The sequence below is a fragment of the Salvia splendens genome, unplaced genomic scaffold, assembly GCF_004379255.2.
Source record: "Salvia splendens isolate huo1 unplaced genomic scaffold, SspV2 ctg398, whole genome shotgun sequence".
Lineage (NCBI taxonomy): Eukaryota > Viridiplantae > Streptophyta > Magnoliopsida > Lamiales > Lamiaceae > Salvia > Salvia splendens.
In genome coordinates this window covers 15,820-87,410 of record NW_024599046.1, presented here as the reverse complement: position 1 = coordinate 87,410, position 71,591 = coordinate 15,820, and the positions used below count along the sequence as shown (strand labels likewise).

At 38.3% G+C, this 71,591-nt stretch overlaps 6 protein-coding genes, 2 long non-coding RNA genes and 3 pseudogenes across 11 annotated transcripts in view; 5 read left to right on the top strand and 6 right to left on the bottom strand.

Moving 5' to 3' along the window:
- The window catches only part of LOC121790056 (alpha-glucan phosphorylase, H isozyme-like), a 9,087-nt gene extending 2,662 nt beyond the window's left edge, over positions 1–6,425 (bottom strand). The window contains exons 1-11 of the mRNA XM_042188350.1: positions 6,167–6,425; positions 3,267–3,526; positions 2,820–2,999; positions 2,381–2,557; positions 2,194–2,279; positions 1,879–2,068; positions 1,710–1,802; positions 1,051–1,235; positions 823–940; positions 613–741; positions 1–17 (exon numbers count right to left, since the gene is read on the bottom strand). The exon at positions 1–17 is cut by the window's left edge and continues 202 nt beyond it. Coding sequence (XP_042044284.1) covers positions 1–17; positions 613–741; positions 823–940; positions 1,051–1,235; positions 1,710–1,802; positions 1,879–2,068; positions 2,194–2,279; positions 2,381–2,557; positions 2,820–2,999; positions 3,267–3,485 — 1,394 coding nt within the window. The 5' untranslated portion in view covers positions 3,486–3,526; positions 6,167–6,425. The remainder of the gene's footprint in view (positions 18–612; positions 742–822; positions 941–1,050; positions 1,236–1,709; positions 1,803–1,878; positions 2,069–2,193; positions 2,280–2,380; positions 2,558–2,819; positions 3,000–3,266; positions 3,527–6,166) is intronic.
- Positions 6,426–9,691: 3,266 nt separating this feature from the next.
- On the bottom strand, positions 9,692–12,165 carry LOC121790057 (calmodulin-binding receptor-like cytoplasmic kinase 1). The gene is made up of 6 exons (XM_042188351.1): positions 11,500–12,165; positions 11,138–11,379; positions 10,891–11,059; positions 10,664–10,753; positions 10,277–10,575; positions 9,692–10,192 (listed from the first exon to the last, which is right to left on the bottom strand). Exons 1-6 carry the CDS (start codon positions 11,756–11,758, stop codon positions 9,899–9,901), a joined length of 1,353 nt encoding a protein of 450 aa, XP_042044285.1. The 5' UTR covers positions 11,759–12,165; the 3' UTR covers positions 9,692–9,898.
- Positions 12,166–29,326: 17,161 nt separating this feature from the next.
- Positions 29,327–29,860, top strand: LOC121790054. The gene has a single exon (XM_042188348.1). The coding sequence runs from the start codon at positions 29,327–29,329 to the stop codon at positions 29,858–29,860; it is 534 nt and encodes a 177-aa protein (XP_042044282.1).
- Positions 29,861–34,085: 4,225 nt separating this feature from the next.
- Positions 34,086–36,064, top strand: LOC121790046 (annotated as a pseudogene).
- A 4,829-nt stretch (positions 36,065–40,893) lies between these two features.
- LOC121790050 (AT-rich interactive domain-containing protein 2-like) lies at positions 40,894–46,577 on the bottom strand. Of its 2 annotated transcripts, XM_042188345.1 has the most exons (4): positions 46,442–46,577; positions 44,546–44,605; positions 42,184–42,271; positions 40,894–41,998 (listed from the first exon to the last, which is right to left on the bottom strand). In XM_042188345.1, the coding sequence occupies exon 4, from the start codon at positions 41,941–41,943 to the stop codon at positions 41,140–41,142; it is 804 nt and encodes a 267-aa protein (XP_042044279.1). In that variant the 5' UTR covers positions 41,944–41,998; positions 42,184–42,271; positions 44,546–44,605; positions 46,442–46,577; the 3' UTR covers positions 40,894–41,139. The 2 variants fall into 2 exon arrangements, with proteins under 2 accessions (XP_042044279.1, XP_042044278.1); XM_042188344.1 differs by having other exon boundaries at positions 40,894–42,271.
- A 3,613-nt stretch (positions 46,578–50,190) lies between these two features.
- Positions 50,191–51,369, top strand: LOC121790052. Its single transcript, XR_006048184.1, has 3 exons — positions 50,191–50,365; positions 50,982–51,039; positions 51,188–51,369. It is a non-coding gene; the product is annotated as an uncharacterized LOC121790052 (long non-coding RNA).
- A 243-nt stretch (positions 51,370–51,612) lies between these two features.
- LOC121790053 lies at positions 51,613–52,216 on the bottom strand. Its single transcript, XR_006048185.1, has 2 exons — positions 52,150–52,216; positions 51,613–52,001 (listed from the first exon to the last, which is right to left on the bottom strand). It is a non-coding gene; the product is annotated as an uncharacterized LOC121790053 (long non-coding RNA).
- Positions 52,217–53,986: 1,770 nt separating this feature from the next.
- LOC121790051 lies at positions 53,987–55,237 on the bottom strand. The gene is made up of 2 exons (XM_042188347.1): positions 55,059–55,237; positions 53,987–54,620 (listed from the first exon to the last, which is right to left on the bottom strand). The coding sequence occupies exons 1-2, from the start codon at positions 55,090–55,092 to the stop codon at positions 54,184–54,186; spliced, it is 471 nt and encodes a 156-aa protein (XP_042044281.1). The 5' UTR covers positions 55,093–55,237; the 3' UTR covers positions 53,987–54,183.
- A 734-nt stretch (positions 55,238–55,971) lies between these two features.
- LOC121790049 lies at positions 55,972–59,239 on the bottom strand (annotated as a pseudogene).
- A 5,152-nt stretch (positions 59,240–64,391) lies between these two features.
- LOC121790060 lies at positions 64,392–66,760 on the top strand. 3 transcript variants are annotated; one of them, XM_042188356.1, is made up of 2 exons: positions 64,392–64,720; positions 65,498–66,760. In XM_042188356.1, exon 2 carries the CDS (start codon positions 65,540–65,542, stop codon positions 66,500–66,502), a length of 963 nt encoding a protein of 320 aa, XP_042044290.1. In that variant the 5' UTR covers positions 64,392–64,720; positions 65,498–65,539; the 3' UTR covers positions 66,503–66,760. The 3 variants fall into 3 exon arrangements, with proteins under 3 accessions (XP_042044290.1, XP_042044288.1, XP_042044287.1); XM_042188354.1 differs by having other exon boundaries at positions 65,456–66,760; XM_042188353.1 differs by having other exon boundaries at positions 64,393–64,720; positions 65,467–66,760.
- A 4,281-nt stretch (positions 66,761–71,041) lies between these two features.
- LOC121790047 overlaps positions 71,042–71,591 on the top strand; it is a 2,821-nt pseudogene continuing 2,271 nt past the window's right edge.

Sequence of the window (71,591 nt, the reverse complement as noted above, 5' to 3'; positions counted from 1 at the left end):
TGAGCAACTCCGTTCACCTGCAAGAACAGGCAGGACAAAGACTCATTTTCTAACTATTATATGCTCAAGATAAAAATGTAAAGAAATCTGAGCATCTTTTAAGCAGGATGATACATATGATTATATGAACAATAAAATCATCAACTTAGAAGTTATAACTGAAAAGCGTTGCACATTGATGATTTAACATAATCACGAATCTTATGCAGTCTTGTAGTATTTCAGTGCGCCACCAATAATTAAGTTGTCTGAGAATGAATTTTGGTGTGTGGCATGTCATATTATAATCTACCTGAGAATGCTGTTGAAATAATACAGGTCCTTTTCAATAAATGTATATACATATACATGCAAAAAAGAGGTAGAATGAACAAAAACCAGCACAGAGTTACCTTAGTTACAATTTAAAAGAAAGCAGTTTGTTACATCCAACTAACCCATTTTAGTTGAGATTGTCTATATTGCTTAGCAGAACGGTTATCTTCTTAAATACTAGGAAATACAAGGCCACAATAGTATGAAAGAAAATGAACTCAAGTAACTAGGAATATGCAGCTTTTCCAAACTATATCCTGCTTTATACATGAAAGAGCAGCAGAGTCAAACTCTTACCGTGTGAGCCGACACTACGCACAAGTTTGCCATTCGCACAACTGGTTTTTGTGGGTTGTTATCCAAAATAAGCAGATCAGAAATTTTTCCCTCAAGCTCAGGTTTGGTTGACTGTATCATTTTGATAAACTGAAACCGGAAGGGCAAACAATACCTAAAAGTTAAGTTGATGCATGATTACAAAAGGATTAGGTATAGATTATAAATCACCCTCTTATCAATTTCTTCAATGATTTCCATGTGGCGGGGAAGAAGCTTCCACATGACCGTTTGTGACCATTTCTCCAGAGCCTCAGGCAGGACTGTATGGTTTGTATAAGCTATTGTCCTGGCAGAATACACAGTGTTATATCTACAAGTCACGTGACCACTTCGGAAGGAAATAACACAGATCTTGAAATTAGCATACAACAATATGATTCACCAGGCAAGAAGCACCTGTTGGTTATATCCCAAGCTTCATCCCATCCAAGGCCTTCATCATCCATCAAAAGACGCATCAGCTCCGGTATTGAAAGAGTCGGATGTGTGTCATTCAGTTGTACTGCAACCTTAGAAGGGAACTCAGACCACATGATCTTATCTTTTCCGTCTAATCTCTCCTTAAATCTAGTAATGATGTCCTGAATGATTGATACCATTATTAATTGAAAGAACTTTTCTTGGTGAAAATAATCCATAAAATATTTTCAAGGGCATTTATCTCTACTGTTCTAGAATGTAAGGCACTCTTTACAATAAGGTAGTGTCTGCTCAACAACATCTAGAAAACTTTGTGATCAAAAAGATCTGAACACAATGTGGTAACAGATAATGGACACAAAGATCTTTGAATCTTTGCATATAGAACAGGTTAGATCGCTCACTCAATGGCATTGTGAAGAAAAATTGAAGTTTTAACTATGAATTTCATAGTATGGAAAAAATTAGCTAGTCCAGACATTATAAACATTTCGCTCTAGTTGCATGCTATTTGGATTTGAAATGCCAAACATGCTAGCATACTTGGTAGTCAAACTTTTTTGAAGTAAACTGAATGAAGATAAAATGAGTAAATGCAATGAAATAATGTAAGGCAACTAAAGATGCCACCAAACCTGGAGTGATGCACTACACAGGAAATACTGCTGCTCCAATCGTAAAAGTTTGCCATCTTCAGTAGCATCTCCAGGATACAGAACAGCACAAATCTGAGTGTACACGTATATTGCATTAGCATTCAGAGGGGCTTAATTTTATATGTTAAAAAGATGAACTGCTTTTTGCCTGCTGAGCCCTTGAATGAAGCAATGCAGCAGATTCATATTTTCCATCATTGAACTCAAATAAATTGAAGTCCTCAGCCCTAGCTTTGGCTTCCCAGAGGCGAAGGCTGTTAGTGTTCTTTGTTTTGTAGCCAGGAATTGGTACATCATATGCAACTGCTTGTATGACCTCTCCACCGATCCATTTTCGTCTAAAATGTTTTCAGAAACAAACATGATACGTATTTGTGAAGAAAATCAAGAAACAAAGGATCATTGTATCCACAAACTAATTCTATAATGGTAAAATAAAGAAGCATTTGACAGTTGCACTTACGATCCATTAGGATTGACCTCAACTTGACCAAAAAATCTTATAGGGAAGACTACATCATGTCTAGGAATTTCCCAAGGACTGAACTTCTGCATTAGTTAACCAGGAAATGAAACTCTACTATTATCCGAGAGAATATGAGCTAATGTAGAATGAAAAATGTTTGCAGTAGATTAAGGTGCCAGCAGACCTCCAACCAATCTTCAGCGATTTCCTCTTGGCCTGTTTTGGTCATGAGTTGCTTGAATAGACCATATCTGTACCTCAGGCCATATCCCCATGCAGGTAAGCTCAAAGTAGCCATTGAGTCAAGAAAACAAGAAGCAAGTCTCCCAATACCACCATTACCAAGTGCAGCATCTTTTTCCTATTACATTCAATTGAAACCAGCTTCAACATATATTGGAATGCAAGGGTCAAAAGACTATCCAAGAGCTTACAAAGCTACAATCAACAAAACAAAACCCAACACTCTGCCTCTATGCTGCCAATTGCATAATAATCCAAATTTAGTTGAACCAAGTAAAAAGAGCACACCACTATACCAGGTTACTATTCTGAAAATCTTGCTAAATGGCCGTATTGGCACAAGATCTTTTTCATGCAAATGAGTACTTTTATCAAATTACCTGCTCAGTTATTTCCTCGAGTGCATAACCGAGTTGCTTCAAAGCATCAGCATACGCATCTTGCACATCTAGGTTCCCGACTGCATTGGTCAGAGCACGACCTTGGAGATATTCCATGGATAGATAGTATGTCTGCTTAGGATTGACTTTGTGATAATGACAATATGTGTCATTCCATTGCTGTGATATTGTTCAGAAACAACAGAATCAGTTTATACTGAAATGTAACACAGCATATGAAACCATATTCTAGAATACAAATATGCATTAAATATGAATTCAAGCGATTCCTAGGATATCAACTGAAGTTATGGTATGAAGAACCCCTCTCAGGTACATGAAACTACATGATAAAGCTCATACTATTCTATACAACAGAATTTATGTCCTGAATGCCATGAAATAACGATGAAATCCTGGAACGACCACTCAAAATTGAATTACTACCTTGATCAGTTGATCACGAACACTTTCTGCCGTTGCATAAAATGCTTGCTCCGGCTCAAACTTATAGGGGGAAAAGTGAGGGCTATAGTGAGCATGATAGTTGATATTAGACGCAATTGCAGCTGGATCTTTGGCCAGAGGATTCGCAACCGGTGGAATCTTCTCCAAAATTGTAATCCTATCAGTCGTACTACCGTTCGCCTTAACCGCATCAGCCATGCCTGCTAGGCTGCTAGTTCTCACTAGCTTCTAAAGATGACCTGCAAAACAGTTGCTAGCAATGAATAGATTGAACAAGCGGATGTTGCATTATACAAGTGCATCACTAAAGGTATTTCACTTGATTTTCATGAAATCAATTCGCTATCACAAATAAACAACAAAAATTTCAGATAACATTACAAGTCAGTGATACTGTTAAGAGCCTAAATCCTTAACGTCGATTTCCACACAAAATCAAGAAACGAGATGTCGTCGTTGTCGAGCGCCCAACGTTGGGTCGTGACTTGGACGGCAAAAAGGGGCGGTTAAGCGCGAGATCAGCCTCGTCGGCAACCTTAGGAGATGTTTCTTGTTTGCTACTCAATTGAGCCAAAATAACGATAGTTTCATATATTGATTGAATTCCTAAAGTGAAGAGTTATTTATAATACTACTGACTTAATGAACAAGAAAACAAAGATATAGAAAAAGATATGCAAATCCCTAATATATCTAAACTAAATAATAATAGTATAAGACTCGTATCAACTCCCCCACGGTTAAAATCCACCTTGTCCTCAAGGTGGGAACCACGAACCAAAGACGAGAGTTGAAATCAGAAGCTTCGGCGTGGCAACTCCTCCTGGATCAAACACACATCGAACAGCTGAACGTCTCCCTTCTTCACCTCCATAAAAAATCAACAAAGGTAGACTAATGTGGTCGTCCAAATTCAACGCTAAAATGGAAAGTTCTGCCACACAGTCATGAATGCTCAAACACGACGTGTTATTTCGCAGAGGAATCAACCTTGGATCGGCGTCGAGCGATGTTGATCGTTGATTCAGACTTGTAACATCACCAACATTCAAATCCTTATAGACACAAGCACTTTCGTGGAAAACAGTGTAATCACCAATAGAACCATCCTCCTCTTTATCTTCTAGCAAATGTCTCCTCCTTTTCACCAATCTTCTCATCATATACCCCAACGAGCACTTGCGGTGACTTATTGTCGTTCATGACAATCCCTTTGTTCTTGATGAACTCTCCAGGGGACTCGTTGTTTTGAACATCAAGAGGAGCGCCATCATTGTGAACATCGGTAATGTCATGGGGAACATCATCACCGAATACTATCGTGGGAGTATTATCAGTTTTCTCTTCGGCTAAATTCTCATCTTGAATGTTCTCCTCAAACTCCTCTCCATCATCCGCATAACAGAGAATGCGTTGTTTACACACATGTCCCATCACCCATTTCTCGGGACAATGCCAGCAGAGACCCAACCTGGACCGTTCTGACTTTTCCGCCTGAGAGACTCGTATTAGCGGCAGGCGTGGCTGCTCCAGAGTTTGACTGGTCACACGTGCGGGCTGACTGTACAGGTCCCGCGTTGGCTTTTCGGTGGAGTAGCGGGGCTGGTGGGAGGCGGGCTGGACTCGCGCTCTCACCTTCTCCCGAGGGCGAGGTCGGTCCCAGCACGTCTCTGAGCGTCGGGGACGGTCAACGGTCAGGTAGCCGCGGTCCTGCTGTTGCGCCGGTGGGTCCCAGCACGTTGGGCGGTGCCGCAGCGTTGCGGTTGTCGGGTAGCGATCAAACCCTAATTGGGTCTGATGATCTCCGCGATCAGATAGGTGGCCACCCCTCTCGATGTAGCCACCGCGGTGTCGGGGCCAAGGGTCTTGCGCGCGATCGCGGTACCCGATGGGCTGGTATCTCGGCCGTGGGCGACGATCAGGTGGATCCAAGTGGCGTGAGACGTAGGGTGATTCTGGATCAGGCCACGACGGCGGACGGAGTACTTCCACCCGGCTGCTCGGAGGGTCCCAACTGGTTACACGACGAGGTTGGGCCGGCTGGTAGGGACGGAATGGCTGTGTGGCCCGAGGGAAGTCGTATTGACGACGGCGATAGCCGGCGTTGTCGTATGACATGTTGACGGACTGAGGCGTGGCTGTGGTGGTTGATGATCGTTTGACTTCGACGCGGCACGCGGGAATCCTTCCCGTCGGGCGTTGCAGAAGTAGTGTTGTCCTGCGGCTAGAGCTAGGCGGACAGGCGGGACTCGACAACCAAAGCAGTTGCTGTGCGCGGAATGTTTTCCGTCGGGCAGCGGTGTAGCTTCGGTTCGAGATGGTGGGAGGGTCAACTCTCAATGAAAGCACCAGTTGTTAAGGACCTAAATCCTTAACGTCGATTTCCACACAAAATCAAGAAACGAGATGTCGTCGTTGTCGAGCGCCCAACGTTGGGTCGTGACTTGGACGGCAAAAAGGGGCGGTTGAGCGCGAGATCAGCCTCGTCGGCAATCTTAGGAGATGTTTCTTGTTTGCTACTCAATTGAGCCAAAATAACGATAGTTTCATATATTGATTGAATTCCTAAAGTGATAACAATAACTCGTATTTATAATACTACTGACTTAATGAACAAGAAAACAAAGATATAGAAAAAGATATGTAAATCCCTAATATATCTAAACTAAATAATAATAGTATAAGACTCGTATCAAATACTAGCAATATTTTCCAACTCGCTTGCGCTAGACAACACAAATTCAACTGACACACTGTAGAAACAGCATATTGCGATACAATTGAAGTAAATGCCTAAAAAATAGGTGATCTAGCTGAAGACGACGATGTAAAAACATCAAATAGCATAAAAGGAAGAAAGAAAAAAGCAAGCTCATTACCAGATGCTCGCTCCAAATCTGGAAGGAAAGTGATACAACTAACGCGATGATGCAATTGAAGCTGAAGCTGGAGGAAACAAATTCGAGCTATTTAACGAGTGGAATAAGAGAATGATATGAGCGAGATATTTTAGGGAGAGAAAGTGACAAAAAAGGAAAAAAAGTGTGTGATGGTAGCTGTTGTTATGTGGTCATGAGCGACTGATGGAGAGTGAGATTGTGGCAATAAATATCAGAGATAGGAATGGCCGAATACAGAAGGAGAAGACAATGAAATAGTAGTAGTTGTATTTGTGAAACATCTATAAGTAGTACCTAAAGCTTAGCGCGCTTGTACGCTCTAAACCATTTATTTTGTTGAATTTGTGGCGACTTTTTAAAAATATGTGTGTCCAAATTTTCGGGCATGTATCGAAAAATAAAATATGTGTGTCTAAACAATTGGAACTATAACACTATTAATGTTATATTCCTTGAAACTCTAAAGTGACTCTTTCCAATATTCTTGAGAACTCCACACTTTCTTTTCCCAATATACTTGGGACACCTAAAGTGATCTTTCCAACACTCTCCCTCAAGTTAAGTATCGAGTTTTTTCAAAATTTAACTTGCAAGATCTTCACTTTGATAAATAGTTTATACTCGTATTCAGGAGTTCTTCAATTTTCATTGACAGTTTATACTCGTATCATCGAGTTTCTTCAATTCATCATTGATAGTTTATGCTTGTATCATAGAGCTTCTTCAATTCTTCATTGATAGTTTATACTCATATCAAAGAGTTGGTTTTTTTTTCATTGAAAGTTTAGACTCGTTTCAAGGAGCTTCTTCATTTTTCTTCATTGAAAGTTTAGACTCTTATCAAGGAGCTCTTCATCATTGAAAATTTAGGCTCTTATCAAGGAGCTCTTCATCATTGAAAGTTTAAACTCATTTCAAGGAGCTTCTTCAATTTTCTGTTGACAGTTTTAACTCTTGTCATAGAGCTCTTCAATTTTTGGTTGGCAGTTTTAACTCGTGTCAAGGAGTCATCTTAGACAGTTTTTATTTTATTTTTTTTGCTTGTATCCAGGAGTCATCTTAGATAGTTTTAGCTCGTATCCAAGAGCCATTTTAGACAGTTTTAGCTCATATCCAGGAGCCCCTTCATTCTTTTTTCTGACTGACAGTTTTTTACTCCTGTCGAGGAGTTCAATTAGACATTTTAGACTCATGTCGAGGAGTTAACAAGTCTTTGGACTTAATTTAATTTGCAACCCAAAGCATCATTTGGGAGGATCATTCTCAACCCATTCCAGCTCAAACAATGAGCCCATTCTTTTCATTTTTTTCCCTTCTTCTTGAGCCCAATAACACTTAGGCCCAAATTACTCATCCTTCTTCTCCGGTTTTCATTCCCACCATGGCCTTCACAGCGGCTGTGCGGTGATGCTATCTCTCTTCCACTCGCCGCGCAGACATTGGCTGCTCCGCCTCTTCCCCTGCGCGATTATCTCCTTATTCGAAGATGAATCGTTTGGCAATGGCTGCTCCATCAGAATATTCTTCGTAATCGAGGAGAGGTGGCGAGCATGCTGCCATTTCCTTGCTCGGCCTTCTCCAACCGGGCATGTCTGGCCACTTCTTCCCAGCAATCTCTCATCTTTTCCATGTGAACACAAATTCTATGATCATTGCTCCAAGCTTCTCTTCTCCAACCAGTTGACTATCAACCATATATCATTGGTTCTCTTCTCGATTACTGTTTCCAGAGCTCTTCCCCTGTTACAGATTCTTCTTTGAACCGACACAAGCTGTCTCCGGAAAGTTTCTGACGGCGGCTCTTTCATGGCGATCAGTTTAGTTTCATTCTCTATTGCCATCTTCTTGGAATCCTTCAAGGCACCCATCTTTGGCCTATCGATCTCTTCAGCGGGCTGCTCCCTTAGAGCCTTTTCCCTCCATCCATGACGGCATTGTTCGGCTGTTTAGTTCCTCTCCTCCTCAGCCGGATAATTCATGGATGGCAAGTTTCTCAAACTCTGAGGACTTTCGCAGCAGCTTGACTTCTCTTTTGGGGATGGAAACTCGATCTCTTCCATGACTGCTCCTCTGAAGCCTTCTTCTCCGTCTGTGGCGGCTCCTCCGCCGACTCATAGGTATATGTGTAAACTTCGGCCAGCCCTTCGTCTTCAACTTGGCCACCATGACTCCAAGATAGACTCCAAGTTTGCTTTCTCGGAGCTTCTTCTGTCGCCCTTTCTTCTTCTTTGTTCCTCCGTCATTGACGGACGGATGTTCTTTTGTGCTGTCTTTTCTCAGCCTTCTTCCAAGAGTGCTTATACAGATCCCTCGCCTTCTCGTTGGCTTCCTCTGTATCTAGGCTATTTCTAATCCAAGCTATCTTCTCTGGACTTAGCCGCTGCTCGTTGTCATCTCGATGAATTATCCGGCTGGGATTGTGCTCTCCTCCTTTGTCGGATAATTCTTCATTGTTGTCTGTTTTAGGTAGCTTCTATTGGCCATTCCATCATCGATCCTTTTGCATCATACTATCGATGCTCCATCAGTGTGTGGGCTGCGCCTTTGTAGCTTTCATCATCGATCATTTTTGGCCTTCACGACTACCATATATTTGGAGAGGAGTTGTCCGGTCGCATTCTTCCTCTCCCCCTCGGCCAGACAAACCGTGAATTCAGATTTTATCTCCGGATCTAGGGCTCGCTGCCACTTCCAAATCAGCGAGTAATCGCTGAACTCTATGGAAATTTTGCTCCGTTCCTCTGTCGTCGGCTTCTTGCGCCGATCAATGCTTCTCTAGCAGCCTTTTTGGCCTTGCTACTGGCTCCACCTCCTTCACCACAATGCCTCCTTTCTCTCCTCCTCTGCTGTGGTTGGCTGCCATTCTCGGACTTTTCCTTGGTGGTCTATGCATCTTATTTGAAGATTTGAATTTTTCTCTTGGTTGCAGATGGATGACACCGTTCCATCGGGCGTCCATTGTTGAGGGAGAGAGGGGAATTTGCTCAACTCCAAGTTACTTGAGTTTCAGAACCTTGCACAACAACCTTACCCAGTTTCTTCAGCTCCTACTCCGAGTTCTCAAAATATATTTGGTGGAGGTAGTACATTTTTTTATATATAGAGACAGTGAACGATCCTTTGATCGAACCTGCTATGATACCATGTTGAAAAGTAAAATACAGAAAATAAAACTCAAGAACTCTTGAAGGCTATATTTTGATTGATTTTGAATTGTTTTGTTGATACATAGTACATCCATATTTATAGGACTAGAGAAGTAATATACCTAGTAACTAAACAATTGGAACTATAACACTATTAATGTTATATTCCTTGAAACTCTAAAGTGACTCTTTCCAATATTCTTGAGAACTCCACCCTTTCTTTTCCCAATATACTTGGACACCTAAAATGATCTTTCCAACACCTTTAATCAAATCAGGCTAATACTAATATTTTGTACGAGTGAATGTCCAATACTTAGTCTTGGAACAGGACCCTGAGTGAGTCTTAGTCTCTCTATTAAAAAAATTAATTTCGGATAATATCGGACCTAACTCGAATAATTGAACCGAAAGCAGTCATTACAAGATTACAAACCTTCTCCAAAATCAAGAACCCGAGCTTTCATGGTAAATGATATATACATCTGATACGAGTCTCACATTTTCAATGATACAATCTGATAAAGTGAAAGCAAGTAGATATATATTTATGCGAATAAACTGTTTATGCAGAAACAAACATCAAGGTCTCGCTGTTTTCACTCCCAAACACATTCTGCTTGGCAGAGTGAAAGGGAGAGGAAATAGCTCTAGCAGCCGCATTTTCTCTGAGTTCTCGTCGAATATCCCATAATTTTTCAGCACACTGTCTCATTGAAGGTCTTGATAGTCTTGATGGTGCCAGGCAGTGGCGGGCGAGTTTGAGGACCCTTTCGACTGCGTGGATGGATGGAGTGCTCCTTCGTAGCCTTGGATCCATAGCCACAACGACCTCTCCATTTCTTAGTCTCCTAAGTGCCTGCATAGGAAACAATTCTAAGATCTTTCCAATTGTTAATTGTTGTTTTATACTACCCCAGAAATCATGCTATTATATACTCACCCATTTTATGGTAAGTCTCTCGTCCAGGCCTCTCTTCGACTCTATAGGTTGCCTGCCCGTCATCATTTCAACGAGCAATACACCGAATGAGTAGACATCACTCTTTTCAGTAAGCTGGTATGTCCTTAGGTACTCAGGATCCAAGTAGCCAGCAGTTCCTTTGATTTGCGTAGAAATGTGAGTGGCCACAGGGTTTTCTGCAGCTAACCGCGCAAACCCAAAATCAGCCACTTTGGCTCTCAGTTTTTCTGTGATGAGTATGTTCGATGCTTTGATGTCTCTATGGATGATGGGAGGATCTGTAACACGAGAATATACGCGCATGAAAAAGGGACAGAAATTGAGTATAAGCCGTACTCTTCATACATGATATGATACTCCATTTACCTGTATATGTGTGAAGATAGGTAATGCCATGAGCTATATCAATTGCAATATCCAATCGCTCTCCGATTTGAAGCTCGTTTGAACGAGTTCCTGCATCCAGATTTGGTCATCTTATACACAATTGGATACTCGTTGCAACAGACTTTGTTGTCTTTAAAATGAAACAAGATAGATGATATATACTGTAACATCGTTGAGCTGCCTAATGAAAGAGTTCGATGACCTACCATCCAAGTGTTCTCGGAGGGTCCCGTTGCTGACGTATTCAACGATAATAAGGCGCTCGTCTCCATGCTCAAGACACCCGTAAAATCTTACCAAGCTAAGGTGCTCGATCTTTGATAAAGCTAGGATCTCGTTCTTGAACTCTGCTGACAGGCGTTGATCATAAGTTTCCTGTTTACAAGGAAGTCTATTGAGAAAGAGAGGGAGCAACAAAAACACTTCAACTCCCAACTTGATAGCACATCTTACGCTTTTTGCACGCTTTACAGCAACAACACGTCCATCCTTAAGTCTCCCTTTATACACAGTCCCAAATCCCCCTTCACCAATTTTGTTATCTAGGGAGAAATTTCCTGTTGCGTTATAGATTTCTTTAAACGCTAAGCTATCTCTCAACTTTGCAGGATCAACCTCTGGGTATGCATCATAACTGGAACGCCTTGATCTTGATGACCTCCTACTATCACGAGCTCCAGAATTACCCGCGAAATCTGCATACAAAAAAACAACATAAAAACGATTGAATAATATTACTCCTCAATCTCTGATAAGAAAAGGCCAAACTTACAATTCAAATTAAGATCAAGACTGATGCAAACTCATTAACTTACTAGGACTCTGTCCAGCTCGATAATGCCATGCGTCTGGCTGCACTTGATCTCGACTGGACGCGGGATCAGCTTTTTTGCGTCCAAAGAAAATAACAGAAAAAACTCCACCTACCTTCTTTGCAGCACTTGTGATGTAACTCAAGGCTGGATTATTGGACTTGTGACGGTCCTCTTCTTGTGTTGAGCGATCACCGGAGTTGGTGTTCAGTCTTCTGATATGACCAGGGCGGATGATCAGAGGACTTTGTGTTTTCTTCATCTGCAGGGTTGGTGATCTCTGTCCAAACCAAACGCATAGTTGACTTCATTATCTGCTAACCCTTTATGAAATCATAGACACCAAGTAATTTCCTGATGTAGTTGGATGAGACTGATTCAGCACCTGCTTGGTCTGACTGAGTAATACCCAGCAAATGAAAGAGACAATGATAACTGAAACTTGGTCCAAATGTTAAATATGATGATCTGTCAAACATCTAATTTAAGATAGCTAAAGCCTCAAAGCTATCATTTTGCTTTAGAAAACCATGTGCAACAATAAGATATGAACTCACAATCACTGCTAGTGAAAAGAATCAGCCTTCATGGTGCATCTGATTTTACACTATTACAGTGAGAAGAAGAGATTTATTTATTTTTATTTCTGTTTAAAGCATCTCTTAAACAGTGATGCGTTCAACTCTCTTTGAGGCCAGAAGGTAGTGAACATTATTATATATCTCCTAGGCAGCAAAATTATTAAGCAGGTGATACGCCAGATGGCATTTTCCTGGTTTATTTTTCTTTTCTACATTGGTAATCTGATCTTTTCTTTGCTAGATTTTATGCTGTCGTTGTTAATCTTTGCGACAGCCTTTGACTCTATCACATGCATATAGCAGGCCAAGAGTTTTCTGATTTTAAAATTGACGCTGCTACTACTCACTCAATATTCTATGTTTGTTTTTGGTGTTTTCTGATTATTTAGTGGTTAGAGTTGGTGGAAATAATCTATAAATGGATTACTGATGTGCTCAGCTTCTAGAAAATTTTATCTAACGACTCTAGCTCACAGGAAGATACGATATTGTTTTGCAGAGAGACAGAAGCAAACTTATCATGCTGATGCAGGACACCAGAGTATTGTGGGGCAATGTCCTATTGACACAACAAATATGATTAGACAAATATTTGGAGACATAACAAATGAAATGCAGAGAATATGTGAACCTGAAGGTTAACAAGGAATCCACAGTGACTAAATGCTTTGAGCCCAACAGCTATGTTGGAAATAATGGGAAGAAATTCTCAAGCCGTGTACAAGCGGTACTCTAACTAATACAAACGAAAGGAAACTTGCAACAAATAGAGGAATGAAAATTACAACGAAAATAAAGCAAACCAAATTTATAAGTCGAGTCGAGGAAAGCCCTCTTTCCGCAAGACAAATTACGTCCCGGCTAGTGCTCACGGAATGACGTATTGCCCCCAAAGATAAAACGACTTCCTCCTAGCGTGTAGAAGCACCTCAAACCCGCTAGGCACCGGCGAACTTGATGGAGTTCCGAGAACCGAGCTAGACAATGCTCCTAAAAAGCAAACTAGAATGCTTGAGAGCTAGAGAGAAGATAGAATGTTTTGTTTGTGTGTCCTTCCTCTCTACAACTCTATGTCTTATATAGGCTAGAGATAGAGACATGAAAGATCCATGCATTAATACACTACATAAAAGAATTTAGGGGTGAAAGGCCAAAGGACTTAGCCACATGAAAGGCCAAAAGTTTTGCCTTTATCACACGTTTTTTCCAACAATCCCCCACATTGGTTAGAGCGCTGTCAGCTCAAACCAACACAAGACATGTATGCATGCATGCAGACTCTTTGCTCAATTCTCGAGAAATAATATTGCATTTGGAATAGTAGCTTGGGGCTTTGAACTTTCCATAGTCAACACTATCGGGCATACCGGCGGCCTGGTGGACGTGATGCCTTGAACCATTCCTCCTTGGTGTATACCGAGACAATAATATTGACACAATATTATTTACAAACTCATCAGTTCTCACGTTTGTTTCCTTTACTGGCCATGGAACACCACTTTGGATTCATAAGTGATTCACATGTTGAAGCGGCCCACACTTCTTCACTTACATAGGTGATTCTTTTCTAGGTATCCTGCAATACCCACCTCCTCGAGGTTTCTAAGAATCATTAAAAGTCAAAACTTAGCCTCTTACCACATGCAGGTTACAACACTCAATGCTTTCTAAAGAATGGGCGAAGATAAAAAATCTTCCGAGTGTTACAACTAGATTCATATAGCTTCGTTTTCCCATTGAACCAAGCACATGGGATCTCCAATCGTATGGTTGGGTTACCACTATAATCATCTTTTAAGATGTGGTTTTCAGTCCCATTCCTTTTAGCAATTTATGCAATTGATCACGGTTTAAACCTTTCGTTAATGGATCCGCTAAGTTATCAACTGACCTTACATAGTCAACTGTGATAACACCACTTGTGATCAATTGTCTGACGGTATTATGTCGCCGACGAATATGTCGAGACTTACCATTGTATAAGCCACTATGTGCTCTCCCTATAGCTGCTTGGCTATCACAGTATATCACTACTGTCGGCACTGGCTTCTTCCAACATGGAATACATTCTAGGAAATTTCTGAGCCACTCGGCTTCTTCCCCTGCTTTATCCAATGCGATAAACTCAGATTCCATGGTGGAACGAGCAATACACGTCTGTTTCGTTGATTTCCAAGAGACAGCACCACCCCCCACAGTGAACACATACCCACTTGTCGAAAATGAGTCTTTTGAATCAGAGATCCAATTTGCATCACAGTACCCTTCAAGTACTTGGGGATATCTTGTGTACTGCAGCTCAAAGTTAAGAGTATACTTCAAGTATCTCAAAACCCTACGCAGAGCTTTCCAATGTTCCTTGCTTGGGTTGCTCGTAAATCGGCTCAGCTTATTCACCGTACACGCAAGATCTGGTCGGGTGCAGTTTGTGATAAACATCAAACTCCCTATGATCCTTGCATATTCTTCTTGAGCTACAGGCTCACCCGTGTGCTTACTCAAATGCACGTTGGGTTCCAATGGAGTCTTAGCTGGCTCACAATCGAACGAGTGAAATTTCTTTAGCACTTTCTCAATATAATGAGATTGTGTCAGAGCAATTCCCTCATGATTCCTTTTAATTTTGATTCCGAGAATCACATCAGCTAAACCCATATCTTTCATGTCGAAATTTCTCTTCAACATGTTTTTGGTTTCGTTGATAATGGCACTATTGCTGCCCGTAATCAACATATCATCTACATAAAGACACACAATAACAAAACCGTTATCTGTGTTCTTAATGTAAACACACTTATCGCACTCATTGATAGTGAATCCATTTGCCAACATCACGTTGTCAAATTTTAAATGCCATTGTAATGATGCTTGCTTCAACCCATATAATGACTTTACCAGTTTGCATACTTTACGCTCTTGCCCAGGCACAACAAACCCTTCGGGTTGTTCCATATATATTTCTTCTTCCAGATCACCATTCAGAAACGCAGTTTTCACATCCATTTGGTGAATCTCAAGATTGTGCAAAGCAGTAATCGCAAGAAGCACCCGAATGGAAGTGATTCTCGTAACAGGTGAATAGGTATCAAAAAAGTCATGCCCTTCTTTCTGCTTAAAGCCTTGGACAACTAGGCGAGCTTTGTACTTATCTATAGTACCATCGGGCTTAAATTTCCTTTTCAGAATCCACTTGCACCCTAAAGCCTTACAGCCTTCAGGCAAGTCTACTAACACCCAAGTGTTATTTCTAATGATGGATTCAATTTCACTATTGATAGCTTCTTGCCACCACGCTGCGTCTGGGCCAGACAGAGCTTCCGCCAATGACTTTGGTTCGTCATCCAACATAAAAGTTATGAAGTCGGGACCAAATGTTTTAGCAACTTTAACTCTTTTACCACGTCTTGGTTCAACATCCTCAGGACTTGACCTCGTCCTTTTTGGAGCATTAGAACTTGTGGATTCATCCATCATTCTTTCACTAGAACGATCCTCTTGCCTCTTGCAAGGGTAAACATTCTCAAAGAATATAGCATTCCTTGACTCAATCGTTGTTCCTTCAGCCACGCCAGGCACAGCTGATCTATGGACTAGGAAACGATAGGCACTACTATTAAGTGCATGGCCAATAAAGATGCAATCGACTGTTTTAGGGCCTATTGCAACTTGTTTCGGAGGTGGCACTTCTACCTTCGCTAAACACCCCCACACTTTGAGGTATGAATATGAAGGTTTCTTCCCTTTCCACAACTCATAAGGAGTCACATCCCTATTTTTTAGTGGAATTTTATTCAGGATATGATTCGCTGTTAACACAGCCTCCCCCCACATGTTCTGGGATAAACCAGAATTAATCAACAGAGCATTCATCATCTCTTTAAGTGTTCGATTTTTTCGTTCAGCAACTCCATTTGACTGGGGAGAATATGGAGCCGTTGTTTGGTGAATTATACCACTTGCATGACATAATTCTGCAAACGGAGCTACATACTCACCACCTCTATCACTTCGAACACACTTAATTCGACAATTAAGTTGATTTTCAGCTTCATTTTTTAAGTCTTTGAACGCTTCAATTGCCTCATCTTTACTTCTTAATAAGTAAAGGTAACAATACCTTGTGCAATCATCTATAAATGTGATGAAATACTTTTTACCACCTCTTGTTTGCACAAATTTCAAATCACATACGTCTGTATGGATCAATTCAAGAGGTTTTGTGCTTCGCTCTACCGAATGGAATGGCAGTTTAGCCATTTTGGCTTCAACACACACTTCACATCTTTCTTGTGAGTTAAACTTATCTACTTTTAGTAAATTAAGATTTACTAATCTTTTATAGCATTTAGATTTACATGTCCCAATCTATTATGCCATAAGTCAGAGCCTTCAAGCAAATAAGAGGATGTGTCATCTTCCTTATTGCTTATTCCTTTTCCACGGTGAATGACCGTAACATTCAGCTCAAAAAGCCCATTCACTAGGTGACCTTCACCTATGAATTTTCCATTCTTGGTCAATATAACCTTTTCGAATTCAAATTCTAGTGAAAATCCATGATTTACTAGAAGTGAGCCTGACACCAAATTATTTCGGATGTCTGGGACATGCAGCACATCCTTGAGGGTAAGAACCTTTCCAGATCCTAATTTTAGGAACACATTACCCACACCAACCACCTTAGAAGAGGCTTGGTTTCCCATGAGTACTTTTCTACCTTCAACAGATTTGTAAGTAGAAAAAATGCTTATCTCGGAGCACACATGACATGTGGCACCCGTATCAATAAACCATTCATTTGGATTATTACCATGGTCCACGTCGGAGACCATTGCGATCACCTCGTGATCTTTGTTGTTTATAACAACACGTTCAAATAATTTGCACAATATTGTCTCCATCAATAAGTAAACAATTATATTGAACCATATGTGCATTGGTATATTCAACACCACAAGCATCCCAAACATTACTACCAAGTCTAAATTGGTCTTGCTTGTCAAATGACAAACGATAAACACAATTCTCGAGAGAATGGATCTCAAGGAATTAACCACTTCGTAGCCCATGAACATTGCAACGGCTCGTTTCTTCATTCCAGCTTTGAAACTCATGTTTTCTCCAACTTCGATTGATATAACCCTGTCTTAGAAGAGTACACTAATTTGTCTTGCGATTGTTGGAAATAATGGGAAGAAATTCCCAAACCGTGTACATGCGGTACTCTAACTAATACAAACGAAAGGAAACTTGCAACAAATAGAGGAATGAAAATTACAACGAAAATAAAGCAAACCAAATTTATAAGTCGAGTCGAGGAAAGCCCTCTTTCCGCAAGACAAATTACGCCCCGGCTAGCGCTCACGGATTGGCGTATTGCCCCCAAAGATAAAACGACTTCCTCCTAGCGTGTAGAAGCACCTCAAACCCGCTAGGCACCGGCGAACTTGATGGAGTTCCGAGAACCGAGCTAGACAATGCTCCTAAAAAGCAAACTAGAATGCTTGAGAGCTAGAGAGAAGATAGAATGTTTTGTTTGTGTGTCCTTCTTCTCTACAACTCTATGCCTTATATAGGCTAGAGATGGAGACATGAAAGATCCATGCATTAAGACACTACATAAAAGAATTTGGGGGTGAAAGGCCAAAGGACTTAGCCACATGAAAGGCCAAAAGTTTTGCCTTTATCACACGTTTTTTCCAACAATCCCCCACATTGGTTAGAGCGCTGCCAGCTCAAACCAACACAAGACATGTATGCATGCATGCAGACTCTTTGGAATAGTATGCATGGAATGCGTTTTCTTGTTTCAGCTTGGGTTTTTGATATAGATGGCATTGATGATGTGCTCTGTATGTATCTTAGTTCAAACTTAGATATTTGAGGACTTCGATCAGGAGAGCTTGAAGTTGCCGATAGCCAAACTAAAAAGCCAGAGAAAACGGAATCATCCAAATATCACAAATGGACCATATATGCCTGCCTGTGACATGAGGATTGGGGAAAGTGTAGGCCCAATAGCACTTCCTTTGGGTTTGAGGAAACCACCTGAAAATAGCTTATAGCAGAGTTCCGTTTTAGATTTCCAAACTTCAACACTGACACTAAACGCGAATAGGTGAATACAGAAATCAAAATTATGAGCTTCATTGTTAGGTACCTTGCTATCATATTATTCATGCAAGGAAGGGCTACACCTTCTGCAATACAAAGCAGCATCCGTGTTGCAAGTAGAGCCAATAAAGATGATTCTGCAGCCCAAGGCAAGGGGTAAGAAAGGTAGCCATAGACCACCTTACCACCATAACGATCCACCAGAGTCCCTCCAGCTATAGGTGATATGAGATATCCCCATAGGAAAGATGAGTGCCACAGTCAGTAACTATGAAATGAATCAGATTGAGAGAATAATTGAAAAAATGGAGTACAAAATAATTTTATTTAAAAAATGTAAACCCCTGGAGTATACCTACTTCAATAAATACTGAAAGTTTGATTCACACGCAACCATTCGCTCATCAATTGTTGGCACTTAACGCTTTTTCTAAACTCCTTTCCAGTAAAAGACCTCCCACTTAGTGAAATCTCGTCCATAAACAAACAAAAGCCACCTGATGAAACTACCAATAGCGATTAACATTTAACACCCCGATTTAAGTCTCCACAGAATGTTCACTCAGCCAGAAAATCAACATATATAAATCAAATCAGAAGCAACTCGGAGAGTTAAATTACATTGACATGCACGAAGTAAACCACGGAATTCACCTGAACAACACCGTAGAAAGACGGACCCCAACCGCGCCACAGCAAAAGCGGAACTATAGCCACCGACATAACGACGCGATCGGCGTTGCAGAGCGCCAGAGCCAGCGCACGCATAGCGACTACCTTCACTGATAAGAGTTCCACGCCTACAGCCATTGAGGGAACACCATCACAAGGCAACACCAGAGCTCGTCGCACACGGAGGCCTCCAATCCGTTTCCAATACTAAGTAGGGAGTTAGTATTTATAGTTAGTTATGTTCTTTTATCTAATGTAATAGAGTAGGAAGTCGAGCGTATTTATAAGCTCTATCTCGGGTTTTCTTTGTGGTTCTTTCCCTGGAGATAGGAGGTCGAACCACCCTAGGGTCTTTTTTTGACAAACCGAACGGGGAGGAGTAGTTATAAAAAGGGAACTTGTCCACGCATTTATTATGAATGAGAAGTTATTTCCCACGTTTGTTGTTTTTTCTTTCATTTTTCTCCAAATCTAACTGCTTGCGGAGGTGTCGACCGCAGAGCCCCCCTCGCCGTCAATCCTTCTCTCTGATACGACCAACGTCGTATCATTCACTCTCTCTGAAGTGATGAACTCCACAAAACTCGGCTCCGACGATCCATCCAGGCATCCACTAACGAGAAATTAACTGCCATTGGAGGAGGATCTCCATCGATTCGGCTCCAGACCACCGGTTTTGAGCCGGAAAAGGGGTGCTCCGCCGGCTGAAGCATTGAATGACGGTGGCGTGATTGTCGAAGAAAATCCGATGCAGTAGGGTATAGTGTGCTGGTTTGGTTTTCGGCGACGATATATTGAGATCGAAAAGAAGCGCCGGTTAAGCGTAGGGAGAGAATGGGAAGTCATTGCTGGCGACTGGTAGAAAGAGCAACGGGTGGAATGGATGGATTAGCAGCAGAAAATTACAAGTGGAGTTCACTGTAATGCGCCATTTCCTTTTACTTGTAATTGTGTTATGGCGTTCTCACTGACTATCAATGCTCCTACTTCAACACTCACAACACAATAAAATAATATTATAAACATTTAAATGATGATGAGATTTTATAACATTATTTTATTATATTGGAAGAGGAGTGTTGAAGTAGGAGATCCTTTCTGAGTGAGTACACTCTTACTCCGTTCAAAAAATACTAGTAAATGTAATAGCGAGAAAAAAGTTTTTCATGTATAGAAATGACTCGAAGGAACTTTTCAACTTAAAAAAATGACACAACTATGAGAGAAGAGAGTCTTAAACTAGGAATTTTGATATTTAATTGATAACTAGTACTCCCTCTGTCCCAAAGAAGATTACACACTTTGGAGATGATACGAGATTTTAGGAGATATTGTTTTGTGTGTTAAGTGGTGAGAGAAAATATAATTTCATAATTGATGTGAGAGGAAACTTTTTCCAAAAGAGGAAATGTGACATCTTTTGCAGGACAAACTTTTTCCAAAAGAGGAAATGTGACATCTACTATGAGACGGAGGGGGTACTATAAAAGAGAAGAGAAATATAAGTACTACTACTTTGGTTCCATAGTACTAGTAGAGTCATTTCATTTTCTGCACTCCGTTTTAGAAAAATGATAATAAATAATTAAAATTGAGAAAGAGTAAAGTAAAAAGATGATAATAAATAATTAAAATGGAGAAAGAGTAAAGTAACAAAAAAAATGAGGATAGAAAATGAAATGACTCTTCTAATGTGGAACGGAGGGGTACTATAACTGCAGTCAAAAAGAAAAAATAATTAAAATAATAGCAGTCCATATATTTATAAATTATGAGTAGTAAATAAATAGATATATATTCACTCCATCTCACAAAAGCATGTACTTTTGGTTGGATACGAGTTTTAATGTATATTGTTAGTATGTCTTATGAATAAAAATCATAAATAGTGTCTCACCAAAAAAATAGTTTTTCAAAATTAAAAAATGCATACGGTTATGGAAAGAATTAAAAAGGAAAGAATGTATGTCTTATGAATAAAAATCATAAATAGTGTTGACAACTTTGGTCAATAAAACAAAATGACAAAGTAACTATTTCTATGGATGACCTATTCCACGTCTCTATCTCATTTCTACGTCAATGCTATTTTATTTTAAATTTTTGCACTTCGATATTCAATATGTTCTCAAATAAATTAACTAAAAATAACAAAATAATATAATACACAAATCTTCGATGTATTATATGTTGTAAAATCTTCGATGTACTATACGTTGTAAAATGAGGGTGTGTATTGAGTCCTCGACCTCGTCCAAAGAGGAATAAGAACACATTGCTATTCTAGAGAGAGAAAGATGAGAGAAATGAGATGGGAGTGGGCACTAGAATAAATGGGATGAGGTATTTATAGTGGAAAATAAAATAAAATAAAAATGGTAAAATGCCGATGATCGGCGATCTCGGCCCCACAATGGACTCCGGTCGACCGCTGATCTCGCACCCATTCCGTCTGCCATTCCTGACCTCTCAACTATTGGACGAAGTCGACCGCCACCTCCTTCGCCACAATGGGTGCCAGCTCGGCACCGATCTCCGCAGCGCGCCATTGCGGGTGCTCTTAGAGCATCCACAATGGGGCGCCCGATTTCATTTCACGATTCCACTCTCGAAACTCACATTTACTATGAAATGGATTCAAGTCCCAATAGTCCGATGTTTGGGGGTGATGCGCGTTGGCCAAGTACAGAACCCGACGAATATCGATCGTTCGACGCCAACACGGAGTACGATCCCGAATTCAGTACGGATTCGTACGATTTGTCTGACATGGAACCGTCTCCAACCCGACCCGTCGCCCCCTCCCGTCGCCCTGCCGCCGCCGCCACCCCATCGCCGTTGCCGCCCCCGCCAGAAAGAAGTGGATCCGGCACCGGGCGTACAAGGTGCCACCTCCGGAAACGAATGAAGAGTACTCCACTGGGAGGACGAACTACCAACCGGATGAAACCCTCGTCTTGGCTAGGTGTTGGGTGGATATTTCGGAGGACCCGGTATTCGCGAACAACCAGAAGCAGCTTGCGTACTGGGAGCGCATCGTCGAGCGCTACAATGAGGCGACGCCGTCGAGTGCGTACAAGTGTCATAGGGAGCAGCTCCGCAAGCACTGGGACCAGGTGAAGAAGCAAGTCAAACTGTTCGCAACGGAGTACGAGAAGTGCTCGAGGGAGCAGGGAAGCGGCGAGAGCTTGAGCGATGTGCGCGATAGAGCGATGTTGTCTTACCAGTCCATGTACGGCGACTTCAAGCATTTCAACATCTGGACACTCTTGAGGGACAAGCAGAAATTCCAAGGCGGGATTCTGCACACCGTTGCGACAAAGAGGACGAAGACCACCAAAGCTGGTGGTTACACGAGCAGCGAAAGTGGAACTCGTCCGGTGGACCTCAACCGGACGTACGCGGAGGATGAGAGTTCCGACACACTGATGTCCTCCCGGCGTCCTATAGGCGTCAAGGCTGCGAAGAACAAGGGGAAGGCGACAACGACATCATCCTCGACCGCCGCCGCCCCATCGCCGATCCCGGTCTCGATCCTGATCCCAACCCCGAGCCCGACTGCTCCGCGTATGTGGAGTTGGCAACAACCTCGATGGCGCGAACGTTGTTGCAGACGCATAAGGCCCTCGAGAAGTGTACGGACCCCGCCAAAGCCGAATACTCCGGGGGTTGATCGATGAGCTGCGCCGGAAGTTGGGAATTTCATAGATTAGCCAACTTGAATCGTGTAACTTTTGTTTAATCAATGTAGTCTTCGCCGGTTTTTATTTAATCGTTGCGTTTTTTAATTAGTTTGCATTATATATTTTGAAAACATTTAAATTAATTAACTAAACAATAGTAAAACCTATAGGGCACCCCTTAGGGAGCGCCTTAGGGTGTCCCACTGCAGGTGGAAGGGTAGAAGGATAAAAAAGATGACGTGGCGTTGCATAGGGCGCGCCTTAGGGCACCCACAATGGGCCCCCCGATGGCGGCCATCATCCTCGGGCGCGGACGATGCCTCCATTGTGGGTGCCCGCCATCGTCCGCACCCTACGTCCACGCCCGATGCATCGTTCGAGGAAGAAGCGCGGACGATGGCCCATCGTCCGCACCATCAGGCGCCCCATTGTGGGCTAGGCGGACGATGGCACGCGTTTTTGATTTTTTTTTTTCCGAATTTTGTCTATTTAAACCTTGTTTCTCATTCACTTGTTCATACGAACATCTCGCCTCTCTCATTTCGCTTATCTCTCACATTTCTACCTCTCTCGCATACCAAAATAAACCACGACGAGGAAACCACTAGTTCTAGTTCCTCGGAGTCAAGTAGTTCGACCTCTGAAGCTTTAGTGCAGCCGTTGAAGAGGCCATGGAGGAATGCTTAGTCGAAATTCAGCGCGAGGAGGCGGCGGCGGAGCAGATCCACAGGCATATTCGACGTCGGACGTCTGTCCGACGTGACCACGCGGCAGCTCACCAACGTCTGGTTGCAGACTATTTTGCCGATCAACCACGGTGGGGACCGACTGTTTTCCACCGCCGGTTTAGAATGCCACGTTACCTTTTTCTCAGCATTGTCCGGACGTTGTCGTCACGTGATGAATACATGACGTATCGTGAAGACGGCATTGGCAGACCCGGCCTTACACTGTTGCAAAAGTGCACGGCTGCAATCCGTCAGTTGGCCTACGGCACCACGGCGGACATCTTCGACGAGTACCTCCACGTCGGGGATACAACAGGCTGGGAGTGCCTGAGGAGATTTTGTAGGGGAGTTGTGGAGGCCTACGACGACACATATTTGCGCAAGCCAACTGCCACTGATTGCCAGGGCCTGATGAAGATGCACGAGACAGCGCACGGCTTTCCTGGGATGCTAGGGAGCATCGACTGTATGCACTGGCAGTGGAAGAATTGTCCGACAGCGTGGAGAGGACAATTCACTAGTGGATACAAGGGCATCCACCCGATGATGATCCTCGAAGCCGTCTGTGACATCCCTAACCCGAAACATGCATTTTTTTCGTCATTGTACATCATGTTAAGTGTGTACCATAGAGTAATTTTTCAATATATATATATATATATATATATATATATAGGAAAATGATCAATACAAAACTTGATCTCAATACAAAATCCAGACCAAATCCTGACCATGAGATTTGACAATCCAATGGTCAATAATTAAACAAAAACACGGAGGGTCATTGTAAAGCAGTTTTAGGTCATATTATAAACTTTGGATTTGAGGTCATGTTAAGACCATTTCATGTCATCCTTACTATAATGACGTAAAAATAAGCTTACAATGACCTAAAAATGACTTTTGTATGCTTGGTTCTGCATTTTTGTATTAAGAATGCTTTTGCATGGATCAAAACCCTATATATATATATATATAGTATAACAAAAATATTATACATATGAAATAATTAATTTTAAATGTGTTTGCAATACGTGTGTATATGTGCAATATATTATTAAGGTACATACTTATATATAAATTGCATGTTTATAGTAAATAAATTAAAATATATAGAAGTGTGTGAAACGTGTAATACATATATATGATTTAAGGTGTTTCTTTGTAAATCCTTTAAGGATTGCGTGGCTTATGATTTTACTACGTGTAAGGATACGAAATTTGTGTATTATTACAATTTGGACACGTAAAGCAACATTGGTTATTAAATAATATAAAAAAATTATGATGAGTCGGTCGCATAATTGACACTAAATCATTTATATAGCTTCTATATTTTAAACTTGTGGAGGAGGGAGAAAAATAAAAAGGGGGAAAGAAAAAGTAAGGGAACTACTGTCCGATTCATTTTGGCGAGGAGAAGGTCATATAGTGTGAGGTGATGTCGAAAGCTTGAGTAGAATATGCTATAATCAGGTGTGTATAAATCACACTTTTAGTTTTACATGTGTTATGTGGTTGATTGTTATATGTTGAATTGGAGTGAATTATTGGATTATATGGTGTGAAATTGATATGATTATGAATTGTTTGATTTTGATGGTCGAATATGATATGAATATTTGATTGCTGAAATGGACGTGTTTGTTTAGATATATTGGATAATTTGATGGAATATGATATGGATATGTTATTGGTGCAAAGGATATGTTTATGATACTGTTTATGTGAATCATTGGATTAAAGAGGATCTGTGACAGCCTTGTACTGGATCTGAAATTTTAGAGGGACCTATGAGTCCAAATACAGAGGGACCTTCGGGTCAAATACAGAGGGACCTATGAGTCCAATTACAGAGGGACCTTCGGGTCAAATACAGAGGGACCTATGAGTCCAATTACAAAGAGACCTTCGGGTCATAGAGGAATCCCGGGCAGATACCAGGCTTGACTGTTACAGAATAATAAACTGAATAGAGTGGCATATGCATATGAATATGAACTGGTTTGTTTTTAAATTATGTTATATATTGTTTCTGATTATTTGTATTGATAAAAGAATATGCTTGATGTTTGTATCATGTGAGATTAAAGGTGGAAATTTATATATACTGAGTTGTGGCTCATATAAACCACTAAATTTTTCAGGAATAAGATAGCAGTAAAGTTTTGACTGACATGGGTCATAGGAACTCCACGTGTTATCAGGTTCGGCGGCTGACGCATATTGGCAACCTTCTCTTCCTCATCATTTTGCATGTAGATAAATGTATAGTATATAGAGTGGTGAGAGGATTCCACTACGTTACAGGATATTTTGAAATATGTATCGGATAAGTGTTGGTTTGAACTTATATAATATGGGTGTTCTATGATTTATACACGTGTATTGATTGCTTTTGTGATAAGGGATTTATTTATTATAAGAGTATACGTTAGAGGGGTTGAGGTGTGACAATTTAGGTGGTATCAGAGCGGGGATAGAATCCCGCTGGGACATGGCATTCATGAATATCATATGATACATTTCGGTTAGATGTTTCATTTGCATTTCAATTATCACAAACATGGGTCACTGAGGAGATAAGGGTCAGCCGCCCTGCATCATCAATTAATAGTAGAAACATTTCGTATACATGTTGCATCATATGGGGATTACCTAGGCTTTTGGAACAAAAAGTACATGGACCAATGATGGGGCACAAAGGTAGAAATTTTAGAGAACTCCGAAAAATGGAATTGTTGACTTTATGAGACTACTGATCCGGCCGAGGCTGAGATATGGTTGAAAAGGATAGAGAACATGTGTTCAATCAGATGAGTTGTATGTCAGAAGAACGTTTTGATTAAACAGTGTCTCTTCTTTGAAGCAATATTTACTATTGGGCAGAAACAGTCCCACAAGCTATTATACAACCTTTGGTACTAAGTTCAGACGATTTTCCTAGAGAATTTAATGATAAATATATGCAAGAAGTGTATTGTGATGATGAAGTAAAGAGAGATTCTGTCTTTAAACCAGAACTATGTTTGTTGTTGATTATGAGCTGTCATTGTTTCAGTATACACGGTTTATCTAGACTGCGTGGTGTGAGTTAATTCAGTTGAGCTGCCAGCGGATATTGATTCCCTTGTTCATACACAAATTTGGTATTATCACGGGTATAAATTGGTTGTCACTTCATCGAACTAAGGCAGCTTGTCATGTTAAAGAAATGTTAATATAATCATCGAGACGAGTTCGAGTGATATTTAATGGTATCGATCAATTGCAACTTGTTTTATATTAGCTACACCGGCTTTTTGATTTATCCGAAGTGGAAATCTCTCTGGAGTATCACCTGATCAAGAGACAAACTTCACTATTGAGTTACTACCAGGTACTACATTTATTTATATTCACAATTATCAAATGTCTTTATTAGAATTTCAGGAGTTTAAGAAACAGTTACAAGAGTTGTCAGACAAGAGATATGTATGACTCAATATTTTACTTTGGAGAACATCAATATTATTTTTGAAGAAGAAGGACGACACACTGCGACATTATATACACTATTGGAAGTCGAATCAAGTGACTGTGAAGAATAAATATCTATTACCTAGAATAGAAGATTTATTTGATCAATTTCAAGGTATGCCACTGTTTTCGAGTACGGATTTTCGATCAAGATACCATCAGTTGAAGATAGCTAAAGAGAATACTGCAGAGACACCATTTAAAACTCAGTACGACTATTATGAGTTTTGGTTATGCCTTTCAAATTAACTATTGCACCTACAATTATTTATGGCATTGATGAACGAAGTCTCTCAACCATTCCTATATCACTTAGTGATTATTTTTATTGACTTACTATTATATTTCACAAAATACAGATGAGCATGTTAATAACTTGCAGTCAGTATTACAAGTTTTGCAAGATAAACATCGTATTGCAAGGTTGGGTAAGTGTAAGTCTAGCTAGATCATATGGTATTATTGGGACACATGGTATCAGGTTGAAGAATGGAAATGGATATACATAGTGTTGCCCACGGTTCGAAAACCGGCGGTTCCGATTTTGGCGGAGGCGGAACCGGAACCGGACCGTGAGGCTATTTCACGGTTCCGGTTCCGGTTCGAAAACCGGCGGTTCCGGTTCCGGTTCGGAACCGCCGGTTTTCCGGCGGTTTTGGCAGTTCCGGTTTTCGAACCGGCGGTTTCGCGGTTCAATTATTATTTTTTTTTAAAAATTTGAAATTTGGCTTTATACAACAAATCGGAACAAGACAATGCATAATTCAAGCACAAATAAGACGAATAAGGAGAAAATGAAATAAATTTTATTGATTTTGAGTTGTAACGGACAACGATACATTACAATTTACAATACATAAGTATACAATACAACAACATACAACAATGTAATATAATTTACAAGTGTCGTCGCCTCGTCGGACTCGGAAAGTAAGTAAAAAAAACATGAAATTTGAAAAAAAAAATTTGAAATTTCACAAAATCGGCGGTTTTGGCGGAAAACCGCCGGAACCGCCGGTTTCCGAGACAAAACCGCCAGTTTCCGGGATAAAAACCGCCGGTTCGGTCAATGAACCGTCTGCAAAAGCTGCGCCATTGTCGCCTCGTGTTCCGCGCCGCCTCGAAAGCCACTGAACCGGCGGTAAACCGCCGGTTTTCACGGTTAACCGCAGGTTAACCGCCGAAAAACCGGCGGTTCCGGCCGGTTTTGCTGCTGAAAAGCTGCCGCCGCCGGCCCCATCCCCCATGCCTCGATATACGCACCCGAACCGGCGGTTCCGTGGTTAACCGCCGGTTTCGAACCGTCCCGAACCGCCGGTTCGGTGACGGTTCCGGTTCGAAATATCTTGAACCTGAACCGGACCGCGACCCGAATTGCGACGGTTCCGGTTCGGGAATATTGCCACGGTTCCGGTTCGACGGTTAACCGCCGGAACCGGAATCGGAACCGGTGGGCATCTCTAGATATACAGAATATTGAAGTATTTGTCAACTGAAAATGATTCTCGATTATGGTTGAATTGATTAAGAAGTTATTGCGGAAGAGTTCTCCTCTTATATGGAGTGAAGCATGTCAAAACAATTTTGATAAGTTGAAGCATTAATTGACTATGTCGTCTATATTGGTTATTTCCACAGGTATATGATATTATGTTATTTACAGTAATGCACTGCAACGTGGATTTGGTTTTCTTCTATTAAAAAAATGGAAAGTTTATTGCTTATGCGTCAAGGACAATCACGAGTACATGAAGCTTCTTATTCTATTTCTGATCTGGATTTAACAGTGTTGTTTTCCTTTGAAGATTTGGCATTCTTATCTGCATGGAGAGACTTTTTGAATTTCGGCCGATCATGACAGATTGAAATATTTGATGAGTTAGAAGGAGTTGAATATGAGACTAAGACATTGGATGGAGTTTCTTAAAGAATATGATTACACCATCGTAATACCATCTTAAAAAGGCGAATGTTGTTACAGATGCTTTGAGTTACAAGTCAAGCTGAGTGATTACATATATACAAATATCATTATTAGAGTATTATTGTTGGTCGAAGAGGAAGAAGAAAGTCGTAGAGTTTGTTTCAAGGTGTTTGATATGTCAACAGGTTAAAGCATAACAGTGTGTACCTACAGGTTTGTTGAAGCCTTTAACTATTCTAGTCTCAAAATGAGAACACATTACCATAAATTTTGGTACAGGGTCACCGATAGTACATTTCTTACCTATAAGATGGCGTTGTTCGTTATATCACTTAGCTGAAAAGTACGCGAAAGATGCAGCACGATTATATGGTATTCTATCTTTTATGTCTAGAGGTCCGCAATTTACTATCTACGGAGACATGATTATATTTTAGTAATATTTTTCACCCTTAGAAAGATGGTAAGTCAGAGAGAACTATAAAGACGTTGGAAGAAATGTTTTGTGCTCGTGTTATTGAATTTCAGGGTTCATGGGATGAGTATATTCTGCTGATAAAGTTTGCGTATACTAACCAGTTTCATTTATGACACTGTATGAGACATTGTATGGTAGAAAATGTAGAAGTTCAGTATATAGAGATTCTAGAAGGACCAGAAATTATCCAGGAAATTGTTTCTAAGATTGATATCATTAAAAGCAGACTGAAGGCGACACAAGACAGACAGAAGAGTTATTATGATCAGCATCGGAAAGAGATGGAATATGAGGTTGGAGATAAAGTTTTCTTGCGAGTCTCACCTTGGAAAGGAGTAATGCGATTTGGACATAAAGGTAAGCCGAGTCCTCGTTATATTGGGCCATATGATATTTTCGAAAGAGTTGGACCGTTAGCGTACATGTTAGCATTACCTCCAGAGTTAGAGCAGATTCATAATGTTTTCCACGTCAGTATGCTTCGACGTTATTGGTCTGATCCGTCACATGTTCTGAGAGATCCTGATATACAGATTTCTGAGAATCTGAGTTACATAGAGGAACCAGTTAATATTGTAGACCGACAGGTTAAACAATTGCAAAGAAAAGAGATCCCAATAGTTAAAGTTAGTTGGCGGAATCACAGGGTCGAAGAGGCTACTTAGGAAACTGAAGAAAAAATGAGAAAGAACTATCCATATCTGTTTACGGGTTAGTGATTTTATTGGATGCATTAACTCAAGGGAAAAGCGAATTTTGCGGACAAAATTCTTAAAGAGGGGAAGAATTGTGACATCCCTAACCCGAAACATACATTTTTTTCGTCATTGTACATCATGTTAAGTGTGTACCATAGAGTAATTTTTCAAATATATATATATATATATATAGTATAACAAAAATATTATACATATGAAATAATTAATTTTAAATGTGTTTGCAATACGTGTGTATATGTGCAATATACTATTAAGGTACATACTTATATATAAATTGCATGTTTATAGTAAATAAATTAAAATATATAGAAGTGTGTGAAACGTGTAATACATATATATATGATTTAAGGTGTTTCTTTATAAATCCTTTAAGGATTGCGTGGCTTATGATTTTACTACGTGTAAGGATACGAAATTTGTGTATTATTACAATTTGGACACGTAAAGCAACATTGGTTATTAAATAATATAAAAAAAATTATGATGAGTCGGTCGCATAATCGACACTAAATCATTTATATAGCTTCTATATTTTAAACTTGTGGAGGAGGGAGAAAAATAAAAAGGGGGAAAGGAAAAGTAAGGGAACTACTGTCCGATTCATTTTGGCGAGGAGAAGGTCATATAGTGTGAGGTGATGTCGAAAGCTTGAGTAGAATATGCTATAATCAGGTGTGTATAAATCACACTTTTAGTTTTACATGTGTTATGTGGTTGATTGTTATATGTTGAATTGGAGTGAATTATTGGATTATATGGTGTGAAATTGATATGATTATGAATTGTTTGATTTTGATGGTCGAATATGATATGAATATTTGATTGCTGAAATGGACGTGTTTGTTTAGATATATTGGATAATTTGATGGAATATGATATGGATATGTTATTGGTGCAAAGGATATGTTTATGATACTGTTTATGTGAATCATTGGATTAAAGAGGATCTGTGACAGCCTTGTACTGGATCTGAAATTTTAGAGGGACCTATGAGTCCAAATACAGAGGGACCTTCGGGTCAAATACAGAGGGACCTATGAGTCCAATTACAGAGGGACCTTCGGGTCAAATACAGAGGGACCTATGAGTCCAATTACAGAGAGACCTTTGGGTCATAGAGGAATCCCGGGCAGATACCATGCTTGACTGTTACAGAATAATAAACTGAATAGAGTGGCATATGCATATGAATATGAACTGGTTTGTTTTTAAATTATGTTATATATTGTTTCTGATTATATGTATTGATAAAAGAATATGCTTGATGTTTGTATCATGTGAGACTAAAGGTGGAAATTTATATATACTGAGTTGAGGCTCATATAAACCACTAAATTTTTCAGGAATAAGATAGCAGTAAAGTTTTGACTGACATGGGTCATAGGAACTCCACGTGTTATCAGGTTCGGCGGCTGACGCATATTGGCAACCTTCTCCTCCTTATCATTTTGCATGTAGATAAATGTATAGTATATAGAGTGGTGAGAGGGTTCCACTACGTTACATGATATTTTGAAATATGTATCGGATAAGTGTTGGTTTGAACTTATATAATATGGGTGTTCTATGATTTATACACGTGTATTGATTGCTTTTATGATAAGGGATTTATTTATTATATGAGTATACGTTAGAGGGGTTAAGGTGTGACACCGTCACTGACCATCGGCTCTGGATCTGGCATGCTTACTTCGGCGTAGCCGGGTCGAACAACGACATTAACGTCCTCAACTCATCCACCCTCTTCACCGAGCAATGCAATGGCAACGGCCCGGCCATCGAGTTCACTGCTAACAGGCGCCAATACCACATGGGGTACTACTTGGCCGATGGTATATACCCACGGTGACCTGTTTTTGTGAAGACGATCAGCTGCCCAATTGGTGAGAAGAGGGTTTTATTTGCGCAAAAGCAGGAGTCGGCGCTGAAGGATGTCGAGCGGGCATGTGGTGTGCTCCAAGCACGGTGGGCAATTGTGAAAGGGCCGGCTCGTCTCTGGTTCAAGGAAGTCATCGCCGATGTCATGTATGCGTGCATAATCATGCACAACATGATAGTCGAGCATGAAGGTGGGAGCATCTAGCTCGTCCAGCACGGCGACCGAGCCCCCCGCTAGAGGATTACCGCCGGGCTTCAATGAGATTCTATCTAGACAGGCATCAATGCGCAACCAACAAGACCATGCTCAGCTCATGAACGACATGATTGAAGAAGTGTGGGCCCGTAACCGCCGTCGCTGAGTTTGCTTATTTTTGTAATTCGTATTGTAATGTATTAATTTTTATAAATGAAATGAAGTTTTTTCCCAATTTTTGTAGTTATTTAAATATTCAATTAAAAAAATGCATAGGGCGCGCCTTAGGGCGCCCCACTGCAGGTAGGGGGTAGGAGGATAAAACTGATGACGTGGCGCGCCATAGGACGTGCCTTAGGGCGCCCCATTGTGGATGGCTTAGGGCGCCCCATTGCTGGCCATCCACAATGGGGCGCCCAAAGGCGCACCCTATATGTTTTACTATTGTTTTGTTAATTAATTTAAATGTTTTCAAATATATAATGCAAACTAATTAAAAAACAGAACGAGTAACTAAAAACCGGCGAAGATTGCATTAATTACACAAAAGTTACACGATTCAAGTTGGCAAATCTAAGCAATTCCCAACTTGCGGAGCAGCTCATCGATAAATCCCCGAAGATATTCGGCTTCGACGGGGTCCGTACACTTCTTGAGGGCCTTGTGCGTCTGCAACAACGTCTTCGCCATCGAGGTTGTTGCCAACGACTCATACGCGGCGGCCGTCCGGCTCGGGGTCGGGATCGGGACCGGGATCGGCGATGGGGTGGCGGCGGTCGAGGATGATGTCGCCGCCGCCTTCCCCTTGGCCTTCGCAACCTTGACGCCTATGGGACGCAGGGAGGACATCAGTGTGCCGGAACTCTCAATGTCCTCGTACGTCCGGTTGAGGTCCACCGGACGAGTTCCGCTTTCGCTGCTCATGTAACCACCAGCTTCGGTGGTCTTCATCCTCTTTATCGCACCGGTGTGCAGAATCCCACCTTGGAACTTCTGCTTGTCCCTCAAGAGCGTCCAGATGGCCTCATGCTTGAAGTCGCCGTACATGGACTGGTACGACAACAGCGCTTTAGCGCGCACGTCGCTCAAGCTCTCGCCGCTCCCCTGCTCCCTCGAGCACTTCTCGTACTCCGCCGCGAACAGGTTGACTTGCTTCTTCACCTGATCCCAGTGCTTGCGGAGCCGCTCCCGTTGGCGCTTGTACGCGCTTGGCGGCTTCGCCGCATTGTAGCGCTCGGCGATGCGCTCCCAGTACGTCACCTACCTCTGGTTGTTCGCGAATATCGGGTCCTCCGATATATCCACCCAACACCTAGTTCGTACGACCGGGGGCGTACTCTTCACAATTGCCCGGAGGTGGCAACTTTTTCGCGCGGTGCCAGATCCACTTCTTTTTGGCGGGGGCGGAAGCGGCGGCGACTGCGGCGGCGCGGTGGGAGGGGGCGACGGGTCGGTTTGGAGACGGCTCCATGTCATCCAAACCGTACGATTCTGTACTAAATTCGAGATCGTACTGCGTGTTGGCATCGAACGGCCGATATTCGTCGGGTTCTGTACCCGGCCAACGCGCCTCACCAAACATCGGACTATTGGACTTGAATCCATTTCGTAGTAAATGTGAGTTTCGAGAGTGAAATCGTGAAATGAAATGTTACAAATGAAGGTGGGGTAGAGGTATTTATACAAAAAATAAAAAACGCATGCCATCGTCCGCGCCCATCGTCCGCCGAGCCCACAATGGGGCACCCGATGGCGCTGACGATAGGCAATCGTCCGCCGAGTCCACAATGAGGCGCCCGATGGCGCGGACAATAGTCCATCGTCCGCGCTTCTTCCGCGGACGATGCATTAGATGTGGGCGTAGGGCGCAGACGATGGCGGGCACCCACAATCGTCCGCGCTTCTTCCGCGGACGATGCATTAGGTGTGGGCGTAGGGCGCAGACGATGGCGGGCACCCACAATTAAGGCATCATCCGCGCCCGCGGATTATTGCCGCCATCGGACGCCCCAATTGTGTGCCCAGTACTACATGTAGATGAGGTGAATAAATGTGAGTGCCCTTAGAATAAATGATTAATGGAGGGTTTATCGAGGGTTCTTGTCCTAGCCTTGTCGCCATCTTGCCCTCTTCCTAGGATACCCTCTCTCATCTCCTGCTCATATCTCTGTAGCAGACAGAGAAATACTCAGACTTGACTCATCTGTAATCCTCAAGCCTACACATACCCTCACCCCGCACACAGACCTACATTGCATCTCTATTTGCAGTTAAGCCCTATTTCCCTCCCATGACGATCCGACACGATTCCCGATCTCGGATCCGAACCCGCGCCGCCGCTCGAACCACCACCCGCCGCCTCTCCCCCTGCTACCGCAACCCCGACGATCCAATCACCGGCATTTGCGCCTCCTGCCTCCGAGAGCGACTCTCCGGCCTCGACACCGCCCCCGCCCCCAATGCCACCCAGCCGGAGCTCCGCCGCTGCAGGTCAGTGGCTTCTAATTCCAGATGCGAAGCCTCCTCCAGCGGCCTCAACAAGCCCAGGCGGAAATCGTGCGACGTCGTTTCGGCTAGGGCATCGCTCTCTAATCTGTTCGATGTGGACGATCTGAAGAGCGGATCGGGGAGTGAGGCGAAGGTTGAATCGAAGAATGTAGGGCTTTTGAGAGACGCTTGCACTGTGATCGAGCCGCGGAAGAAGAATCAGGATAGGGTTAGGGTTTCGGATGAGGGATTTGGGGCCTGGGGGTTTGAATGTCGGTTGTAATAATTTGGGGGTTTAAGTCGATGAAAGAGTATATAGATCTCGAATTTGGGAATAAGAGTAAGAAAACTAAGGATTTAAGAGATATTGCTGGGAATATCTTTGGAGCAGCATCGGTGTTCAGTAAGAAACTGCGCATGTGGAGGCAAAAGAATAGCAAGATAAAAGAGAACAAAAACAACGCTATTGTTGCCGGCAATGATGGGCGAAAATTCGAGGAAAATCGCAGTGAGATTATGGGGAGAAGATCCTGCGACATTGAACCGAGGTTTTCGGTTGATGGTGGTCGGATTTCGTTTGAGGAGCCGAGAGCTTCGTGGGATGGGTATATGATAGCAAGAACAATCCCGAGGCTCGCTCCAATGTTCTCTGCTGTTGAGAGTGGAATCTTAGGGAATGCTAGCAGGTTTGAGAATCACAGATTGTCGGTTGATGGGCCAATGCAATCAATTATAGAGGATGAGAGTAGTTCTGGAGCTTCAGGTTCTGGCCACTCGAATTCAGATTCCTCCTCATCCATGAGGCGCAGTAGCTTTGATCGGTCTAGCTCTGTTAGGAGCTTCGGAAAGAAAGGGATAAGTTTGGAAGATCATGGAGTTGAAAGATTGGCATTTGAGTTCTGGTAAAGCTGATGAACTAGAAAAGCTTGGATCCACGCCAAGAAATGTTGCTGTCCTTGGTGGTGGTAACATGAATGCATCAGCGAAGAAATCTGTTAGGTGGCGTAAAGTCTGCAACGTGCTTGGCTTCAGAAACAAGAATTGCGAGAATGTAGGTGAGACCTTACGGGTGGATGCAGTCAGGGATGCTGCTCGTGAGAAGCAAGCAAAGGAGGCTAGTGAGCTTCTGAGAGACGTTGGGGATTGGAAGCTGGCACGAAGCAGTAGTGTTGCTGCTTCAAGAAAGTCATGTGATAGCCTGGGATCATATTATGCGAGGAGGAGTGTTGACAATGCAGGTGCATTCACTCTCAGTGAGAAGGGGAATTTCAAGCTGGAAAGAAACAGGAGCACGAAATTCCCCTCTGTTGATCTTGACAACGGTGTTACACCCTTCTACATGACACCATTGCGGAGCATGAGGAATAGCAAGTCAGGGAAGTTCAAATTCCAGAACTCACACTCCATTGCTGGGAATCTCTTGCAATTAAACTGACTGGAGGTAGCCAAATTATTCTCAGCATGGTTATTGTTTTGTGAGCTATATGGAGTTTTACTTTCCTTTTGTGCACCAAAGTATGTAATACTGTCACATAAACAGTTTGCAAAGCTCTTTTGTTAACACGAAAGTAGAAGTTTCTTCGTTTTCTTGCCTGGTTTATTTGAATCATTTACTAGATAGGAGAAGTTGTGGCTGTATATGCCTGCTGTGGATTTAGCAAGATCAGAACTGATGTTCTTGTGATTTTGCATTATATTGTTGGATATCACAGATGAAGAAAACGAAACATAAATAAACCTTAAGATGATCTTCCATTTCTTGCTAGTTCACTTTCTTTATCAAGATCAGCTAAAATTAAAGGTTCAGTTGCTGTGGTGCGTTGATTTGTAAATAGAGTTAATTCAATAGGGCTGTAGCGTCGGCATTGTAGCGATGAGCTCTGCAGAAGTCGAAAATTTTGACAGATTATCTGCTGAGCGACTAAGGATGTAAAGGTAAGTCATGGACTCACTTTGTTCGGAAACACTTTCAATAAATGAATATCTTGCTATTGTTACATTGTATGACAGTGTGGCACAAAACAGGTAAAATTGTTTTGCAAGTAATTTGGAGAAAAGCATACACCCTACATAATGTTGATACTTATCTGCAATTTTGAACTTTTGGTGAAAGGTAAACATGGTGTAGTGCTGTAACTGCTGTCTATTCTTTGGATTTAAGTTTAACTGAGCAGCATGGATTTTACCATGAATACAAGATTGAAACACCACTTTTCATGCACTAGTTTCAGCAAGGCATTATTACACAACGGATTGATTGTGTGGCTACACTACACGTGATAAGAATGTCACAGCAAAATTTGCCAGCCAGTATCTAAATCTGTTTCTCATTATTTTTATGCTACATCAGATATATCACTATTATTAAGGTCACGGTACACAATGTGGCACCACCGTCTTTTGCTGCATCATCATTTCTTTCAAACGATGAGATTGCAATTCATTCAGTGATGAGATTTTCTTTAAACCTTTGCTCATGTTATGAGATCTTCTCTGGGCCAACGATGATCATGTTCTTCTCACTTGCTGGTCTCGATCAAATCTCAGCTTTGATCTTCTCATCTCATATTCCGACTTTCATGGAAATTTCAGTTCCATCATAATCCTGAAGCATACATTGAACTGGCTACAAAGTCAAAGATCATGATTTTTCCCATTTTTAAATAACTGAGAAACATTATATTTTGGCTAAAGTTTGTTATTTTAGAAATCGTTTGCTCTAAAATCAACTATTATGAAAAGAAAATGATAATCACCCACAAAAAATAGCCATATCTTTCCGTTTTGGTCAATCCACATAAATGAGTCTATATCTATGTATGTTAAGTTGATCTTTTTAATATGAATTTCATTTTGGTTCGTCCACAATATTTTCACCACTTTTTCTCTTCATTTCTCGGGGTAAATATACAACTTATACAAAATGTATCACATTTGTTTTATATTAGTACAAAAAGTTTGAAATTAACATAAATCATACAAAAAGTTTCATTCGTGTTTTAATTTAGTACATTCCGTTATATGTGTTTAAACAGTGTTAACTTTTTACTTATATGACGTACAAACCATGAAACAATGATAAAAAAATTTGTACCAATATGAAACAATCATAAAACTTTTTGTACTAACATGAAACAATCATAAAACTTTTTATACTAACATGAAACAATGATAAAACATTTTGTACTTCGCATATACAAAGAGTTAACGCCGTACGGAATGTACTAAATTAAAACACGAATGAAACTTTTTGTATGATTTATGTCAGCTTCAAATTTTTTTGTACTAATATGTAACAAACTTAATACATTTGTATGAGTTATATATTTATCCCTCATTTCTCACTTCTTTGACGGTTTCATCACAACCACCCCATTCACCAAATCTTTCAAAATTCCCAACTCATTGAACTTCTCTTTTGTGCATGGCTCCACTCCCCAATCTCCATCCGCCGCAACCCACATTTCTCTATGATCGCATGGGCTTCATATTTGAGAAAATCGATGAAATTGATAAAGATCGTGTACAAAGAGACCAAACCCCCAAGCGAATTTGGGCTTGGCACAATTTCCAAGAAGCATAAAGAGGGATTATAGTCAAAATTGACAAAAGTGAAGCATTCGATCTTCTCTTTTCCCCTTTCTCAACCCTAATTATATCTTTTGAAAGTCTCTTCAACCCTCGTTCCAAAATTTGTGTGATTCGAGGAAGAGGGTGAAATGGTATTTGGAAATCTGGTTAGGGTAACTACCATTGACTAAATTCATGGGTTAATTTAGCATGATCAGCTCATTCAATTCACCATTTGCCGAAGGGATGTCCCCGACGAAGTTGTTGCCACTGAGCAATGGATTTGCGATCGATCAACTTTAGACGAATGAGATTTATATACTCCTTCTGTCCCAAGGAAGATGACCCCTTCCTTGGGCGGCATGAGATTTTATGCAACTTTATTTTGTGTGTTAAGTTAACAGAATAAAGTAAGGGAAAATGAACAGAGTAGAGATAAAAGTGTTTCCATTTTTAGTAATAGGTCATCTTGGTTTGAATAAACCAAAAAAGAAAGTGAGTCATCTTCTGTGGAACAGATGAATTATTATTTTTCCATTTTGATGCATCCCACAAAATTAGTCCACTTCTATTTTTGACATGTTTTTCTCTCTAATGAAATGACTACATTCTCCACTAACAACACTCCAATAATTTCTTTATCTATCTTTCACTTTACCAATTTACCACTAAAACCTATTCTATCCATAAAGACCCTATTTTCCAATTTATCACTAAGGCCATCCACAATGGGGCAGCTTAAGGCGCGCCCTAAAGTCCGCCCTATGCACCGCCACGTCAGCATTTTATCCTCCTGCCCTTCCACCTGCAGTGGGGCGCCCTAAGGCGCGCCCTAATCATTTTACTATTGTTTTCAAATATATAAATGCAAACTTATTAAAAAACACAACGATTAACTAAAAGAACGGCAAAAAATTCTCATTGATTAAAAAAAAGGTTACACGAGTTAGAAATAAAAAAATGTCTATCCTACAAAAGCCACAACTTCCGGCTCAACTCATCGCTCAACCTCTGGAGGTGCTCGGCTTGGGCCGGATCCGTACACTTCATAAGGGCGCTGTGCGTATCCAACAACGTCCGCGCCATCGAGGTCGTTGCCAAATCCGCGTAGGCGTGTGTCACCTGGATCGTCGTCGGGGTCGGGGTCGGGATCGGCGATGGGGGGGGGGGGTCGAGGAGGATGTTGCCTTCGCCTTCCCCTTGTTCTTCACAGCCTTGACGCCTATGGGACGCCGCCGGGAGGGCATCGGTGTGCCGAAACTCTTTTCCTCCGTGCACGTCTGGTTGAGGTCCACCGAACGAGTTCCGCTTTCGCTGGTCGTGTAACCACCAGTGTCGGTGGTCTTCGTCCTCTTCACCACACCAGTGTGTAGAATCCCGCTTTGGAACTTCTGTTTGTCCCTCAAGAGCGCCCGGATGTTGAAATGCTTGAAGTCGCCGAACATGGACTGATACGACAACAACGCTCTATCGCGCACGTCGCTCAAGCTCTCGCCGTTTCCCTGATCCCTCGAGCACTTCTCGTACTCCGCCGCGAAGAGGTTGACTTGCTTCTTCACCTGATCTCAGTGCTTGCGGAGCTGTTCCCGTTGGCGCTTGTACGCGCTCGGCGGCTTCGCCTCATTGTAGCCCTCGGCGATGCGATCCCAGTACGCGAGCTGCTTCTGGTTGTTCGCAAATATCGGGTCCTCCGATATATCCACCCAACACCTTGCCAAGACGAGGGTTTCATCCGGCTGGTAGTTCGTACGGCCGGGGGCGTACTCTTCACAAGTTGTCGGAGGGGGCGGCGGCGGCGCGACGGGAAGAGGCAGGGTGAGTTGGAGACGACTCCATGTCAGAGAGACCGTACGAATCCGTACTGAACTCCGGATCGTACTGCGTGTTGGCATCGAACGACCGATATTAGCCAGGTTGTGTACCCGGCCACCGTGCGCCATCTCCAAATATCGAGCTACTGGGACTTGAGTATCCACCGGAATCCATTTTATAACGTAATTTGAGAGTTGAAATGTGAATCGAAAAGTTACAAATGAAAAGTGCCAAGGGAATATATATAACAAAATTTTTGAATTTTAAAATAAAAAAAAATTAAAACGCGTTCCATCGTCCGCGTCGCCCACAGTGGGCGGAGGATGCCCTATCGTCCGACTTCGTCCGCCCTATTGTGGATGCTCTAAAACCTATTCTATCCATAAAGTCCCTATTTGGTTTTATTCTATCCATAAAGTCCCTATTTTTATGGATGGAGGAGGTATGAAACTTGGATTTTTATTCTAATTAATTGAAAATAGAATTGAAATAAGTAATTAATTATATATAAGTACTTAATCATGTGTACTTATTATTTCAATTAATTATATATAAGTACTTTAATCATGTGTACTTATTATTTCAATTACTATAAAAAATTTTGATTTCAAAATATGAAAATAAATTAAAATAATTAGCTAACAATGCTTAAGTGCCTAATTAAGTGGACTGGTATATTAATTGAGTACAAAACGAGTTGACCGCCAGCCTTCTGTGATTCCATAACTGATCAAATCGACAAGTGAAGGACATGAAAGTACCAAAAATAATATTCTTAACCGAATTTGTATTTATAAAACGACCATATATTTTAGGACCAGATCTAAACTTCAGTCTAAATAAAAGTGACAGTTCTTCTTATAAACTGTGAATGGAAAAGGATAGGAGCACATGCATGCTCTAAACCAATTCTCTCAATGAAAAGAATTCATTTTAAAAAATTTACTCTTAATGACGAAATAAAATGGATAAACAAACACAAGTCAGGTGCATGGATAATAGAGTTGAAATATAATTAACGTGAATCAAAACTTGATTAAAAGGTAAGAAATGAACTCATTTAAGCTTCATATCAAAAACATTTAAACCTCAACTTTTGCCACTTGATCATGGTAGACACCATAGATCTACCCTGTCCTAGACATAAACTTCAACCAAGTATAATACATTCACGAATCACATTTTAAAGGATCAAGATACAGAGCTGCTGCTCTCCTTGTATTCAATCCCAAAAAACTTTAGTTCATTACCGCAGAATCGATTATGATATGTAATATCTAGACTAAGAGGCAGAAGAACTCACCGGCATGAGGTCAAACGCGATCTTCATATATTTACGAGTGGAGGAAGTAAAGCCAGCATGTAACCTCTTAAGCGACCCCTTGGGATGCATGACGTCCTCACCATCATTGACAAAATCATCATCATCGCCATTATTATCTTCCTCATCATCATTGTTGTTATCATCATCTGTGTCGACGATATTGCAACTCGACCTAGTTTGAACACCTATCCGCCTTGGGATGTACACGTTCAAATAGTAGCTAATGATGCTTCCTTTGCTATGGCATGGCAAACATCGTGAGGCGGCCTCCACGAAGCTTGTATCATGAGATGTAAGATTCTTTTTCACGATATCATTAAATTTCCTCTGTTCCTCCTGATTCCATAGCTTGGAGACATCTTCTCCCATGACATCAAACCTCCATTTCCAAAAGACGGGGCCAAGTTCGACCTTTAATTGGAACCTTTTGGCTGACACGTGTTGTCTAACGCACTCTATAGACCCAGGAAATGCACATAAACAATCTTGAGGTCTTCCTCTTCCGACCCTATCATGGTACACATTTTGGCTTCTTCCTTTCGGCGGCCATATTATCGAGTCCAACCACTTATTTTCATCATTCGACTCCGTTTCACCAATAGTTATGCGACTCTTTGAGGATGGGGGATTCCAAGATGGAATGTCTACTTGGAATCGAGGTCCAACCGGAATTGCCAACTTAGCATGGTCATCATTGATGAAGGAGAGCCAATCTATAGGTTGTTTTCTATCAGGATTGCTTGAGGTCTTCGACAATTTCATTCGTGAGACCAACTTCTTTTAACGAGGCTAGATGGTGCGAAATTATATGAAGATACTTATTCCAATAAAAGAAAACAAAAAAGAAATTTCAGCACATAATTCCAAGGAACATGTTCATTAGGCTAGTTGCTTCAAGATACAAGATCAAAGCCTATGCCTATATTTGATAGCTAAGAAAGGGCGTGTTGGAAGATAAATTGGCAACTAAAATCTCTATAAATATGTCAAAATATCTCATACCCAAAAATTATGTGCGCACAACAATTGGTAGGACGCTTCTCTTCAACTAACACCATATACGCACAAGCGTGAGGTGTGTGAGTTGTAACTGAAAAAAGGAAAAAAAGAAGAATTATCAATATCAGAACAAAAAAACAGAATTACCTTATCATTTATGGGCCCCACCATCCCTATGCAATTTCAACAACTTTTTCTCCCCCTCTCTTACTTTACAAATTACTCTCTCTGTTCCTTAAAGTTTGTCACACTTTTTCTGCACTCGTTTTGTAAAAATAATAATAAATAGTTAGAGTGGAGAGAGTGTAAAGTAAGAGAGAGTATAACTTAGTTAAGATTTTCCTCTATATTATTATCTCTTACTTTACCCTCCTCAACTATAACTATTTATTATTTTTTTTACAAAAATTGAGTGCAGAAAAGAAGTGTAACAAACTTTCTGGGACGAAGGGGGTATGTATTAAAACTCGTGCCAACCCTAAATGACCTATTTCTATGGGACGGATGGAGTATTATTTATTATGTTAAGTGGAGAAATGATTTATTTTTTAATATATTATTGTGAGAAAGAAAAGGTAATTGGAGTAATAATGAAGATAGGAAAAGTCAAGTTGGATATATTGATTTACTTTTTCCAAAGAAGGAAATGTGCTCTTTTGTGGGACAATTTAAAAAAAAGGAAAGTGTGACATCTTCCTTAAGACAAAGGGAATGCATCATAGGCTCACAATCAAGATTCTAATCATCTATAAAGATGATTAAAGATTATTGGAATAATAATATCTAAATCACCGGTACCACATTCAAGACTTCTAATCATCTATATTGTTTGCAATTATGATAGTTCTTAAAGACTACTAATGATCTATATCGTTTGCAACTATGATAGTAAGAACCGTTTACAATGCAAACCACGTGAGCTATAACCTGTACCTAGGTCATATGCTTACAACTCCCCTACTTTACAAAAGAAAGAACAATTTCTATAATGCTATTCAATTTGTTTCTCTACAACTTTTAGTTTTCCATTCGTTCGGTAACGATTCATTTTCATGTCTAATTTGTATGTTCTCGTACATAATACTCAGTAAATCCTTATACCAATGATAGATACACATAGTATTTATACATCTAATGCATAAAAATTAATGAGACAATGTCATGGGTCAAAATCTAATCCAAGTTATCCAACCTCAAAGCTGGGCACAACTGTATCTTGATATTCACCAACAACCCATTTCCATGTCAAATTTGTATGCTCTAGTTTTTTACTTAAATAGAAATCCCCATCCCAATTTTGATACACATAGTACGCATACATCTAAAACATAAAAACTCATGAGACCATTGCATGAATCAATCAAAACTCAAACCTAGGCACAACAATTATATTTTGATACTATTCGGTTGTGTTTTGGCGGGGGTATATCTACCATGTGATGCACCTTGACTTGTTAGACCATCTCTCACATAACTTTAATCACTATCTTTGAATCTTTGGGTACCACCCTCCCTCACCTATTTGATGTGCAAATTAAACTACACTCTAACAAATTTTACATATAGCGCACAAACTTTGTGCACGATATATGTGGAACTAAACATATTATGTACTCCCTCCATTCCACAATAGTTGAGTCGTTTCTCCATTTTGGAAAGTTCCATCATAGTTCAGTCATTTCCATATATGGTAACAAATAACACATTTTCTCTTTTACTTTTTCTTCTCTTCTACTTTATTATCTCTTTCTTTAACACAATTTGCATCCTTTTCTCTTTCATAAGTGTATTCAAGAAACTTATGTTTTGATTCCCCAGAAGGTTCAAAACTATACCATCTTGAACTCACATCGATAGTAACTATCATAAGTATGTTGAACAACTTAATGATTCATTATTATTACATCAATCAATGTAAACAAGCTTGTTAGAAGAGCTTATGCAAACATATAAAAGCTCTAAGATTATTATCCTTTGTTCCAAAGAAGTGGAGCTTCAAAACACCAATGCTTATTTCATTTAAACCTGAAGCCATGTACCCCATGACCCAAAAGTATCTCATCAAAATATCTTAAATTGGTTTTGAATCTATAACTAACAAGCACCTTAACTAGGGAAAAAATGAGGAAGATCACAACAAATGGATATGCCAAACTTAATATCCAACCAATGAAGCCATATCATCAACACTTAATAACCAAATACCACAAAAAGAAGAAAAAAAAGGGGGGAAACGATTAAAATTCACCAGGGAAATTCTTCTAGACTCTAAAATTAAAATTGAAGAGATCTCCATATACCAAATAAATCAGCAAATATGACGAAAGATTGGAAATTTATATATTCTATGGGAGCAAAAAGTTACCTTGCGATAAATGACAAGCACTGCAGTCTTCAACTTTATGCAGAGCAGCAAAGAGAAGCGCTGGTATAAAAGGAATTCAATAGGAAACCAGAGAAACTGTCAAATGTAATTTTGCCATGGTTTTTCCAGAATTTAAAATTTGAAATCAGAAAAGGCATTAGGATTTGGGAATATCAATGATCTTGTTTTCCCAAGGTATGGTATGAGGATTTGAACTTCAATTTAGAACGTTTGATATTCACTATGTTTTGTTTTGTTTTGTTTTGTTTTGTTTTAACTGATTTCAAATTTATTTGAAAATTTAAACTTTTGGGATGGATTGTGCAATTAGTGGTAAGAAAGAAAGTGGTCTTATCATGAAATATTTATAATTATAAATAAATAAAAGTCAAAATATATTGCTGATTATATACTTCTCCATTGTCCCTCCGTGAAAGAAATTTGGGTACAGGATTTAAGAAAATTGTAATAAGTGTTTTAAGGGTACAGAACGTAGATTAAAGTAGAATAAAATAGAGAGATGAATAAATAAAAAGGTAAGAGAGAGGAGTTGTTTTTGCCAAAAAAGAAAAAGACTCAATTACAAAGAGACAAACATAAAATGACTATGACTAAACTACAATGACACGGAAGGAGTGCCTCTGTCTATGAAAAATAATCTTATTTTTCATTTTGGGTCATCCACCAAAGTAGTTTCTACTCTATTTGTCCGGCATTAGAAGTCTCATTTAGATCAACACGAATTTTTAAAAATATAAAAAAGATTGCAGGAAAAATATAGTACAATATGAAACTCATTTTCATAAATAAATTTTATAATAAAATATGAGTGTACTCAGTTAAGTGAGGCGCAATTCACAAAATAAAATGATAAACTAAGACTTTTAACGAAGGACGAAAGAATATTTGTTTATGGAAATTATACGACTAACTTTCGGCTTTAGTCTTAAGCAAAGGAGATAAAAAATTTAACCTAATGTCATTTAATTTATACCATAGTAAAAATATGTTCGATCGTCCTTCAACAAAAAGTGTTTTTTTGTTAGCCCGTCAACAATGTTAGACCAATTTTATTTTTGAAAAGTTTTTTTTTTTCTTTTATAAGATCAGCTTCATTACTCAAAACCAATATTCAATCCCTTTATCTTTGTATCTCTATCGTACTTTACCAATTACATATTCAAATTTGTGTCATAGTCTCTATTTCTATGGACATAGTATAGTTGAGAAATTATAGTAAAAACAAATACTACTAATACACTAATTTTATTTATCATGAAAAAAATACTTCATGTCCCGACACATGTTATACTTCATCCGTCCCATAAAAATATAGGCACTTTCATTTATGGAAAGTTTGTCTATAACTCATTAGACATATAAATTAATTTATTTACAACTTATACCACTATAGCCCAACATTAAAATCAATAAACACTAAATATAATGTAGGTTCCACTATCTACTAACATTAACTACCCTTCTACTCACATCTCTTACTTTACCAATTGTGTATTAATTCTCGTTTCGTTTCAAATGCCCATATTTTTATTAGACGGGGGAGTAATAAAATGTGGGTAGAAAAAATTAGTGTAATGTGTGTCATTTTTATATATTGATTTTGTAATAAAATGTAAGAAGAATGAGTTAACGAAATTTATATCGATAGTAAAAATAAAATGAGATATTTACTGAAGAACGAATGAAAAAAATATGAGACCTTTAATTGCGAAAGGGGAAAGTAAATATTATTGGAGGATCAAATCAATTTCGACAACTTTAAATCATAAATACAAATTTAATTATCCAATACACCAAGAAAAACCCAAACAACTTTTTTGATGGAGCATTCTATGCATAAAAAATTAAAGAAAATTAAAGATCAACAATCATTACCTTGTCTAGTTGAGGAATTTGCATCACAAAACTCCTATGAGGAAGGCTATGAATCACAAGACTTTTTTTTACAATGAAAATTGTGATGAGATCTGGGGATAGGGAGGGAGAAGGCATATTTATAGGAGGCAGCATGGAAAACCCTAGAAGTGCATTGTGCATTGGGTTTTGTGGGCCTATTAGTTATATTCACATTTAATAGAATCCTAACTGTAAACGCTTTAGATTAGGGTGACGTTTTTAATTGAAGGTAGCAATTTTGAATCATAACTTTGTTATGATCTTTATTTATTTTTTCCACTATTTAAATCTCAAATACTCTCCCGACCATGAAACTAGTCTCATTTGTATACGGCACGTATTTTAATAAGAAATTGTTAAAGTAAGAGAGGTGAAGAGAAAAAATGAGTAAATTAAGAACTGGTCTATATCAGCAGAATTAAGAATAAATATTATTATTAGAATATAGAAATTAGATGGCACTAATGTCAGTTCAACCCGAACCTGATGGGCTGATCAATAAGTCCGTTAAAATTATAGGATTGAGGTTGAAAATTTAAGACTAAAAATCGAGTTAATAGGGCCAGCTCATTCAGATTGACGGGTCACGGGTTAAGCAGTTCAACCCGCCAGGCTATAGGGCTAGGCTGCATAAAAAAAACACTCACCCCGTCCCATAAAATTTATCACACTTTGACCGAGCACGGGTTTTAAGAAATGTATTGGAAAGTGGGTTGAAAAAGTTAGTGGAATGTGGGTCCTACTTTTATATACTTCTCCTGTCCCATAAAAATATGGTCAATTGAAATGATACGAAAATTAAGGCACAATTGGTAAAGTAAAAGAGAAGGAGAATGGTAGTTAAAGTAGTGTTAGTGGATAATGAGACTCATATTATTATTAGTGTTTAATGAGTTGTAATAGTGGGTCATAGTGGTATAAGTTGTAAATAAATTGATATGTAAGAGTAAGGAGTTGGGGACAACTTTACATAAATGGAAATACCCATATTTTTATGGGACAGATGAGGTATTAGTTTTATAATAAAATGAGTGAGAATGAGTTACTTGAATGTGTAGTCCACTACCAAAATGGTAAAAAGTGAAATATGCTAAATTTTGTGGGACAAACTAAAATAGAAAAATGTTAAGACGGAGGGAGTATTGTAATATTTATTTTTTTTGCTTATTTTTCATTTGATATCTATCATGTCTATTCTTTCTTTTAAATCATTCACCCACATTCCCATTCTTATTTTCTTTTCGAAAAATATATCTTCTTATGTTAAAGATAGACTCAATTTTATAAATGTCCCAAACTAAAAACACAAAAAGAAAAATACAAATTTTATATATATATATATATATATATATATATATATATATATATATATATATATATATAAGTGCTTAAAAAGATGGGTATATTTCATTGTTTTCTTTCAAATTTTATACTTTTTCGTATATCTTCCTCGTATTTTCATTTTTCAACTTTTTATTTCGACTAAATATTCTGTACAGTATATTTTTATTTCCAATGTTGATTTTGTTAGTGTGTAAATGTATATATACTTCATCCGTCTCATTTTAGGAGTCACATTTGAGTTCGCACGAGTTTTAAGAAAATTTAGTAAAAAAGGATTAGTGGAATGTGGGGGCATATAGTACTCCCTCCGTTCCATGTTAATAGAGCCATTTTTCTATTTTGAGAAGTTCCAAATTAATTGAGTCATTTCTATTTTTGATAAAAAGTAATTCTCACTTTGACTTTATTCTCTCTCCATCTCTCTTACTTTATTCTCTCTTACTTTATTCTCTCTTACTTTTTCCACCATCCATTTAACACATTATTCTTAAACTCCGTGCCGAAAAGAAATGCATTTATTAACAAGGAACGGAGGGAGTACCATTTATGAAATATTCCAACCGAGACTCCTAAAATCCCACCGAAAAATGGTAAACTGAGACGGAGAGAGTAGTATATAAGAAATACTTATAAATATTTAAGATTAATAAATAAGTAAGGTAATTTTAATCAATTGTTTTTAGCCTTATTAGTATGCTGTGCTAATTCAAAACCCAAACGTTTAGATTAGGCTTGTAAATTTTTAACCCTATAAAATTGTAATCCGATCAATCCGCATCCGATTGGAGTTAGTCCGAAATCTACTGAGTTGATCCGATTACTATCTCTACTCAGTAATGTAACATGATATCTTAAATTAATAAATAATTATGTATTATTGTCAATCAAATTATTTTCAGTTATGTTAATTTTTGAATACATGCGAGAATCATAAATTTATTTAGGGACGTCAATGGAGCCAATTTACTTGGACTTTGGCTAATCCGTTCTAGTAGTAATTGGGTATTCAAGTACGAGCTATTTGGGTTATAATTTTGGCTAATTTGTCCCGAGTGTTCTTAGCAAGATAAGTAGCGGAAATTACGTTAGTCAACTAGAGATGGAGTGTTAAACAAGGAAGAAAATTGCATCAAATATCACAAAAGATACATAAGAATATTTTACATTGTAGTGAGATTATTCTTCCCATTGTAAAAGGTATGCCATCATCTATATAAGGGTGAACAATATCGTGTATCAATTATTCAATATCTGTACAATCAATCAGATTCTAGCCATCGTTTATTCGTTTACAATGCGCGCAATCTTTTTCTTTATCAAAGTCTTGATCCATGTTTAACAAACTTATGATTAGTTTTGCTATAATAATAACATACGTATGAATTATAGCTTTTAGAAAAAACAATCTAGCTAATAATATTAATTAGGCTAGAGCAAGTTTTTTATTAGGCAATTTGATGGTTTAGACACACATAAGTGAAAGATTTGAAATATCAGTTAACACACGTTTAATCGATTGATGTATTTTTTGTATAAACGATCAAATATCCAATTTCTTCGATAAAAATTCCATTTCATCTTTTCTTCAAGCCTTAACTTATGGAAGTAATGACTCTGACAAGAAATACGATTTGGACTAAATATTATAACTATTTTATTTGCAAATTACTATTACTTTTCCCTACCTCTTTCTATTCGCCTCAAAATGACAAAACACATTAATTTTAGAATTCCCTATGAATAATATAAATCTGCACATAGTTTATTTCATGGAAATTACATTTATGGTTTCTACAATATTCGCTATTATAAGATGATCATTTGAAATCACACTAAAACACAAAAATTGAACTTGAAAAGAAAGAGAAAGAAAATAACAGCAATGAATAGCAGTAGAAGAATGTTTTACTTATTTTGTAACAATATTTGTTGCAATTGCAGTCAGGGGCGGATCTAAGAATTCAATTCAGAAGGGGTAAAATTATACTCCCTCCGTCCCGCACTACTCGCATTATTTCCTTTTTGGGAGTCCCAAGTTACTTGCACTCTTTCCATTTTTAGTAAAAAATTTCACCTACAGCCGTCATTTTTGACTTTCCTATACACTCATTCCTTAATCTCCGAGCCGAAAAGGAAATGAGCGAGTAGCCCGGGACGGAGGGAGTATTTATAAAGAAATTTTTAGAGTTTGAGAGAGGGCATTTATGTAAGAAATTGAAAATTTTGCAAATATAGAAGAAGAAAATAGTAAAAAAAATGTTTTAGGGGGGGATTTGCACCCTAGCCTCCTCAAGTGGCTACGCCCCTGCTTGCAGTTGCATTGTTAAGTAAATGTCAAGCTGATTTGATTGACGATTTTTGCGCGAAATCAAACAATCCTACTTTATGTACGAGATCCGATCCTCGATCCAAAGGGGCAGATGCAATAATGAAGGCACACACAAGGCAAAATCACTACTGAACAGTGGCAACAAAGAAATGATCAGCAAGTGCATCGAGAATTTCAGTAGCTAACCTCAAGGAGTGCGAGTCGATATTAATTAAATAAACGTGACATTGGTACGCTACGATCCTTAGGCTCGGCTGCTTCAACTGATATTGGTACTTGCGGTGATGAATTTGGAGCAAAAGAGCCAGCAAAGTTGAAAGGCTGATACCTTTGTTCAATTGCTTCTAATAATGGGAAAATCGGGTTTATAGGCTACTTTGCCTTTAAAATTACGTAAATGTACCCGTTTTGTTATCTATTCCATAAATGGGAAAAACGCCACTCTCGTTGGCGTGTTTTAAGTGAAAACGCCACCCGTATTGGCGTTTTACAACGTATGTGTCGTCGTATTGCATGTACGTTGAAAAACGCCGATGTGGTTGGCGTTTGAACGAAAAACGCCAATCCCACTGGCGTGTTTCAAAAAACGCCAATTCGGGTGGCGTTTTTCGTGCCATCCGCCGTGAAAAAAAGGCCAAAAATTATCCCAAGTTATACACGCCAATGGGATTGGCGTTTTTAAGTGAATTTTGAGTTAAAACGAAATGCACCCCAAGTGTTTGATGAAATGCCTCAAAGAGGACTCTGAGCCTTAGAATTCTGTTATTTTGTACGGTTATCAAGATAACATTTTAGCCTTGTTACTACTGTTATTAATGGGTTAATTTAAGCCAATCTTGTTTGCAGGAAGAGCTAGAAACTAATGATCACATCTCCGATTCCAACAACCGCAACCATTGCTAAGGTTGGTTAGTTTCTCATTCACATGCTGAAATTAAACACATGAAATATACTACTCAATTATCCATACATGATTTAATGGGAGGAAAAATGACCTTAGATGTTTGTGTTCTCTTCCTTATCTATACATGATTTTTGTGGTTCATTCACAGAATGAGAAAAACATCAACAGAGAAAAATCAGCTACAAAAGTGAATTCATCATCCATGGCTGAGCAACGGCTGGCGGCAGACGAGACATATCCGGGTATACTAGACATTGCCGGAATGGACTATTCTCAGGCAAGAAGAAAACCTCCGATTCAAAACTAAGCTTCATCAATTTTATGGAATAATTAAACTATGCATATGTAAATTAGCTAGAGCAATCCTATATTGTGTACAAGTAGAAATTAAATACTATGTTAATTGCCACTTTTGTTTTGTGTTAGATAAACTAAGATTTTGTAAACAAAAATATGTTGAATGCATGATTAGTTTATCGGATGCATGTTTGACACAATCTAATCTAACTCTTTGTACTTCATAACTTTTAATTTAATGCTAATTAGTATATGTAATTCATGATGTGCTTGTTGTAGCCGTGATGTGAAGCATATTTTCTATATTTTTCCCCTTAGATTACACGTTTTTATGTAAATTATGACTCATCAAATCGTGTTTTCATCGAAGTTTAGGATGTAAAATCTGGCTGGAGCTCACTTAAACATTCCATCAAACACTTGGTGTGCTATGTAAAAGACAAGGACAAAATCCTCTTTGAGGCATTTCATCAAACACTTGGGGTTGGCGTGTTCGACGAAAAACGCCATTGAGAATGGCGTTTTTAAGTTAGTGAAATGAATTGGCTCAATTTTTTCCAACGTTGAAACTGACATTCTGACTCGTCTGCCGCCAGCCGTTGCTCAGCCATGGATGATGAATTCACTTTTGTAGCTGATTTTTCTCTGTTGATGTTTTTCTCATTCTGTGCTTGAACCACAAAAATCATGTATAGATAAGGAAGAGAACACAAACATCTAAGGTCATTTTTTCTCCCATTAAATCATGTATGGATAATTGAGTAGTATATTTCATGTGTTTAATTTCAGCATGTGATTGAGAAACTAACCAACCTTAGCAATGGTTGCGGTTGTTGGAATCGGAGATGTGATCATTAGTTTTCTAGCTCTTCCTGCAAACAAGATTGGCTTAAATTAACCCATTAATAACAGTAGTAACAAGGCTAAAATGTTATCTTGATAACCGTACAAAATAACAGAATTCTAAGGCTCAGAATCCTCTTTGAGGCATTTCATCAAACACTTGGGGTGCATTTCGTTTTAACTCAAAATTCACTTAAAAACGCCAATCCCATTGGCGTGTATAACTTGGGATAATTTTTGGCCTTTTTTTCACGGCGGATGGCACGAAAAACGCCACCCGAATTGGCGTTTTTTAAAACACGCCAGTGGGATTGGCGTTTTTCGTTCAAACGCCAACCACGTCGGCGTTTTTCAACGTACATGCAATACGACGACACTTACGTTGTAAAACGCCAATACGGGTGGCGTTTTCACTTAAAACACGCCAACGAGAGTGGCGTTTTTCCCATTTATGGAATAGATAACAAAATGGGTACATTTACGTAATTTTAAAGGCAAAGTAGCCTATAAACCCGATTTTCTCTCTAATAATTGCTAATGCCTTGTAGAGGCAAAATATTTAAAATTAGTATCAATAATATTATTGATTCATGTTGTATGCAACGCAAACCAATGTTGCTATGATTTGAGTTTAAACCGATACTACTGTTATAGCAATCATATTATCTTTTGTTGATTTTTTATTTATTTATTTATTTCTGAGTTCAAGATGAGATGAGACAAAATGATAAATATTGAGATATAATGACATTGATATATTCAGATTTATAAGCAAAATAGTGTTCAAAATCAAAACACTTATAGTTCATTGGATCTTGTGATCTAATAGTTAAATTAGTGTCACATGTCATTTAATAATGTAGATTATTAGTCTAATAATGTACCTTGGCTAATAAGTACTATTTTAGTAAAAAAATGTACTCCCTCCGTCCCTTTGTAGTTGAGTTGTATTCCTTTTCGGATTGTCCCACTGTAGCTGAGTTGTTTCTTTTTTTGGCAAAAAGCAACAACATTTCTTCTCTCTTACTTTATTCTCTCTTCATCTCTCTACTTTTTCCTTTTCTACTTTATTATTCATTTACTTACCTCACTTAACACAACTTTTCTTAAATCCCGTGCCGAAAAGAAACGCATCTGCTACAAAGGGGTGGATGGAGTAGCATTTTAGTCCAATAATGTAGCTCGACTAATAATGTACTCCATCCGTTCCATAGTAATAGAGTCATTTTGCCATTTTGGTACATTCCATAGTAATAGAGTCATTTCCCTTTTGAATAAAAGTCAACACATTTCTCCACACCAACTTTACTCTCTTTTACTTTATTCTCTCTTCATCTCTCTACCTTTTTCATTTTCCACTTTATTCTCCCTTTACTTAACTTACCTAACACAATTTTTGTAATCTCCGTGCCGAAAAGAAACGCCGTCATTACTATAGAACGGAGGGAATGTATAGCTTATGACTGTGATTTGTTTGATGCTTAACACTAAAGAGGCAGGAGGACCATAATACACCCCTATAATGACAAACGTATAGATTTTTTTAATTATAAATGTAGCGAAATAACATCCCCTCCATTCCATACAAAATGACACGAGTTTTAATGTATAATAATTGATAAATTAGGAGATGGATTAAAACATGATCGGAATATTATTAATGAAGAATAAGACTCCCCTCATTAATGAGAAGAAAAATTACAAAAATAGAAGTGTTTAATTTTATAGGAAGGACACACCCAAAAAAAACAAAAAAAAAGTAGTCAAATTTTATGGCAGGGTGTAGAAATTTTTACTCATGTTAAAATATTAGTAACTGTAAATTTGTAATAAATCAATCCAAACTTCCACAAGTGATAATAACTGATCTTACAACCTTTCAGCCATATATTTGTGGCTCCAACAAATGGTTGGTTATTGATTTGTAGTTGGAAAATGATCTCTTACATAATAACATAAGCATCACAATTTCAACTAGAAAAGAGCTCCAAAACCAGCTGCATTTCATTCAACATCAAATCCTTTCTGTTGCAGCTCAGAAAGAACCTCATTCCTCATCCTCATCCACAGCTTCATAGACTCTTGATCCAGCTTCTTGTCCTGCAAATCCTTCTGAAAATTGTACGAATCTTTATCCGTTTCGACGATCCCTTTTGGGCCGATGGTGGTCCCGATCATCCCTCCCTTGGCAACGAACTCCTCCATCGCCTCTGCATCGGCCGGGTAAGGGAACTCGCGGCGCTCGTACAGGTGGGCCAGCTCCTTTTCCTCCTTTGGCATCGGCTTCAGCGTCCACCACCCAAACGGCGACGTCTCGTTCAAAAACCACACCGCTCCGAACAGAGCATAAGTGCTTATCAGAGCTTTGCCTACTTGCTTCCAGAAATGATGGTCTTCCTTTCCTAGCCCGATTTTTTTCAGGTATTTCTCTGCTTGGGACGCTGCAAAAAAATGGGCAGAATCTTGGATTACCACTTTGTGAATGTTTCAAGAATCAATAGCTTATACATCACTAGAGAAAAAGGGGTTAGTGATCATTTATGATCTCAATTTGGCGTTTTTAAAAGGTTAATGCTGTTTTGTGTCCCTGAATTTTTATGCCGGACATGAAAAGCTTTGTATTCTAAAATTGAGGTCGTAAATAAAGAGAGAAATAAAATGTTAGTGTTAAGTTAAACTAGTATCCATTTTATTAAGAATCTGAGTGAGGAATTTCGTCGAACACGTGGAGGGCATATTGCAACATTTTGCCGAACACTTCAACCCTCAAGAAGAAATTTTATAACAAAGCTGATGAAACAACAAAAGGGTTACAGGAAAGATTCAAAATCAGAGGCTTAATTAGCCAAATAGGTGAGTGGTTCTGTGAGATCATCTACCTGCGTCGGGCTTTTGAAATCGTTTCAGAGGCATTTGATGACGATTTGAGGCGAAAAATTAGGTATCTAATAGAGCGAGCGATACTGAATTCTTATCAACTCCACGAAAACAAAATTTTGTAAAATCCAGATCAATCCATCAAGTTTATTTAAAAATTGGCCCACATTCTTCATCCTTAAAAAATAAATACTCATGCCGTACCAACTAAAATGACACTTTTTTTTTGAGTTTATCCCAAACAAAATGAAATAATTCTATTTTTAATAACTTTTTTTTCCAATCAATACACTCCAACTACATTTTTCTCTCTCCAATTAAATATTCAACTTTTTTTCCCTTCATTTAATACTTACTCGCACTCTTTTTTTACGATTAACTACATTAACCAACAACCCTTAAAATTTTGTGCCAACCAAAAAATATGTCATCTTAGACGGAACGGAAAGAGTACTAAAATTATTTTATTTTAGTTTATCTCTTAAAATTATATATTTTCGAATTTAGAAAATATAAAATGCACATTTTAATGGCGGGTTCAATTTCACATTTTAGTGTAGTGTAGACATGCCCAACAGCCCAAGGTTCCGAAACCGTTCCGGAAAATCTCGAACCGAAACTGAACCTTGAGCTTATTTCGCGGTTATAGTTCCGATTTGAAAACCGCCGGTTTCGGTTCCGAACAACCAGTTTTTGGCGGTTTTTTGCTATTCCAGTTCGATTTCACGATTTTTCCGGCAGTTTTTCGCAGTTCTGAAATTTTGGAACATGAACCTACCCATGGTTCCAAAAGTGGCAATTTCAGTTCCAATTAAGCTCACAGTTCCAATTAGGAATAGTAACCACCAGTTACGGTTTCGCGATTAACTGCACGAACTGTAAACCTTAGTGTGTGAAGCAAACAATCAGTCATCATGGTAAAAAAAGACAAGTTTATTAAGGACTTGACAGACAATATAGTTACTGATAATGACCAACATCTTACATCAATTTGCAGATAATAGCTTATATGCACAACAATGAATCCTTAGGCCTAACATACAAGAACCCATTTTGGTGAGTGAAGTATTCAACACGAAGATCCATCATCTGTGCTCACAAGCCATTAACGAAGCGTTCCAAGCGGCTTCTTGTACGTGTACCACTTGGCGACCAACATGAAGATGCCCAAATTGAGCACGCTCAGCCCAGCCAGGAGCCAGTAGAAGTAGTGGAGGTGGCCGTGGTTGAGGTTGTCCGGTATCCACCCTGGCTTCCCATGGCGCGTGCTGATTTTGGTTACTATAGTCACCAGCAGAGTGCTCAGATAGCTACCAAGAGCCACGGTCGTGAGCTGGAGGGCAGAGCACAAGCTTCTCATAGCATCGGGTGCTTGCTCGTAGAAGAACTCAAGCTGCCCTATGAAAAAGAACACCTCTGCACACCCTATAATGAAATACTGAGGAACCTGCCAGAAAATCGACATGTCTATTTTGTCCAGCTCGTAAAAGTTGTGCCTTCTGACATAGCTTAGCCTGATGACCTCGAGAATCCCAGCCGAGAGCATGGAGAAGATGGAGATGAGGAGGCCAATCCCCATTCTTTGGAGCTGAGTGATCCCATTCTTGTGCCCGGTGAGCTTTCTGGCAGCAGGAACGATGAGCCTGTCGTATATGGGGACCCAGAAAAGCACGCTGAGAGTGTCAAAGATGCTCAGAGACGCTTCCGGGATTTCAAATCCCCTATTCCCCATCTTTGTATACATAGTTAACCCTTGCAACACAAACAAAGTGCCCATTTGGCCATATACCGTGGCAAAGATGATCCCGGTTGCCCACACTGGAAGAAGACGTATGATGGCCTTCAGCTCCTCCACTTGTGTCACCGTGCAGAGCCTCCATGGATCCACCAAGCCCTTTACTATGTCTGTTTCCGTCTGCACTGCAGCCTTGTCGAAGAATCTGCATTTCACCATATCAAAAAGACTCAGTTTCTAGGATTTTAGTGGCTAGCAAGATTGATTAATCATCATTTTACCTAAAATTTTCAGTGTGCTCGAGCTTGCGGCTTCCCTTAATCGCAGAATCAGCATCACCGGTTTCATACAATGACTCCTCATTAGCAGGAACCTTAACATGATACTTCCTGAAAGATGCTACCAGAACTTGGCAGATGCGTGAAAGGGGGCTTCCCCCGAGTTTCTGATTCCGGTACAAACGAGTGCCTGAGAAGAAGAACACGACAGCTATTGCCATGGCTACTGTGGGGATGCCAAACCCCCAGTTCCAGCCGACATTCATTTGCACCCAAACTATGACAGAAGCAGCAACCAAGGCACCAATATTGATCGAGAAGTAGAACCAGTTGAAGAAGGAGCTTTTGTGCTTCTTCTCAACCTCATCAGTGTCCTCAAATTGATCAGCTCCAAAGGAGGAGATGCATGGCATGATCCCACCTGTCCCGAGGGCTATCAAGTAGAGTGCAATGAAACATACTACAGATTGTGTGGTTGTTGCGTGGCAATCGTCTTGCCCATGGCAAGCTGGTCTCAGGCCTGGGATTGATGCTGATAGTGTCAACAATGTCATCCCCTGAATCAGATCAATTACTCGTCAATTTTCTTTCTCATGTTGTGAAAAAATTTCAAACAGAGATTTTAAATATAGCTAATAAACAGAACAGCACAGAGGAATCAAACCCCTTGTAGAGAGTGATCTGAATACTTTGAGGTTATGCTTTATACTAATAAAGAATAAATTCATTGAGATTATTGTACATTATATTTAAGGGGTAAAATAAATATGATAACGTTACATAATTACCATCTCATTATGTATGCAACTCAACTTAGAAACAAATCAAGATTGATTCTAACTTGAATTATGCATAACTGAACCATGAAAACTTACAATAACATATATGATGGAAAACAATGCAATTGTGTAATATCTTCCAAGATATGCATCGGCCAGAAAGGCTCCAATGAGTGGTGTTATGTAGCACGTCCCTCCCCAATTGGTGACATTGTTGGAAGCAGTGGTGCTGTGTTGGTTGAGGTGCTTCTTTAAATATACCACCAGATTGGAGCTCATCCCATAGTATGCCAACCGCTCACAGCATTCGTTGCCTTTTGTCACAAATTCATGTAGAATCAGTCAGGGATCATTTGAAAACACACGCAGACATAGATAATTCGTTCAATTTCATCTCACCACAGAATACATCAACAAACGTATAATAGGAGTCGCATAGCAATTGTAACCAGGGATAATTTGATCTCACACAGATTAGACACAGAACATCATTTTCAAGGGTCATTTTCACACACATACACACACTATCATCATCAAGAAACATAACTTGTGGTCCGAAGATCACTTTCAAGGTTCATTTTCTCATATGAACACAGAATAAACCATCTAGATAACTGAACATGCGGTGCCAAAGTCATATTCAAGGTTCATTTCACACACACACATACAATCATCGTCCATAAAAGCAAGCTTCTAGTCATAAAATCATTTTGCAGGATCATTCCACACACACACCATTATCATCAAGAAAAGGAACATGTGGTAAGAAAATCATCTTCAAGATTCATTTCACTCGAACAAGCTAAAAATACACATGCACATGCACAATCATCATCCCTAAAACGAGCTTCTAGTCGTATTCCACACACACAGACACACTATTACCATCAAGAAAATAAACATGTAAGAAAATCATCTTCAAGGTTGATTTCTCACGTGCAAGCTAACACACACTATCATCATGCATAAAAGTGAGCTTCTAGTCATAAAATCAATTTCAAGGATCATTCCACACACACACGCACACACAATTATCATCAAGAAACCGAACTTATCGTGAGAAAATCATCTTCGAGGTTGATAATTCACTTCACACCCACACTATTATCATCAAGAAACCGAACTTGACATGAGAAAATCATCTTCAATGTTGATAATTCACTTCAGACACACACACAATCATCATCAAGAATTCCTACTGTCAGAGTTCAGCTATCACTTCCCGAACCCAAGCTCAAAAAACCAAACCATCCTGAAAAAAATTGATAGGATGTGGCAATATTCACCTAAAATATAAGGGCAAGCTTTCCATGTTCCCGTCTCACTCCTCTTTGCAGGATTACCGCGGAAATCAACCGTCCCATCTTTAGTGTACGAACATCCTCCGCCATAGCAGAAGCTCCACTCTACGCAGTTCTCTCCCTCAGCAACCCTGAATCTCCAATTCACACCAATTAATTTCTTCTTCAATTTTTTACTATATAAATCAAAATAGACCAAAAAGGACAAACGAATAGCTACAAAATTAAATTACTAAAAAAATAGTGTCGAATGCAGAATCTCAAATTGATCGAACAATGCGTAGACGGTAAATCACAGCAGCAGATGACAAAATCAAGCACAGCAAAAACAATATGAAGCCTGAGCCAAGTGAGAATCAGCCGAAACCTTAGCTAGTTGGAAGGCACGATGAAGTTACCTCGAAGGATGTGAGGGAGAGAGATGGTTGTGTTGTTTTGTTTGGTTTTGTTTGGTTTTGTTCACAAAAGAATCAGAGGACCTGTTTGATGAAATGAGTACGAGCATCCTGGTGGTGCGGATGTTCACAAATACTTTTTGCCACGTCTTAAGTATCTTTCACTGCACTGTCATGTCATAAGGACATCCCACTGCACGCGGACATCCCCAAGAACATCCCATCGGACATCCACAATAATAAAAATTTACAAATTCAGAAATATGCAATTTACGGAATTAAAATTTCGACACGAATACAGAGAAAATGCAACGATTTTATTTTTTAAAAAAAGCATACATATATATTTAAAATTTAAAAAAAATACATAGTTCAAAAAAAAAATCATCCCAAACCAAAAAACGATTCAAACAAAGTTACATGTTATGCCTTGAATCTAGAGTTTGCAACGAGCCGTATATATAGAGTTTGCAACGAGCCGTATATGTAGAGTTTTTTAAAAAATAAAAAATCGGGACGTCCGTCGTGGCACCACAATGGCGGACGTCGCCGGAAAGCTGCGGATCTGCGGTGTCCGCAAGCGACGTCTGTGTCCGCCTCTCGCACACCTAATGGCGGACGTCCCGCGCGGACGTCCGAAACGTCGCTCCGATGTCCGCCATTGCTGATGTTCTAAGAGAAGAAACTAAAGTGGACATGATGTAGAGTGGGAACGATGAAATATTGGAAAAGAGAGCTGTTTTCTTCTTATTTTTGAAAGAAAAACATCACCACTATTTTCCGCCATCATTATTTAATTCGATAATGATCACCGATTGGATATTTTATTGTGGAAAAATATTTAACTATTTTCAAAATAAATTAGTTATACGTTAACGGAGTATATTTATTCAAATGCTGTTAATATCCCAAAACTACTGAGCACGCATAATAAGATCATTGTACTTATAAGTTATAAATTGAAAGGACTCCCCTTATTAAGAATTTAAGACACTAGTATTTTGTATTTGAGCTGTTTAAAATGATAACTATAGCACATTTATTATATTTATTGTACCACAAAAGTATATATCATTATTTTTTACTTTAGAACATGACGTATATTTTTTATTTTATATAAAAATCACACTACTAAATAAGTACGACTCTTGGGAACACCATTTATCTACTCAAAATACATCTACCAATGATTTTCTTATATAATCCACGGAAATCAAATAAATTACTCCTATTTTCGTCTAAAAAAATAATCATATTAATAGTGACGTAAATAAAGAGATAAAAACTAATTTTAATGGGTGCCCGAAAATTAAAAAAAATGCTACTATTTCATGGAGTATTAGTATACCGGTAAAAAATATATAGTGGAGTATATTCTGTTAATAGATTTATTTCTCTAATTTATTTCTCTCTTGTTTTATACTCCTTTTCATTTATTTACTTTTTCTTTTACTTTTTTTATTTTATTCTTTCTTCATTTAATTTATTAAACATCATCTTTCTTAAATCTTGTGATAAAGAAATGAATTTTTTAATGGAATGAAGGAAGTAGATATTTGGCGTTTGGGAGATGATCAAACAAAACTGATGTTAATAAAAATTAAACGAGTAAATTGATAGGAGTATTTTTTATATGGTGTGTTATAAAATTATCAATATCAACTGAAAAATCAATCATGGAAAAGAGTATCGACAAAATCATTATTGTGCGCGTCACTTTATATGGAAATATGAAAGCATCATTATATTTCTCTCGTCTTTGAATATTCATGAGTGAAGAGGTGGATGATCATAATTTATAACATCATGGCCAACAGATAAAACCTTCGACCGAATATCTATCTATCTCAATGGAAGGAAACGGTTACAACTGAAGAACCACATGAACACCCTAAGAAGGGGGGCTACAACCAAAGTTGTTATATTTTCTGTTCACTTAGAAACACCCAAAACCCTTTACATCTGAATTTCTATCTGTTTTGCGAACCAGAACACTATAGTACGTAGGTGGATGAGGCAGTTTCTATCTAATGAAATTATAAGAGGGAGCAGCAGACCCTAACGATTTGCTTTTGGATTATTCTCCATTAAGGGGATAATATTTATATATTACTTGTATTTTTACTGGGATAGTTTAAACTTCGGACGAAATTATATGGCACCTAACTTCTAACTTCTAATTGAGTAATTGCATTAATACGCACAAAAAAAAAAAAACTATCTTCACTCCAAAAAGGTTTCGGATATTTTAACACATTGCTTTCTACGAAATTGTATGGCATCTAACTTCTACTATTCTAGGTAGCGGTGTTTTTAGTGGTAAAATGAAAAGAATAAAGTATGAGTGAGAAAAAAAGTAGGAGATGAGATAAAGTAAGAGAGAGATAGAGGGTTGCTTTTTTTGCCATAAAAGAAAATGTCTCATTTACAGTGAGATGGCCTAAAAATAAATAGGCTTCACTTATAATGAGACAGGAGTATATCATTGTTTTAAAAATTTTATCATTGTTTTATACTCCTATTTTGTATGCCATGTAGGTAAAGCGTTAACGATGTTTAAACACATATTGGGGAATGTATCAAATTAAAACAAAGATGAACATTATATATAATTTATTATGCAGCAAATATTTTATACTGATATGAAGCAAAGGTAAAACATTTTGTATGAATTATATAATTACCTTGAGGATCTACAATTTATGATTTTTGAGAAGGTATATTTTATATTTCTCTTGTGCACGATTAAGTGTCTCAAGTTTCTTTTTTGCCTTTACATAATTAAATTTCTCATTTACTTTTTTTCTAAAAAATTTGGTAATAGATCTAGCATTCCACTACTCATCTCACTCCTATTTTATTTTAGAACTAATGCATAAAAATACACTTTAATACCTCTCAAAACATATTTTTTTATTGAAAATAAACTAACAAACTACCCAATGAACACACTTAGTAAGCACATAAAAATATTCCTTCCTTTTCAATTAAGCTGAGGCTAAACTTTTGCATGTAAAGATTAAGAAATTGTATTGAATAAAAATATAAGAGAGGAATAAAATACTCCCTCCGTCCCATAAAAATATGGGTATTGGATGTGACACGAGAATTAAGATAAAATTGGTAAAGTAAGAGAGGGGGGAGAATGGTATGATAAAGTAAGAGAGATGATGTGAATGATACTTAAAATAGTGTTAGTGAATAGTGGGATATACATTATTAAATTGATATAACTTTTCAAAAAAGGAATGCACATATTTTTGTGGACAAACGAAAATGGAAAGTGCACATATTTTTATGGGACGAAGAGAGTATGATAGATAAAGAAAAGTAAAATAAATGAAATATTATTTTTACCAAAAGAGTGAACTACCTCAAAAGTCCCTAACTTTTCGGTTTGTGACACTGCAAGTCCCTAACAAAAAAAAATATCGTCAGATGACACTAACGTTAGACATAATCACGAATCATGTTTTTTAGTCACTTTTCAGATGAAAATGTCCAAATGACTTGAAGGGCATTTTTGGCAATCCCTAAATTCGCTGACATATGAATTCTGTCTCATTTATGTCAACAACTTCTTATGTGATATCCTAATAAGTTCTGATAATTCATACATGATTAAAGTTTTGTCAATATTTGTACACAATAAAACTTCTTATATTCCTTTATTTCTAGTTAGTGGTAACAATATACTAGTTATATCATATAGGAAATTCATTAAGAAACAACAAAAATATGGAAAAGTGAAGTTATTTATGAAATAAAATCTGAATCAATAATACTCAGAATAAAAAATATTTCATAATTAATTAAATGATACAATATTATTTTCTTGAAACACGGACATTTTAAATATTTTTTCATTATATATCATCGAACTAATTTGTTAATGTAAGCCTAACTTTAAGACGATTTTATATTTATTAATATTTTATTAAGAATTTTAATTTAGCTCAAACTGAAATTTTTAACATCATATGAATATTCAATCTTTATATATAAATTTGCATAATTTCTTGCCTTTCATGATAAAATTGAAACATGAGTAATATTTTGAAAATATTCAAGCATGTGACATAAGCTATTTAATACTTGTAGAATTTTTTTTATTAATAATAGTATCTGAAATTAAGACAATGTAAATTTATAAATTAATACTGTAAAATTGGGATACTATCATAATAAATAAAATCGATCGATAAATCAAGGTAAAAAATAAATAAAAAATTTGTGGAAATAGAAAACATTAAAAAATACCTGAAAATATGTTTTATAAGGAAGAAAGGGTCCCTTGGCGCTATTTTTTGGTCCAAAAATTATAATGGAGTGACAGAAAGGCCCTTGTAGGGCCTGAGGGTATTTTGGTCCGAAAATATATGATTCGTGATTATATTTAACATTAGGGTCCTCTGGCGCTATTTTTTAGGGACATGCAGTCTCACAAACCGAAAAGTTAGAGACTTTTGAGGTAGTTCACTCTTATCAAAAAAATGAAAATAATTCGATTAATGTAAAACATTCCGAAAAGATATAGAGGTAAGACCAAAGTTGGTCCTGAACATATGTCTATTTTACGATTTTGATCATAGACACAATCTTTTGAATTTTTGCATCCCGAACATTTCAACTCGGATCACAATTGGTCATAAACTAAAAGTTCCATCAATTTTTAAACGGTCAACATTTTTAACCCGATTTTGACCAATTAAAGCTTTTAATCCCAAATTATTTCCACCCCAATATACTCAACCCATCGGTCTTTCTCCTCTTCCAAACTCAAACCTTGCAAAATCCCTAATTTAAAGGAGGATGAACTTAATTGGGACGGAGGGAATACCAAAAATGCCCTCCCTTATTTTCCCGAATACCTGTACTACCCTTGGCTGCAAATCTGAGATGAAATCCATATCACTCCACACCGCCGCAGATATCATTGCTTCTCCAATTCATCGGCGACGAGATACGCCATTGACGACTGTTTCCTGACTATCTGAAACCAGAAATCGACCTACGCCACCCTCAATCTCTACCTTTTTCTGTATTCTGGAAATTCCTCGATTTAGGTTTTTCTCAGCGAAGGATTGGAAATTCAGATTCACAATCGGTTTCGTCGTTTTCCATCGGAACTTGTTGCCTCTGCTTCGCCGCGTTGAGTTGCAGTTATCCACTTGAAGTAAGATTTCTTTCTCCAGATTGTTTGATTTCAGCGTAGGCGAATTTTCTTCTGAAAGTTTGTTGATTCTATATATCAGAGAGTTGCGAACATAATTGAGTTAGGAATCATTTCCGAACTTGTTGAATTTATTTTATAAATTTAGAATTCTTTACTATTCTTTCGGATATAGTATGTGTTTAAGTATCACAGACTGAATGTTGGTAGTTTCATTTTTGTTGTCTGTGTAGTTAATGAAGCTCCACATTTATCAGATGTTGGAAAATAATGAGAAAATGCAAAATTGGATTAGACACCACACTAGCTATCTTGCTTTCAGAGGTTGGTGCAATGTAGTTGATTAAAATCATCTTTTAGTGTTAGAATAAGCTGATCTGATCCACTATAATCCACATAGTCTGACAAAAACTTCGCCCTATATTTATGCATCAAACTCTTGTGTATTAAGATATTGGAGATGGTGATAATCCTTGGCAAGTTTGAAGTAGCTGCCAAATTTTTTGTTCATTTAAGATTATGAATTAGAGGCTATCGCAAGCCAGCCTGAGGCAGAGTGAAAAATACGAGGTTTCAGTCACGTTATGTCTATAATATACTGAGATGTTTTTATTTGGATAGTAGTTTATGCTTTGAATTTAGATATCAGTGTTTACAATTTATATGATATTTTACCAGATGATTTGATTACATCGAGATAGATAGGCTCTGTTGTAGTTAAATTGTAATATAACTCAGTTTATTTGTAGAATTTTAAAATTCAGCAAAACTTCTGGTCAGAGGCAAAAGGGTCCAAGAAAGCTGAGATTCACTGATTGCCGGATGGCACTGCTTCCATCAAAGGGAGTGGTCATTTCAGTTCCCACGCTAGTTCTGTCAGCTGCAGCTTTTGCGATCCTCCTATTCTTCTTGCTCTCAGCCAGCTCACCCGCTTCCGTTCCTTGCTCTTGCTCCACCCCGACTGGGGACTACAGCAGTAAGATAAGTGGAGAGCATGTTTCAACCTCAGCTGAGGACATAGATTGGTTGAAGAGTCGTGTCGAAGCGAATGGATTACATATGCAGCAGAACATTCTACGTAAGGGCATAAACCCACGCACTCGTCAACAGCAGCTCCAGGATCTTCTTCACTTCAAAGGCATATCTCACTATGAAGGAGAAGATGCTAATAACCATACTGCCCTCCCTTGTCCCGGTGAGCTGCTTGTAGAAGAACACCACAGCAATTATGGAGAGCCTTGGGCAGGAGGAAGGGATGTATTTGAATTTCTTGCAGAGTCTGCCCACGTCACACCAAATTCAAAAGTTCTTGAGATCGGGTGTGGCACACTTCGTGTTGGCCTGCATTTCATACGGTACTTAGATCCAGAGCACTACCATTGCCTAGAAAAGGACGAGCTCTCTCTAATGGCTGCACTGCGCTATGAGCTTCCATCACAAGGCTTGCTGTATAAGCGTCCTCTGATTGTAAGAGGCGAAGACATGGATTTCAGTAAGTTTGGTTCTGATACCGTGTACGATTTGATATATGCCAGTGCTGTTTTCCTCCACATGCCCGACAAGCTCGTCTGGACAGGCCTGGAGCGGTTAGTGGGTCACCTGAAGCCTCTAGAAGGTCGAATCTTTGTCTCACATAACGTCAAATTCTGCTCTCGATTGGGAGGTGAAGAATGCACGAAAAGGCTGACTAATCTGGGCCTAGAATATAAAGGCAAGCATACTCATGATAGTTTTCTCTTCAACCACTACGAGATATGGTTCGAGTTCAGGCGATTTAAGGCTTAAAGTAGCACGAGGTATCGATCCCCGATTGTTCTTCCATCCATGGTGTGAAGCGAGCAGAAAGTCTTGATAATGTACATTATTGCAGAGGAAGTTAGAACACTATCCAGAGGTTCTGTTGATGTTGATCTTTTATTGCCCTTCTCATTTTCCAGGTTCTATGCATTTAACCCTTATTCAATTGTATTCTTCAATATATATCTTTAGCCATTACCTCTATTCCTGAAAAATGCTTAAATGAACTTTTCTTTGCGTTGTGCACATAAAGCTTTGGCGAATAAAAACAATAGATTCTAGTGGTAGATAAGTAGTTGCAAACGTGTTAGTGTTAATTATTTAGTTACATTGATATTTCACTGCTTACAATTTCTTTTATTATTCTTTGACTATTCTTCATAGAGAATGGTTTCCACTTACATTAAAAAAGTTTCCTGCAAAACTCCAATTTTTTTGGGGAGTGATTGGATTTTACGAGATTAGTAGACTAGTAGATCGTTCATTCACCTAGTCACAAAACATTGATTGAACTAGTTGTTCTTCACTCTTTTTTTTTCTCATCGAATATTAAACAATTCTAGAACACAAATATTTACCCGTGTGTTTTTTTTTTAGTTTTTTTTTAGTTTAGTTTTTTTTTGTAATTTTTCTTCAATATACATTGAAGTTGAACGAAATTAATAAAATTATCAAACTTCAAACATGATTTCCTAAGAAAATTTTACAGATGTTTGACTTATTTATATCTACTGAAAGTAGGATTGCGCTGTCACCCATATTAGAGAAACTTCATATACTATTTGAGAGACTTCTGAAAACCTAGAAAGATATTGGCCAACTAAAATCTTTATTTATTATTTTCATATAGATTGAGTAAATTCTTAAGCCAAATTATATTCTGAATAATATGTTCACATATATCACTTTTAGACCTTTTGGAATACCTTTCCACTTGTAAATATTGCTCTGATGAATTTATTTGACAGCTCACAGCAATAATACTTTGAAAGACTTGAAGATATATTTCTTCTTTCGTTTTATCTAGTAATTTTTTATTTTTTTGGAAAATCTCTCCATATGATTTGACCTCCACGCAATTACTTGTTGGTTAAACTAAAATGGTCTCTATCATTATATCGCTTTCATCAAATAGGAGTATAGCACATTGACCAAGTATTTTTTTTAAATAAACTATTACAATTGTTTTCTGGATTCACATAATTATAAGAATATTGGTACATAAATTACTAGCTTTAGCCTAATTTTAGTATTTTTTACAAATTTTGAATTGATCTAAAGTATACAGAATTTGCATTTCGTGTTATTTTCCAACCTGACACAAATAAGATATTTTCGGCAAAAACTTATTCTACGTGGACATTGATTTATAATGATTTAAACTATTTTTTTAAGTTTGTGGCTAATTGGATAAAAAAAACCACGTAGAAAGTCACGTTGATTTTGTTGTGCCAAGTAGAACAAAAAAAGTCGCGTACATTAGCAGATATGGTAAAAATGTAAAATTTGTGATATTTTAGATCAATTTTAAAGTTAGTGAAAATTACCAAAATTAGGTCAAAATTCGTGATATTATGGACCAATATCCCCAATTACATATTACAGTAATAATATCATATGGTATTATCAGAATAGATATAACATACTCCCTCCGTCCCATAAAAATATGGACAATGGATATGACACGGGAATTAAGACAAAATTGGTAAAGTAAGAGAGATGAGAAGAATTGTATGGTAAAATAAGAGAGAAGATGAGAATAGTAGTTAAGATAGTGTTAGTGGATAGTGAGACCTCCATTATTAAATTGATATAACTTTCTAAAAATGGAATGCGCATATTTTTATGGGACGAACGAAAATGGAAAGTGCACATATTTTTATGGGATGGAGGGAGTAATAAATAATTTTTTCTCATCACTCTAATAATAGTATTATAGTACTCATTTTATTTGTTCCTCACCACTCTCTACATTTACATATCTATACATAGCATATGTTTTGATAAACGGTTAAATTGGGTAATTATGTATATTTATTATTATAGCTTGAAATAAAAACATAGACTCAAAGTTTGAATGGTGACAAAATGTTCAGAGTTATATCGAAGTTGTGAATAATATTCATCTTGTTTGTGTTTAATGATACAATTAGGGATGTCAATCGGGCCAACCCGTTCGGGTTCGGGCCAACCCGTTCGGGTTGTCGGGCCATTCGGGTACGGGCTATTCGGGTTATGATTTTTTCGGGTTATAAAAGTTCGACCCTAACCCTAACCCTTCGGGTTTCGGGCTAACCCACCGGGTTATTCGGGCCAATGCGTATTTTTAATTCTTTTAATATTTTCAAAAAATAATACGTATTTTAAATTTTCTTTAATTATATACATATTTTAATTAATCATTCAACAATGAAATACATATTTTTAATTTTCTTTAATATTTTTAAAAAAGATTAAGTTATTTAAATTTAAATAACTTATTCATTACATAATTATTTACAAAATATCTATCAATAGTATGTTTATGTTTATGTATTTAAAACATAAATCAACACTTTGTTTCAAAATTCAAACATAAATCAATTCGTAGAAAATTAAATAAAATTTTCATAACGTGAGAGGTGCATCGTAGACGTAACAAAAATATTTTGAATTGTTAAAGAGTGAATTATCAAGATGCTAGCTAATTGGAGTAACTCTAAGTTTTCTTGAATTATGATTGGTCAAATTTAATTTATTCCAGCTGTAAATAAGTCAAATAATAATTTATCTTTGTTTTAAGAATCATCAAAGTACGCATAATTCAATGACGAAGCGGCGTCAAAACACTTTGCACTATTATATTGGAAATATACTAAAAGAAAGCTTTTATATACGAGTATTTATAATCCATGAACCACATGGTGATTTTTTCCGTGATCTTATATAGTCGGTTGACGTATTTGGATTTTGCATAGTTTTAGAGGGTTGTCTTGGATGATTTTGATTATATTTCTATATTTTGGTATGTTTACATGTGTTGTTGAGAAATGATAGAAAATTGATTAGAAAATGTAAACAAAATATGTGGATGTGCAGCAGCCTTGTTTGAGTCAATGTTTCTCGCGATTTTGAAGTCTGATAAACCTCTAATACATATCATTCTCTTCGTCTTCGAAAGAGCTTCGCGTGAATATATTGCACGCCTCAATCGGAGCTTTGTAGAGAAAGTTATGACCGTTACAAAAACTGCTCGCTGTGCAGAAGCCTTCAACCCGACGGGCCGACCCGTAACCCGAACGGGTCAGCCCGCCTAACCCGACAACCCGAACGGGTCAGCCCGAATGACCCGATTTTAAATTCGGGCTGTGAAATTACAACCCTAACCCTGTATTTTTATCGAGTTATTCGGGCCGGCCCGCGGGTTCGGGTTACATTGACATCCCTAGATACAATCATACAATCTTAAAAAATTACTCTTCTTTTGCATGTTTGAGACTCAAAAGCGATTGTCAAGCTCAAAAAGAACGAAAAAGAGCAAAATCAAACTTATTAAATTAAAAAGAGCGAACAAGAGCATAATCAAACTTTTTAATTTTTAGAATAATTAAATAGCCACGTATGCTTTTTTGCTTTTGCTTATGAATGGAAGAAATTAAGGTGAGTGGTACAATCCGAAATCCGGACAGCGAGTTGCCCTCTATATATATATCGCAATTTATTATTCATTCATTCTATAAGAATATATACTCTTTCCTTTTTCATTTATTTCATAAGAATATGCATTTTTTAATTTAGGAAATTATTTTCTCTTTATCGGAACGAGTCTCATTCTCCATTAATAATATTTGAATTACTTTTTCTTTTATCTCTCGATTACTTTATCAATTGTGCATTAAAGCTTGTGTCCAGCAAAAAATGCATTCTCTTTTGAGGCGGAGGAAGTAGAATAAATGGTAATGTAAATAAGTATCAGAACTTTAATTACTCCACATCCTAATTAAACTACAAACAAAGTAACCGGCCAAGTTCGGATCTCACTTTCCACACAACTAGACTCTTTCTTCTTTTGAAGTATAAATACGTAAATCATATAAAAATCAATGATTCAGACTGAATTTACACTATAAGAGAAAAATGTTTTATATAATCGCTTCTATTACTATATATATGTATGTAGAGGGTGTGATAAAATGAGAATTAAATTTTAAATAAGAATAATAAACTACCCATCATATGATTATAAAATCTAACGATTATAATTAATTCGTATACTCCACTTGATATGTAATCTCTATATTTCAATCATTTATTAAGAAATTCAATTATGGAAGAAATGCAGTTAAACCAAAAACCACTAGCTTCTGGAATTGCCATATTAAAAAATAAAATCTTGTTTGGTAAGTATTCATGTTTACCACGAAAACTGATCAAAAAATGACTTGTCTAAAAGTCACAATCCTACTTGCTCATCAGCACAATATGCATGCAAATTAGACATTTCTACAACTACTATTAATATACATTCTCCCAAACCACACACACACACACACACACACACACACATGGCTGCCTGGCTACTATTCTTGCTATTGCTGATCACTATTTTACAGCCTGCAATGGTGCAGTCGGAGGTTCGTCGGTATAAATTCAATGTAAGATGCTGCCTATGTTTGCAATTTCTGTTTATCAGAAAGAAAAATGATTTTTTTGTATGAGCATTTAATCTATCACACATCAAAAAAGCAAGATATAGTTATATACACCTCTACTACTCCTATATAAATAGTAAATGTATAATACCAAAAGTTTTTCCTAAAAATATTATGATGACCAAATTCGTACCTTTTTTTGGTTCAAATGCTTGTTATATTTCAAAATAGTATTGTCACTATAAAAATATTGTAGGTGGTGATGAAAAACTCAACAAAATTATGCTCAAGCAAGCAAGTAGTGACCGTTAACGGACGTTTTCCCGGTCCCAACATCTACGCCCGAGAAGGCGACACGATGTTAATCAAAGTCGTCAACCACGTCACTTATAATATGTCTATCCATTGGTGATTTTCTCCTCTACTTGTACTTAAAATTTTTTGTT

What these genes read in the sequence shown, in the direction of transcription:
- LOC121790060 (XM_042188356.1), top strand. Translation starts at nt 65,540, where the DNA reads ATGGCACTGCTTCCATCAAAGGGAGTGGTCATTTCAGTTCCCACGCTA.
- LOC121790050 (XM_042188344.1), bottom strand. Translation starts at nt 41,943, where the DNA reads ATGAAATTGTCGAAGACCTCAAGCAATCCTGATAGAAAACAACCTATA.
- LOC121790051 (XM_042188347.1), bottom strand. Translation starts at nt 55,092, where the DNA reads ATGCCTCTGAAACGATTTCAAAAGCCCGACGCAG. An exon ending in ATTTCAAAAGCCCGACGCAG is followed by an intron (nt 54,621 to 55,058) that starts GTAGATGATCTC and finishes ATTTTTTTGCAG; the next exon opens with CGTCCCAAGCAGAGAAATAC.
- LOC121790057 (XM_042188351.1), bottom strand. Translation starts at nt 11,758, where the DNA reads ATGAAGAAAACACAAAGTCCTCTGATCATCCGCCCTGGTCATATCAGA. An exon ending in TCGAGCTGGACAGAGTCCTA is followed by an intron (nt 11,380 to 11,499) that starts GTAAGTTAATGA and finishes TTTTGTATGCAG; the next exon opens with ATTTCGCGGGTAATTCTGGA. An exon ending in CCTCCGAGAACACTTGGATG is followed by an intron (nt 10,754 to 10,890) that starts GTAGGTCATCGA and finishes ATCTGGATGCAG; the next exon opens with GAACTCGTTCAAACGAGCTT.
- LOC121790054 (XM_042188348.1), top strand. Translation starts at nt 29,327, where the DNA reads ATGGTAGAAAATGTAGAAGTTCAGTATATAGAGATTCTAGAAGGACCA.